This window comes from Ranitomeya imitator, chromosome 1 (genome assembly GCF_032444005.1).
Source record: "Ranitomeya imitator isolate aRanImi1 chromosome 1, aRanImi1.pri, whole genome shotgun sequence".
NCBI lineage: Eukaryota > Metazoa > Chordata > Amphibia > Anura > Dendrobatidae > Ranitomeya > Ranitomeya imitator.
Genome location: NC_091282.1, coordinates 595,167,228 through 595,239,316, shown reverse-complemented (window position 1 = coordinate 595,239,316; position 72,089 = coordinate 595,167,228). Strand labels below are relative to the sequence as shown.

The following is a 72,089-nucleotide window of genomic DNA, read 5'->3' as shown; positions in this document are numbered from 1 at the left end:
TTGCGCGAGCGTAAATCTGTGCACCATTTGGCGGTACTGCCTGAGGTTAAACCTGAGCCTATGCAGTGCGATAGGACTATGACTAGAGTTGAACGGCAGGAATACAGGCGTCTGAATGGTCTGTGTTTCTACTGTGGTGATTCCACTCATGCTATTTCTGATTGTCCTAAGCGCACTAAGCGGTCCGCTAGGTCTGCCGTCATTGGTACTGTACAGTCCAAATTCCTTCTGTCCATTACCTTGATATGCTCGTTGTCGTCGTTTTCTGTCATGGCGTTTGTGGATTCGGGCGCTGCCCTGAATCTGATGGATTTGGATTATGCTAAACGTTGTGGGTTTTTCTTGGAGCCTTTGCAGTGTCCTATTCCATTGAGAGGAATTGATGCTACACCTTTGGCCAAGAATAAACCTCAATACTGGGCCCAGCTGACCATGTGCATGGCTCCTGCACATCAGGAAGTTATTCGCTTTCTGGTGTTGCATAATCTGCATGATGTGGTCGTGTTGGGGTTGCCATGGCTACAAACCCATAATCCAGTATTGGATTGGAATTCCATGTCGGTATCCAGCTGGGGTTGTCAGGGGGTACATGGTGATGTTCCATTTTTGTCAATTTCGTCATCCACCCCTTCTGAGGTCCCAGAGTTCTTGTCTGATTATCAGGATGTATTTGAAGAGCCCAAGTCCGATGCTCTACCTCCGCATAGGGATTGTGATTGTGCTATCAATTTGATTCCTGGTAGTAAATTCCCTAAAGGTCGATTATTTAATTTATCCGTGCCCGAACACGCCGCTATGCGCAGTTATGTGAAGGAGTCCCTGGAGAAGGGACATATTCGCCCATCGTCATCACCACTGGGAGCAGGGTTCTTCTTTGTAGCCAAGAAGGATGGTTCGCTGAGACCGTGTATTGATTACCGCCTTCTTAATAAGATCACTGTTAAATTTCAGTATCCCTTGCCATTGTTATCTGACTTGTTTGCTCGGATTAAGGGGGCTAGTTGGTTCACTAAGATAGATCTTCGTGGTGCGTATAATCTGGTGAGAATCAGGCAAGGAGATGAATGGAAAACTGCATTCAATACGCCCGAGGGTCATTTTGAGTATCTAGTGATGCCGTTCGGACTTGCCAATGCTCCATCTGTGTTTCAGTCTTTTATGCATGACATCTTCCGTGAGTATCTGGATAAATTCCTGATTGTTTACTTGGATGACATTTTGATCTTCTCAGATGATTGGGAGTCTCATGTGAAGCAGGTCAGAATGGTTTTTCAGGTCCTGCGTGCTAACTCTTTGTTTGTGAAGGGATCAAAGTGTCTCTTCGGTGTGCAGAAAGTTTCATTTTTGGGGTTCATCTTTACCCCTTCTACTATCGAGATGGATCCAGTTAAGGTCCAAGCCATCCAGGATTGGATTCAGCCGACATCTCTGAAAAGTCTGCAAAAGTTCCTGGGCTTTGCTAATTTTTATCGTCGCTTCATCTGTAATTTTTCTAGCATTGCCAAACCATTGACCGATTTGACCAAGAAGGGTGCTGATTTGGTTAATTGGTCTTCTGCTGCTGTGGAAGCTTTTCAGGAGTTGAAGCGTCATTTTTGTTCTGCCCCTGTGTTGTGTCAGCCAGATGTTTCTCTTCCGTTCCAGGTCGAGGTTGATGCTTCTGAGATTGGAGCAGGGGCGGTTTTGTCACAGAGAGGTTCTGATTGCTCAGTGATGAAACCATGTGCTTTCTTTTCCAGGAAGTTTTCGCCCGCTGAGCGTAATTATGATGTGGGCAATCGAGAGTTGCTGGCCATGAAGTGGGCATTCGAGGAGTGGCGTCATTGGCTTGAAGGAGCTAAGCATCGCGTGGTGGTATTGACTGATCATAAGAACTTGACTTATCTCGAGTCTGCCAAGCGCTTGAATCCTAGACAGGCCCGTTGGTCGTTATTTTTTGCCCGCTTCGACTTTGTGATTTCGTACCTTCCGGGCTCTAAAAATGTGAAGGCGGATGCTCTGTCTAGGTGTTTTGTGCCCGACTCTCCGGGTTTATCTGAGCCAGCGGGTATCCTCAAGGAAGGAGTCATTGTGTCTGCCATCTCCCCTGATTTGCGGCGGGTGCTGCAAAAATTTCAGGCGAATAAACCTGATCGTTGTCCAGCAGAGAAACTGTTCGTCCCTGATAGGTGGACTAATAAACTTATCTCTGAACTTCATTGTTCGGTGTTGGCTGGTCATCCTGGAATCTTTGGTACCAGAGAGTTAGTGGCTAGATCTTTCTGGTGGCCATCTCTGTCACGGGATGTACGTACTTTTGTGCAGTCCTGTGGGATTTGTGCTAGGGCTAAGCCCTGCTGTTCTCGTGCCAGTGGGTTGCTTTTGCCCTTGCCGGTCCCAAAGAGGCCTTGGACACATATTTCGATGGATTTCATTTCTGACCTTCCCGTTTCTCAAAAGATGTCAGTCATTTGGGTGGTCTGTGATCGCTTTTCTAAAATGGTCCATCTGGTGCCCTTGGCTAAATTGCCTTCCTCCTCTGATTTGGTACCTTTGTTCTTTCAGCATGTGGTTTGGTTGCATGGCATTCCTGAGAATATTGTTTCTGACAGAGGTTCCCAGTTTGTTTCAAGGTTTTGGCGAGCCTTTTGTGGTAGGATGGGCATTGACCTATCCTTTTCCTCGGCTTTCCATCCTCAGACTAATGGCCAGACCGAACGAACCAATCAGACCTTGGAAACATATCTGAGATGTTTTGTTTCTGCAGACCAGGATGATTGGGTGTCCTTTTTGCCGTTGGCTGAGTTCGCCCTTAATAATCGGGCCAGCTCGGCTACCTTGGTTTCTCCATTTTTTTGCAATTCTGGGTTCCATCCTCGTTTCTCTTCAGGACAGGTTGAGTCTTCGGACTGTCCTGGTGTGGATTCTGTGGTGGATAGGTTGCAGCAGATCTGGACTCAGGTAGTGGACAATTTGATCTTGTCCCAGGAGAAAGCTCAAGTTTTCGCTAATTGCAGACGCCGTGTGGGTCCCCGACTTCGTGTTGGGGATCTGGTTTGGTTATCTTCTCGTCATATTCCTATGAAGGTTTCCTCTCCTAAATTTAAACCTCGTTTTATTGGTCCGTATAGGATTTCTGAGGTTCTCAATCCTGTGTCTTTTCGTTTGACCCTCCCAGACTCCTTTTCCATACATAATGTATTCCATAGGTCGTTGTTGCGGAGATACGTGGCACCTATGGTTCCATCTGTTGAGCCTCCTGCCCCGGTTTTGGTGGAGGGGGAATTGGAGTATATTGTGGAGAAGATTTTGGATTCTCGTGTTTCTAGACGGAAACTCCAGTATTTGGTTAAATGGAAGGGTTATGCTCAGGAAGATAATTCCTGGGTTTTTGCCTCTGATGTTCATGCTTCCGATCTTGTTCGTGCCTTTCATGCGGCTCATCCTGGTCGGCCTGGGGGCTCTGGTGAGGGTTCGGCGACCCCTCCTCAAGGGGGGGGTACTGTTGTGAATTCTGTGGCTGAATTCACTCCTGTGGTCACAAGTGGTACTGCAGCTTCTGAGCTTCCTCCCTCAGGTGTTCTGGTGAGCTCGTTAACTGCTTCATTACTTAACTCCGCCTGATGCTGCTATCCTTGCTCCTTGTCAATGTTTCAGTGTTGGATCTGAGCTTCTCCTGATTGTTCCTGTGACCTGCTGCTCTGTATAGCTAAGTGCTTTTTGCTTTTTTGTTGCTTTTTTTCTGTCCAGCTTGTCTTTTGTTTTGCTGGAAGCTCTGAGACGCAAAGGGTGTACCGCCGTGCCGTTAGTTCGGCACGGTGGGTTTTTTTTGCCCCCTTTGCGTGGTTTTGCTTTAGGGTTTTTTGTAGACTGCAAAGTTCGCTTTACTGTCCTCGCTCTGTCCTAGAATATCGGGCCCCACTTTGCTGAATCTATTTCATCCCTACGTTTTGTCTTTTCATCTTACTCACAGTCATTATATGTGGGGGGCTGCCTTTTCCTTTGGGGAATTTCTCTGGGGCAAGTCAGGCCTATTTTTCTATCTTCAGGCTAGCTAGTTTCTTAGGCTGTGCCGAGTTGCCTAGGTAGTTGTTAGGCGCAATCCACAGCCGCTTTTAGTTGTGTTTAGGATAGGATCAGGTGTGCAGTCTACAGAGTTTCCACGTCTCAGAGCTCGTTCTTGTATTTTTGGGTATTTGTCAGATCTCTGTGTGCGCTCTGATCGCTAAGCACACTGTGTTTCTGGATTGCCTTCATAACACCTGTCATTAGCAAACATAACAATCCCCATCTATTCCCCAACCCCTGAAGATGGCTGGACCATGATTGTAAATACATCATTGTAAATACACACCTGTACTTTGTATCTCCCCCACCTCATTGTAGATTGTAAGCTCTCACGAGCAGGGTCGTCTTATTTTGCTTTAATTATTGTATTGTTAACGTTGTTACTTATGACTTTTGTGTTTGAAACTGTTAAACTGTAAAGCGCTGCGGAATATGTTGGCGCTATATAAATAAAGATTATTATTATTATTATTATTATTATTTTTTGCACACTCTGTGTGGTCTTTTGTAGTTTTTTGTGCTGATCGCAAAGCTACCTTTCCTATCCTCTGTCTATTTAGTGAGTCTGGCCTCCCTTTGCTGAAACCTGTTTCATTTCTGCGTTTGTGACTTTCATTTTTACTCACAGTCAATATATGTGGGGGGCTGCCTTTTCCTTTGGGGAATTTCTCTGAGGCAAGGTAAGCTTTATTTTCTATCTCTAGGGCTAGCTAGCTCTTGGGCTGTGACGAGGCGCCTAGGGAGCGTCAGGAGCGCTCCACGGCTATTTCTAGTGTGTGTGATAGGATTAGGGATTGCGGTCAGCAGAGCTCCCACATCCCAGAGCTTGTCCTGTGTGAGTTTTAACTATCAGGTCATTCTGGGTGCTCCTAACCACCAGGTCATAACAGTACAGCTGGCCCAAAGTATTAATGCATCTCAATAGTGGGATAAGAGAAGTTCTGAGACCATTTTTTTTTCTTTGCACTGTGTTTTGTCTTTCTTTTCCCCTAAACCTTTGGGTGGTTCAGGACACAGGTGTAGATATGGACATTCAAGGTCTGTCCTCTTGTGTGGATCATCTCACTGCAAGGGTACAAAACATTCAAGATTTTGTGGTTCAGAATCCGATGTTAGAGCCTAGAATTCCTACTCCTGATTTATTTTCTGGGAATAGATCTAAGTTTCTGAATTTCAAAAATAATTGTAAACTGTTTCTAGTTTTGAAACCCCGCTCCTCTGGTGACCCCGCTCAACAAGTAAAAATCATTATTTCTTTGTTGCGTGGTTACCCTCAAGACTGGGCATTTTCCCTTGCGCCAGGAGATCCTGCATTGCATGATGTTGATGTGTTTTTTCTGGCACTTGGATTGCTTTATGATGAACCAAATTCCGTGGATCAGGCAGAGAAAATCTTGCTGGCATTGTGTCAGGGTCAGGATGAAGCGGAGGTGTACTGTCAGAAGTTTAGAAAGTGGTCTGTTCTTACTGGAATGAATGTGCCCTGGAGGCAATTTTCAGAAAGGGTCTTTCTGAAGCCCTTAAGGATGTCATGGTGGGATTTCCCACGACTGTTGGTCTGAATGAGTCTATGTCCTTGGCCATTCAGATCGATCGGTGCTTGCGTGAGCGCAAAGCTGTACACCATTTGGCGGTGTTCTCTGAGAATAAGCTTGAGCCTATGCAGTGTGATAGGACTTTGACCAGAGCTGAACGGTAAGAACACAGACGTCGGAATGGACTGTGTTTTTACTGTGGTGAATCCACTCATGCTATCTCCGATTGTCCGAAGCGCACTAAGCAGTTCGCTAGGTCTGCCACCATTGGTACGGTACAGTCTAAAATTCTTTTGTCCATTACTCTGATTTGCTCTCTGTCGTCCTATTCTGTTATGGCATTTGTGGCTTCAGGCGCTGCCCTGAATTTGATGGACTTGGAGTTTGCCCAGGCGCTGTGGTTTTTCCTTGGAGCCCTTGCAGTATCCTATTCCATTGAGAGGAATTGATACTACGCCTTTGGCCAAGAATAAACCTCAATACTGGACGCAATTGACCATGTGCATGGCTCCTGCACATCAGGAGGATATTCGCTTTCTGGTGTTGCATAATCTGCATGATGTGGGTTGCCATGGCTACAGGTCCATAATCCAGTATTGGATTGGAAATCTATGTCTGTGTCCGGCTGGGGTTGTCAAGGGGTACATGGTGATGTTCCATTGTTGTCAATTTCGCCTTCCACTCCTTCTGAAGTCCCTGAGTTTTTATCAGATTACCGGGATGTATTTGAGGAGCTCAAATCCGGTGCCCTACCTCCTCATAGGGATTGCGATTGTGCTATTAATTTGATTCCCGGTAGTAAGTTTCCTAAGGGCCGACTGTTTAATTTATCTGTGCCAGAGCACGCTGCTATGCGGAGTTATATAAAGGAATCCTTGGAGAAGGGTCATATTCGCCCGTCGTCGTCACCATTGGGAGCAGGGTTCTTTTTTGTGGCCAAGAAGGATGGCTCTTTAACCCCTTCATGACCGGGGGATTTTTCGTTTTTCCGTGTTCATTTTTCGCTCCCCTCCTTCCCAGAGCCATAACTTTTTTATTTTTCCGTCAATTTGGCCATGTGAGGGCTTATTTTTTGCGGGACGAGTTGTACTTTTGAACGACATCATTGGTTTTAGCATGTCGTGTACTAGAAAACGGGAAAAAAATTCCAAGTGCGGTGAAATTGCAAAAAAAGTGCAATCACACACTTGTTTTTTGTTTGGCTTTTTTGCTAGGTTCACTAAATGCTAAAAATGACTTGCCATTATGATTCTCCAGGTCAGTACGAGTTCATAGACACCTAACATGACTAGGTTATTTTTTTATCTAAGTGGTGAAAAAAAATTCCAAACTTTGCTAAAAAAAAAAAAAAAAAAAAAAAAAATTGCGCCATTTTCCGATACTCGTAGCGTCTCCATTTTTCATGATCTGGGGTCGGTTGAGGGCTTATTTTTTGCGTGCCGAGGTGACGTTTTTAATGATAGCATTTCGGTGCAGATACGTTCTTTTGATCGCCCGTTATTGCATTTTAATGCAATGTCGCGGCGACCAAAAAAACGTAATTCTGGCGTTTCGAATTTTTTTCCCGCTACGCTGTTTAGCGATCAGGTTAAGACTTTTTTTTAATTGATAGATCGGGCGATTCTGAGCGCGGCGATACCAAATATGCGTAGATTTGATATTTTTTTTATTGATTTATTTTGATTGGGGCGAAAGGGGGGTGATTTAAACTTTTATGTTTTTTTTATTTTTTTCACATTTTTTTAAACTTTTTTTTTTAACTTTTGCCATGCTTCAATAGCCTCCATGGGAGGCTAGAAGCAGGCACAGCACGATCGCCTCTGCTACATAGCAGCGATCTGCTGATCGCTGCTATGTAGCAGAATTGCACGTGTGCTGTGAGCGCCGACCACAGGGTGGCGCTCACAACGACGGGCGATCAGTAACCATAGAGGTCTCTAGGACCTCTATGGTTACCATCCAGACGCATCGCCGACCCCGATCATGTGACGGGGGTCGGCGATGACGTCATTTCCGGCCGCCCGGCCGGAAGCGGTAGTTAAATGCCGCTGTCTGCGTTTGACAGCGGCATTTAACTAGTTAATAGGTGCGGGCAGATCGCGATTCTGCCCGCACCTATTACGGGCACATGTCAGCTGTTTTGAACAGCTGACATGTCCCGGCTTTGGTGCGGGCTCACCGCGGAGCCCTGCATCAAAGCAGGGGAGCCGGCATTGGACGGTATAGTACGTCCGATGCCGGTAAGGGGTTAAGGCCTTGTATTGATTACCGCCTTCTTAATAAGATCATAGTCAAATTTCAGTATCCTTTGCCGCTGATGTCTGATTTGTTTGCTCGGATTAAGGGGGCTAGTTGGTTCACCAAGATAGATCTTCGAGGGGCATATAATCTTGTGCGAATTAAACAGGGCGATGAATGGAAAACAGCATTTAATACGCCCGAGAGCCATTTTGAGTACCTGGTTATGCCATTCGGGCTTTCTAATGCTCCATCTGTGTTTCAGTCTTTTATGCATGATATCTTCCGAGAGTACCTGGATAGATTCATGATTGTATATTTGGATGACATTTTGGTCATTTCGGATGATTGGGAGTCTCATGTGAAGCAGGTCAGAATGGTGTTCCAGGTCCTTCGTGCAAATTCCTTGTTTGTGAAGGGGTCTAAGTGTCTCTTTGGAGTTCAGAAGGTTTCATTTTTGGGTTTCATTTTTTCCCCTTCTACTATCGAGATGGACCCTGTTAAAGTTCAGGCCATTTATGATTGGACTCAGCCGACATCTGTGAAGAGCCTACAGAAGTTCCTGGGTTTTGCTAATTTTTACCGTCGCTTCATCGCTAATTTTTCTAGTATTGCTAAACCGTTGACTGATTTGACCAAGAAAGGTGCTGATGTGGTCAATTGGTCCTCTGCGGCTGTAGAGGCTTTTCAGGAGTTGAAGCGTTGTTTTTCTTCTGCCCCTGTGCTGTGCCAGCCAGATATTTCGCTCCCGTTTCAGGTCGAGGTTGATGCTTCTGAGATTGGAGCAGGGGCTGTTTTGTCGCAAAGAAGTTCTGATGGCTCGGTGATGAAACCATGTGCCCTCTTTTCTAGAAAATTCTCGCCTGCTGAGCGCAATTATGATGTTGGCAATCGAGAGTTGTTGGCCATGAAGTGGGCATTCGAGGAGTGGCGACATTGGCTTGAAGGAGCTAAACATCGCGTGGTGGTCTTGACGGATCACAAGAATTTGACTTATCTCGAGTCTGCCAAACGGTTGAATCCTAGACAGGCTCGATGGTCGCTCTTTTTCTCCCGTTTTGATTTTGTGGTTTCATACCTTCCGGGATCTAAGAATGTGAAGGCTGATGCCCTGTCAAGGAGTTTTGTGCCTGAATCTCCGGGTGTTCCGGAGCCGGCGGGTATTCTTAAAGAGGGAGTAATTTTGTCTGCCATCTCCCCTGATTTGCGGCGCGTGCTGCAGAAGTTTCAGGCTGATAGACCTGACCGTTGTCCAACGGAGAAACTGTTTATCCCTGATAGATGGACTAGTAGAGTTATCTCTGAGGTTCATTGTTCGGTGTTGGCTGGTCATCCTGGAATCTTTGGTACCAGAGATTTGGTGGCTAGATCCTTTTGGTGGCCTTCTTTGTCACGGGATGTGCGTTCTTTTGTGCAGTCCTGTGGGACTTGTGCTCGGGCTAAGCCCTGCTGTTCTCGTGCCAGTGGGTTGCTTTTGCCCTTGCCGGTCCCGAAGAGGCCCTGGACGCATATTTCCATGGATTTTATTTCTGATCTCCCTGTTTCTCAAAGGATGTTGGTCATTTGGGTGGTTTGTGATCGCTTCTCTAAGATGGTCCATTTGGTACCCTTGTCTAAATTGCCTTCCTCCTTTGATTTGGTGCCATTGTTTTTCCAGCATCTGGTTCGTTTGCATGGCATTTTGGAGAACATCGTCTCGGACAGAGGTTCCCAGTTTGTTTCAAGGTTTTGGCGGTCCTTTTGTGCTAAGATGGGCATTGATTTGTCTTTTTCTTCGGCTTTCCATCCTCAGACTAATGGCCAAACCGAACGAACTAATCAGACTTTGGAAACATATCTGAGATGCTTTGTTTCTGCAGATCAGGCAGCACGGTGGCTCAGTGGTTAGCACAGCAGCCTTGCAGCACTGGGGTCCTGGGTTCAAACCCCACCAAGGACAACATCTGCAAAGAGTTTGTATGTTCTCTCCGTGTTTGCGTGGGTTTCCTCCGGGTTCTCCGGTTTCCTCCCACATTCCAAAGACATATTGATAGGGAATTTAGATTGTGAGCCCCAACGGGGACAGTGATGATAACGTGTGCAGACTGTAAAGCGCTGTGGAATATAAAAATAAAGTCCTTCTTGCCTTTGGCTGAGTTCGCCTTTAATAATCGGGCCAGCTCGGCTACTTTGGTTTCTCCTTTTTTCTGCAATTCTGGTTTCCATCCTCGTTTCTCTTCAGGGCAGGTTGAGCCTTCGGACTGTCCTGGTGTGGATACTGTGGTGGACAAGTTGCAGCAGATTTGGACTCATGTGGTGGAAAATTTGACATTGTCCCAGGAGAAGGCTCAACGTTTCGCTAACCGCCGGCGCTGTGTTGGTCCCCGACTTCGGGTTGGGGATTTGGTTTGGTTGTCATCTCGTCATGTTCCTATGAAGGTTTCCTCTCCTAAGTTTAAGCCTCGTTTCATTGGGCCATATAAGATTTCTGAAATTCTTAATCCTGTGTCATTTCGTTTGGACCTTCCAGCTTCTTTTGCCATCCATAATGTGTTCCATAGGTCGTTGTTGCGGAGATACGTGGCGCCTATGGTTCCCTCCGTTGATCCTCCTGCCCCGGTGTTGGTCGAGGGGGAGTTGGAGTATGTGGTGGAGAAGATTTTGGATTCTCGTGTTTCAAGATGGAAACTCCAGTACCTGGTCAAGTGGAAGGGTTATGGTCAGGAGGATAATTCCTGGGTTTTTGCCTCTGATGTTCATGCTGCCGATCTAGTTCGTGCCTTTCATTTGGCTCATCCTGATCGGCCTGGGGGCTCTGGTGAGGGTTCGGTGACCCCTCCTCAAGGGGGGGTACTGTTGTGAATTCTGTTGTCGAGCTCCCTCCTGTGGTCGTGAATGGTACTTCGGTGAGTTCTGTCCGTGGGCTCCCTCTGGTGGCTGTGAGTGGAGCTGCTGCTTCTGAGGTTCCTTACACAGGTGACGTGGTTTATCCTTTGGTTGGCTGCTCTATTTAACTCCACTTAGATCGTTACTCCATGCCAGCTGTCAATGTTTCTGCATTGGTTCAGTTCGCTCTTGGATCTTTCTGGTGACCTGTCTACTCCAGCAGAAGCTAAGTTCCTGATAGTATCTAATTCGTTCATTGTTTTCTTGTCCAGCTGGATATCATGATTTTGTCTTGCTAGCTGGAAGCTCTGGGATGCAGAGTGGCATCTCCGCACCGTTAGTCGGTGCGGAGGTCTTTTTTGCACACTCTGCGTGGTCTTTTGTAGTTTTTTGTGCAGATCGCAAAGCTACCTTTCCTATCCTCTGTCTATTTAGTAAGTCTGGCCTCCCTTTGCTGAAACCTGTTTCATTTCTGCGTTTGTGACTTTCATCTTTACTCACAGTCAATATATGTGGGAGGCTGCCTTTTCCTTTGGGGAATTTCTCTGAGGCAAGGTAGGCTTTATTTTCTATCTCTAGGGCTAGCTAGCTCTTGGGCTGTGACGAGGCGCCTAGGGAGCGTCAGGAGCGCTCCATGGCTATTTCTAGTGTGTGTGGTAGGATTAGGGATTGCGGTCAGCAGAGCTCCCACATCCCAGAGCTTGTCCTGTGTGAGTTTTAACTATCAGGTCGTCCCGGGTGCTTCTAACCACCAGGTCATAACAGCCCCCCACAAATAATGACTGTGAGTGGAGAGGGAAAAGACATACACAGAATGAAACCAGGATGAGCACAGGAGGCCAGTCTAGCTTGATAGATAGGACAGGATGGAATACTGTGCGGTCAGTATAAAACACTACAAAAAAATCCATGCAGAGTTTACAAAAATCTCCACACCTGACTAAAGGTGTGGAGGGTAAATCTGCTTCCCAGAGCTTCCAGCATAACAGAATTAATTCATACTGACAAGCTGGACAAACATAGAAAGCACAGAACGGATAAGTCCACAACCTGTGGACAGAAAAGAGCAAGCAAGGACTTAGCTTTGCTGAACCGGTCAGGATAACAGGGAAATCCAAAGAGATGTGAATCCAACCAGGAACCATTGACAAGTGGCACCAGCTGAAGGAAAGAGCCAGGCTAAATAGCCGAGCAGAATACACAATCAGTGGAAGCAGCTGAAGACAGCTAAATCCAAGGAGCAGCCATACCACTTAAAACCACCGGAGGGAGCCCAAGAGCAGAACTCACAAAAGTGCCACTTACAACCACCGGAGGGAGCCCAAGAGCGGAATTCACAACACCGGACGCCCAATAGCAGCTGAATGCTCATTACAAATCGGACCCCCAATAGTAGCTGGATGTTCATTGCTAACCAGATTCCCAATAGCAGCTGGATGCTCAATACTAACCGGACCCCCAATAGTAGCTTGATGCTCCATACTGACTAGACCCCCAAGAGTAGTTGGATGCTTATTACTAACTGGACCCTTAGGCTATGTGCACATGGTCAGGATTTCTCGCAGAAAATTCCTGAGAAAAACCTGAAATTTTCTGCAAGAAATCCGCAAGAAATCTGCATGTGTTTTTGCTGCGTTTTTGGTGCGTTTTTGATGCGTTTTTTTCCGGACATTTCCCAATGCATTTTGTAGTGGGAAATCCGCAAAAAAATGCAAAATTAATGAACATGCTGCGTTTTTTACCGTGATGCGTTTTTTTCGAGGAAAAAATTGTTTGCTTTTTTTTTTGCGGTTTTATAGCGTTTTTATCGGGAAAAAACGCGAAAAAACAGCAACGTGTGCACACAGCCTAAATATTAGCTGGATGTTCATTACTATCTGGACCCCGAATATTGCTGGATGCTCATTACTAAGAGGACCACCAATAGCAGCTGGATGCTCATTACTAGGCTGACCCTCAATAGTAGCTGGATGTTCACTTCTAGATGGACCCCAATAGTAGCTGGACGCTCATTACTAACTGGACCCCCAATAATTGCTGGATGATCATTATAAACTGGACAACCAATAGTTGCTGGATGCTCATTACAAATCGGACAACCAATAGTAGCTGGATGTTCATTACTAACCGGACCCCCAATAATAGCTGGATGCTCAATACTAACCGGACCCTCAATAATAGCTTGATGCTCCATACTAACCAAACCCCAATAATAGCTGGATGCTCCATACTAACCAGACCCCCAAGAGTAGCTGGATGCTTATTACTAACCGGACCCCAATAGTAGCTGGATGCTCATTACTATCTGGACCACCAATAGTAGCTGAATGATCATTACTATCTGGACCCCCAACATCAGCTGGATGCATTCAACTAATCGGATCCCCAATAGCAGCTGGCTGCTCATTACTAAAAGGATCCCCAATAGCAGCTGGATGCTCATTACTAACCAGACCCCCAATAGTAGCTGGATGCTAATTACTAGGCAGACCCCCAATAGCAGCTGGATGCCCTACTAACTGGACTCCCATTAAGAGCTGGATGCTCATTATTAGGCAGACCCCCAAGAGCAGCTGGTTGCTCATTATTAAGAGGACCCCCAATAGTAGCTGGATCCTCATTACTAACCGGACCCCCAATATTGATGGATGCTCTCTGCTAACTAGGTCCCTAGTAGCAGCTGGATGCTCCCTAATAACTGGACCCCCAATAGTAGCTGGATGTTCACTACTAGGTGGACCCCAATAGTAGCTGGATGCTCATTTCTTGGCATACTCCCAATAGTAGCCGGATGCTCATTACTAACTGGACCTCCAATAGTAGCTGGATGCTCATTACTAACTGGACGCCCAATAGCAGCTGAATGCTCATTACAAATCGGACCCCCAATAGTAGCTGGATGTTCATTACTAACCAGACCCCCAATAGAAGCAGGATGCTCAATACTAACCGGATCCTCAATAGTAGCTTCATGCTCCATACTAACCGGACCCCAATAGTAGCTGGATGTTCCATACTGTCACACTTCACAACGTGCTGCCAACAATATGTTGCAGATCCCAACACAATATGTCAGGGATCCCGGGGAGGATACCTGTATCGTCACCACCACTCACCAATTTGTCACGAACTGGGGTTGTTTGGTTGCCCCTGGTTCCTTCTGAAGGGGATTTATCTATATCCCACTTCCCAGTACCGGTTTGGAACTTGCAGCTCTCTGGCACCCCCTTTACCCTCAGGTCAGATCAGCTACTGCACCTAGAGTAATTAGTCGCCAGAAATGCTGCCTGCTATGTACTGGCTATTGGGCACGCTGCAGCGAGGGTGATATAACTACTCTCACACAGGCGGGAACAATAAATATCAACAAAGCCGTTACTACAAAGATTCCCAATCGCATAGAACAAAGTATGCCACCAGCTCCAATTCCACAAGGCTTAACGGGTCCGGAGCCAACCCAGATCAGTAGCGCAATTCTCTTCAGAGGAAGAGACAGTTCGTTGATAGAGCAGGGAGAGACAAGCTAGTAAATTACATATTTTACTCCATAAAAAGGTAGACAGTGTTTACAAAGTATAAAAGATATTGTAAAGAAGACAAAATCATGTGTACATTACAGATTACAAATAAAATGGGATTAAAATTGAATAGAAAACTTAAAGGTCCATTATGTCATGGTATCATCTTGGCTGGCCATGGGCTGGGGGAAAGAAGGAAGTCCATATATATCTAGATGCATGAGTACAGCTTTGCCGAGCTGTTGTTTGCTCGCCACCTGGACCAACACTACTCCCACCTCAGCGGGGGTAAGATATGCCCTCTTGTCGTGACATCACTGAGTGGGCTGAGTAATGACATTCACTCCTTTTTTCTACCATTTAAGTTTTTTTGAGTCCCCCAACAAAGACATTCCTTAGTAAAAGGGAGGGGGGAACGAGTGGCTTTATGGGATTTGTCGTCTGCAGTTTAAAAGCCATAAACTGCTCACACATTAGTATCAAGTTGCACAGAGTATCTGCCATAGGGCTTTGCTTGTTGTATGAGCGAATGCAGAGGGGCAGAAAGGGGGGGTCTAAACTTTATAGAAATGATCTCACATTGACATTTTTACATTATCTTGACACATATTAACCAGACCTCCAAGAGTAGCTGGATGCTTTTTACGAACCGGACCCTTAATAGTAGCTGGATGCTCATTACTAGACAGATCCCAATAGTAGCTACATGCTGATTACTAATGGGACTTCAATAGCAGCTGGATGCTCATTACTAAACAGACCCCCAATAGCAGCTGGATGCTCATTACTAACCAGACCACTAATAGCACCCGGATGCTCATTACTAACTGGACGCCCAATAGTAGCTAGATGCTCATTACTAACTGTACCCACAATAGTAGCTGAATGCTCATTACTAAATGGACCCCCAATAGTAGCTTAATGCTCATTACTAGGCGGATCCCTAATAGTAGCTGGATGCTCATTACTAACCAGACCCCCAATATTTCTGGATGCTCACTACTAACCAGATCCTCCATAGTAGCTGGATGCTCCCCACTAACTGGACTCCCAGTTAGAGCTGTATGCACATTAGTAGGTGGACCCCCAAGAGCAGCTGGTTGCTCATTACTAAGAGGACCCCCAATAGCAGCTAAATGCTCATTACTAGGCGGACCCCCAATAGCAGCTGGATGCTTATTAGTAACTGGACCTCCAATAGTAGCTTGATGCTCATTATTAACCGGACCGCAATAGCAACTGGATGCTCATTACTAATTGGACCCCCAATAGTAGCTAAATTTTCGTTACTTACTGGATCCCCAATAGCAGCTGGATGCTCAGACTGCAGAGACCCGTGTGTCATAAACAGTGCATTTCCCCCCTCCCGCCAATCCCGTAATAAAAAACACCGACAGGCCTGGATGGGTTGAACAGGTCGGTCAGTTTATTAATTGATAAGTAGAGAAGGGCAGTTACAATCCGCCATGGACTCATCACTGAAGGCCCCATCAGTGACCGCTGGGTGAACAAGCCGATGAGAGGTTACGAACTTTTGCCCCCTCTATCCTACCGCCACAGAGGATCATGTGTATGACCTACACAGGACTCCGACCCCCACACATCATTAGTGCCTGTTCAACTCCCTCCTGCAAGCCAGCCAAAAATATGTCGAGCCCGATGTCCATGAGGTGAATGCCGTCCGATCTCAGTAAAGCTGAATTGTCTCCTTCTAGCTCGTCGTGGCGAACCACAATGCCGCAGTTTTCTTTCACAAACTTCGCTATCTTCGTGTTAATCCTTTTCCTTGATTTGTCGATGTCTTTCACGTCCTTGGCTCCATGTCAGACCGCTCATTGTATTATTTCCGACCACACCACCACCGTATCCTGTAATAAACAGGCAAACCGCTCTATGTCCGTTGACATCACGGTATATAACTTTGCTCCTTTCCGCTTGCCCAGATCATTGCCTCCGGCATGTAGCACTAGTATCACCGGCCCTTTGGCCTTCTTAACAATGTCGACCATCTCCGGGAAGATCTGACGCCACCGGAGCCCTTTGATGCCTCTAGTTGACCTCCAGCTTCAGGAGGCTAAAAGTTTTTCCGCCTGGCGGTAGTTTTGCCCTTTTGCATGCCCAATAGACAAAAGTATGTCCCACTACCCAAACTGTGGGCTTACAGACGCCTGTAAGAGACAAGATGTGTTAAAGCAGGTCTGGTCTTATATATCTGGCAAAACATGCGGATTTCCAACGACCCATTCTCTGTACTTCGACTTCTGATACTCTCGCTCTAGCTGCTTCAGTGGCTGTCCCTATTCGGAAGAAATGTGTCCCGTATTCTTTTGTGTCAACGCCTACTGCCTCTAAGCACTGTTTAAAGATTGCTTGAAACTGATATTTAGTAAGAGGAGACAGTCAGTGTGTGACACAAAAAATCTACCCGCATGTCTTATTACCGTATACCGTCTGACTCTTTTTACAGGGCATATAGGGCCGTCCACCACTGTGATCAAGACCCACGTCCTTCTACCGGTGGGGTCGCATTTAGATTTCTGCACCCTAATGCACAGTGTCACCGCATATAATGAGGTCTTCACTGATTAAGCCACCTACCGATGCTATTTTTGACCGCGGCACTAGTTCGCTAATGCGAAGTGCCCTGAAGAATGCGATTGCGAATGCTGTAGATATTAGTGTTGACTTGTGACATGCACGCTAATGAGGAAATTGCAATAATATCGTGCAATAGACTTAAAGAAACGGGGTGACGACATTCCTGACTAGGTTAAAGCCTTTTCCAGCCTTTAATGGCTTGCTTGATGAAAAAATATTTATTTACGTCCCCCCACCCCATTAGCTGGAAGAAAAAGGCTACTCCCGATAGGTGTCGCTGCGCTAATGTACCTGACGCGCCTCTACGCTTGAGCCGATTCAAAAGTTCTACTAAAACGTCGCATCTGGCCTGATCGCACCTATCAACTGGTCTTCCTTGAATTCGTGAGCATCACTATTTCCATGCCTTACTGTAAACCTGCCAGGTAGCCGGTGGCAAGAAGGGAACCAATGTTGGGGAATATTTTATCTCCTAGCATGTTTATTTATAACAAACAACAAGGAACATGGTTAAAATGTAAAGGTAGTTACAAATGTGGCACATCTAATTGTACTACGTGCAAACAAATGGTTATAACCAAATCATAATAATACTAATACATTTAGGATACAGGATTTTATCAATTGCAGCACACAATTTGTTGTATATAAAATTGATTGCACTACATGTAATAAAGCCTATGCAGGATGTACCACCATAAATCTGAAAACTCGCATTAGTGAACACCTATACGATACCTCTAACATTAGGAATAATAGTCGTAATATATTTTCTGCTGCAAAACATTTTATAGATCATCACTCATGCAATATTAACTCTTTGAGAATTACAGGTTTAGAAAAAATTTAAAAAATGCTTTGCGGTGGTGACATCAGGAGAGTCTTATTGACTCGTGAAGCATACTGGATTTTTAATTTAGGCTACTTTCACACCAGCGTTTTTCTGCAGACGTCGAAATGCATCGTTTTGTGAAAAAAACGCATCCTGCAAAATCTCCCGCAGGATGCTTTTTTTTCCCATAGACTTGTATTGGCGACACATTGCGACGGATTGTCATACGTAGTGTACATCGTACGATGGATGCTTTGAAATTTGGCGACACGTCTGGAAAAAACGTAGATTGTATTGTTTTTTGTCTCCGCCTAAAAAACGTGTCGCAACGTATCCTGCGGCATACGTCGTTGGCTACAATGGAAGTCTATGGACGCAGGATCCGTCGAGACACGTCGTATGACGCAATGCAGCGCTGCAATACTTTTTTTTACACTGAGCATGCTCAGATTCAGGATTTTGTAGCAAATTTACCAGACAACCCCAAATCTATATAAACCTGGCCTGGGCCTTCAACCCCACATATGCCAGCAAGAAGACAGAGAGAAGAAGCCTCCAGCCAGACTACAGCCTGCCAGCAAGACCCAGCCTTCCAGAAATACACCGGCCTTCCAGCCTGCCAGGAAGACTCCAGCTACTGCCAGCAAGACTCCTGCCACACCCAAAATCCAGCCACCATAGAGCCAGTGTGAGTATAGCCCTTTTTGTGTTCATGTGTCTGCATGTCTATGTGTGCATTTGTGTCTGTATGACGTACAGACTACAGCAAGAGCTAAAAACCTGAATATAGCTAGAGGCCTGCCATCGTCCTGCAACAGCCAGCGTCCTGCCAGCGTCCAGATCCAGCCTGAGGCCTGCCACTGAAGACATCCATCTCCAGCCGGAGGCCTGCCAGCACTTCTTGCGTGTGTGTGCGTGCCTGTATGTGTCTTGTGTTTGGGTCTGCCTGTGTACTTTTGTGCATCTGTGTGTCTTTGCATAAGCCTGTGTGCTTTTGTGTGTATGCATGCACCTGTGTGCTGTCAGGCATGTGTGTGTGCGTATTGTTGATTGCATGTGCATGCGTCCATGCCTTTTGGTTATTTCCCTTTATCTGATGCATTTACCAAGTATAGTGGTCTGTGCAGCATGTGGTTTCAATGTGTGAGCGTGTGTGTTGCTTTTTTTTTTCTCTTTAAAATTGTTGTCTATTTTTTTTTAAAATCTGATGTATTTTAGTGGTCTGTGCAACATGTGTTTTCAATGTGTGAGCTTGTGTCTTGCGTGTGTGTTTTTTGTTCTCTTAAAAATTGTTGTTTTTTTTACTGTTGAAACTTTTCACAGTTGATGTACTTGTATTTAAAATAAAGAGCATTTTTGCTCCTAATTGTGATGTTAAAAAAAAGAAAATACAAAAGAAATTAATAAAATGTGTTAAAAAAAATGTTCGTTGTATCATTTCAGAACGGTAAATTTAAAACTGGTGTATGTACAAATGGCCACACATGCAATACAGAGTTGGTTTGGGTTTTATTTTTTAACCCTCCGTCACATACAATATTCGGACTAACGAGTTCACATACAATGTGCCTGTCAGGCGCCTGCTGGAAAAATACCTATAATATCTAATGTTTGCAATTCCAGTGCTCTAAAAGTGATCAGTGACCTTCATAGGGATGTAATAAAAGAGACTACACATAATCAGTTGCGAAAAAAAACATTCACTTAACATAAAACTAATAACTATGAAATACAAACTTTTCAAAACTCCCGCCAAATAGTCCCCAGTTCGACTCTCTCAAAAAAATGTACAAAGAAAATTTTTGAACACAAACTTAATTTTAAGGTACCTTAAGTACTATTAAAAACATATTCAATCAGAAGTAGATGCTGAGGTTTCCCCAGAAAAGTCACACTTGCAGAGCAAATAGCAAGAATTACACACCATTTTTGCATGTGTCAGGCAAATTGCTTTATGACATTTGAGACATTCATAATTTGAAAGCCTTCTGGTTCCGCTTTCCGTTTGGCAGGTGGTGCATCTCCTTCTTTTGTGAGGTGGTGCAGATGGTGACTTTTCACCATCATCTTCTGGGCGGAACCTTTTGAGCTGAACTTGAAGGCGAGAGGGGATACCGATTGTTTTCACGCTTCTCCTGCGTAGCTCTCCAAGTACTAGTTCATGGGCCAATTTTTTCAGATACAATCGTCTACGGAGTGGTTCAAGCTTGTTTTCAAGATAAATTACTTGTGAATTTATACCACCCAAATTCAACATAGCAAAAAATATGACCATTGGCCAGCGTTTGATGTTTCTGCTGACGTTGAAAGTGGAGCACATCTGATCTGCTGTATCCACACCCCCTTTGGTGGCATTGTAAAATGTAATTATCTCCGGTTTTTTTTCTGCCCCAGTCCCAGGATCGATGGCAGCATCATCATGAAGTGTTGATAGAAGAAGTACGATTTTTTTGGCATGTGGTACATAGGAAACTAAAGCCTTTCCATTATGGAATGCAAACATACTGCTGTACTGTTGTCTCTCTTTCACACTTACAAACTGTGGCGGCAATTCCCTTTTGTTTTTTCTTACAGTTCCCACATATGACAGCTTCTGAATTTTCAGATAATCAATCAGATCACAACTTGTAAACCAATTGTCAGCTGTAATATTGCGACCCGATCCAAATAAGGGTTCAGCCAGTCTTTTTACAACATCAATGGGTTTGTTGCTCACACAGTAAGGACCTTCTGGTTGTTTTCCTGCATAAACTTCCAGGTTGTAAGTGTAGGTCTAAGGGTACCGTCACACTATAACATTTCGATCGCTACGACGGTACGATTCGTGACGTTCCAGCGATATCGTTACGATATCGCTGTGTCTGACACGCAGCAGCGATCAGGGATCCTGCTGAGAATCGTACGTCGTAGCAGATCGTATGGAACTTTCTTTCATCGCTGGATCTCCCGATGTCATCGCTAGATCGGTGTGTGTGACACCGATCTAGCGATGCGATCCAGCGATGCGTTCGCTTGTAACCAGGGTAAACATCGGGTAACTAAGCGCAGGACCGCGCTTAGTTACCCGATGTTTACCCTGGTTACAAGCGTTAAACTAAAAAAAAAAAAACAGCACATACTTACATTCTGGTGTCCGTCAGGTCCCTTGCCGTCTCTGCTTCCCGCACTGTGACTGCCGGCCGTAAAGTGAAAGCAGAGCACAGCGGCTGTGCTTTCACTTTCACTTTACGGCCGGCAGTCACTGAGTGCGGGAAGCAGACTGCAAGGGACCTGACGGACACCAGAATGTAAGTTTGTGCTGTTTGTTTTTTTTTTAGTTTAACGCTTGTAACCAGGGTAAACATCGGGTAACTAAGCGCGGTCCTGCGCTTACTTACCCGATGTTTACCCTGGTTACCCAGGGACCTCGGCATCGTTGGTCGCTGGAGAGCTGTCTGTGTGACAGCTCCCCAGCGACCACACTACGATTTACCTACGATCACGGCCAGGTCATATCGCTGGTCGTGATCGTAGGTAAATCGTATAGTGTGACGGTACCCTTACTGGCATCAACAAGGGCATAAATTTTTATTCCATATTTGTTTGGCTTTGATGGAATATATTGATGAAAGGCACATCTACCACGAAAACCAGGGAGCATTTCATCAATAGTGAGATTCTCTCCAGGGTAATAACTTTGTTTACAGTTTACAACAAATCTTTGAAATATATCACGAATTGGAGCAAGTCGGTCATGTGTTTTGCGTTCGGTTCGGGTAGTTCTGTCGTCAAACCGAAGGCAACGAATTAGAATCTTGAATCTGTTTATGGACATAACAAGGCTAAATTTTTCAACTCCATCCCCATCTTTACCCCAAAGTTCCTCCAAACTTTGTCTATTTGCCCTATAAGCTCCTGCAAGGTACAGTAATCCAAAAAAAGCACGCAGTTCTATTTCATCTGTGGGCTTGATGGTTCTGTTGCAGATGTACTTGTCCTTTATAATGTCTATATATTGGTTGGTATATGTGACAATAGAGTCCAGAATGTCATCTGTAAATATACTGTTCCAGCATTCAACTGCAGTTTTTGCATTACGTGCAGTTCCTATTACTGCAGGAAGGTGAGTAATAATGTTTAAAGGTTCCCTACGTTTTTTCTGGAATGGCTTCTTGTTCCATTTAGTATTTTTATCTTTTCCAATATAATATGATCCAACTTCTTCATCCTCACCACTGTCACCATCTTGCTCTGTTTCAGAATCCAGGACACATTCTTCCACCTCATCATGAGAATCAATCTCACTTTCCTCTCCTAAATCCTCATTCAGTGTGAGGTCTCTATCATCTAACAGCATGTTTGTTACTTCCTCAACATCAAGTTGTTTGGATAAATTGTACATTTTCCTCTCCATTTCAGCAGATAATCTGAAGCAAGAGAAGGAATATGTTAGGGAACTACTGTATATGCCTGAGCAGCACACTTTCTTTTAGAAAATCTCCCTTATTTCTATGAAATATCCTCACATTTTGTGCTATACATTCATAAAACAAGCTAAATAAACTATTGTGATGAATAAAAACATAAAATACCAACCTTACTGAATGTGACGTATTCACATACAATGAGCCTGAGAGATCTGTGCAGCTATATCCTCTCCCCTGAAGCTCTGAAATCCAACTGTGATATCAGGTTTCACAGACCTTCAAGAGACAGGAGACTACCTGGAGGGAGGGGGTTTCCTCACAATCTGGTGAGGAAGGAGAAATGAAAGTAAAAGAGAAGCGCCTGTCAGATCAGTTGTATGTGACGGAGGGTTAATAAAGTTAATTTTTTAACCCCTTTCTGCCAGCTGACGGAATAGTACGTCAGCTGGCAGATCCCCTGCTTTGAGGTGGGCTCCGGCGATGAGCCCACCTCAAAGCCGCGACATGTCAGCTGTTTTGTACAGCTGACATGTGCGCGCAATGAGCGCGAGCGGAATCGCGATCCGCCCGCGCCCATTAACTAGTTAAATGCCGCCGTCAAGCGCTGACAGCGGCATTTAACTAGCGCTCCCGGCCGCGCGGCCGGAAGTGCTCGCACTGCGGACCCCCGTCACATGATCGGGGGTCAGCAGTGCATCGCCATAACAACCAGAGGTCTCCTTGAGACCTCTATGGTTGTTGATGGCCGATTGCTTTGAGCGCCACCTTGTGGTCGGCGTTCAAAGCAACCCTGCATTTCTGCTACATAGAGGTGATCTGTACTTCACCTCTATGTAGCAGAGCCGATCGAGTTATGCATGCTTCTAGCCTCCTATGGAGGCTATTGAAGCATGCCAAAATAAAAAAAAAAAAGTGATTAAAAATATAAAAAAAATAAAAAATATATAAAAGTTCAAATCACCCCCCTTTCGCCCCAATCAAAATAAAACAATTAAAAAAAAATCAAACATACACATATTTGGTATCGCCGCGTTCAGAATCGCCCGATCTATCAATAAAAACAAAGGATTAACCTAACCGCTAAATGACGTAGCGAGAAAAAAAATCAAAACGCCAAAATAATGTTTTTTTGGTCGCTGCGACATTGCATTAAAATGCAATAACGGGCGATCAAAAGAACGTATCTACACCAAAATGGTAGCATTAAAAACGCCAGCTCGGCACGCAAAAAATAAGCCCTCACCTGACCCCAGATCACGAAATTTGGAGACGCTACGGGTATCAGAAAATCGCGCATTTTTTTTTTTTTTTCTAGCAAAATTTGGAATTTTTTTTCACCACTTAGATAAAAAATAACCTAGACATGTTTGGTGTCTATGAACTCGTAATGACCTGGAGAATCATAATGGCAGGTCAGTTTTAGCATTTAGTGAACCTAGCAAAAAAGCCAAACAAAAAATAAGTGTGAGATTGCACTTTTTTTGCAATTTCATCACACTTGGAATTTTTTTCCCGTTTTCTGTTACATGGCATGGTAAAATCAATTGTATCTTTCAAAAGTACATCTCGTCCCGCAAAAAATAAGCCCTCACATGGCCATATTGACGGAAAAACAAAAAAGTTATGGCTCTGGGAAGGAGGGGAGCAAAAAACGAAAATGAAAAAGCGGAAAAAGCTCCGGGGGTGAAGGGGTTAAAGGTTTTTTTTGGGTGGGGGGGGAATTTTTCAAGGGATATTTGAAAATCAAATATGTGGTAAATACCTTTTAAATGGTGGGTTGACATTTCGATTTAATTTTTTTTTGGGGGGGTGGGTGGAAATGGTTAGGTGCATCTGGTGTATTTTAGGGTTGAGCGAAACGGATCGGTCATTTTCATAAGTCGCCGACTTTTGGCAAAGTCGAGTTTCATGAAACCCGACCCGATCCCTGTGTGGGGTCGGCCATGCGGTACGCGACCTTCGCGCCAAAGTCGCGTTTCATATGATGCGTTCAGCGCCATTTCTCAGCCAATGAAGGAGAACGCAGAGTGTGGGCAGCATGATGACATGGTTCTCGGTCCCCACCATCTTAGAGAAGGGCATGGCAGTCATTGGCTTGCTTTCTGCGGCATCACAGGGGCTATAAAGGGGCGTGCACGCCGACCGCCATCTTACTGCTGCTGATCTGAGCATAGGGAGAGGTTGCTGTCACTTCATCAGAACAAGGGATATAGTTAGGCAGGGAATATAAACCCCCAAACCGCCTGTGCTGTAGCGATTTCCACTGTCCAACACCACCTTTTCCTTGCAGGGACAGTGGAGGCTAGATTTCAGTGCATCAGCTCTGTAGCTTATTAGGCTGCCTTATAAGGCTCCCTGATAGCTGCATTGCTGTGTGTACACCGCTGTGCAAACCAACTGCTTTTTTCAAAGCACAAATCCTGTTGTTCCTTCCTTTCTGCACAGTTATCTTATCTTGTTTGTTTGTCCACACTTTTGTCTGCAGCAGTCCTTTTTATTGCTGCCTGCCATACTTTTCTGAGATTACTGTAGGGAGATAGTAATTGTAGTACAGTCCCTTTTTTTTAATATATATATATATCTTCAAGCCACTTTCTGCCCCTGAAACTGTGTAGTGTGAAACAGTGGGCCTGTACTTTTCTGCACTGTCCCACACCTAAAAAGGGAGATTTATATTGCCAATCAGTGCATCTGTGCCAGTCCAGTCTGTTGTATCTGTCAGTCATTTTTTGCCACAGAAACAATACTGTAAAAAAGTGGGCGAGATTTATTCACTAGTCTTCCATATAAAAACAAAAAGTGGAGATTAATATTGGCAAATCTGTGCATCTGTGCCAGTCCAGTCTGTGGTATCGGTCTGTCATTTTGTGCCACTGAAACACTACTGTAAAACTGTGGGCCAGATTGATTCACTAGCCTCCCATCCCCCCAAAAAAGAAGGGGAGATTAATATTGGCAAATCTGTTCATCTGCGTCAGTCCTGTTAGTGGCATATCTGTCAGCCACTGAAACACTACTGTAAAACTGTGGGCCAGATTGATTCACTAGTCTCCCATCCCCCCAAAAAAGAAGGGGAGATTAATATTGGCAAATCTGTGCATCTGCGTCAGTCCTGTTAGTGGCATATCTGTCAGCCACTGTCTGCCACTGAAACACTACTGTAAAACTGTGGGCCAGATTGATTCACTAGTCTCCCATCCCCCCCAAAAAAAAGAAGGGGAGATTAATATTGGCAAATCTGTGCATCTGTGCCAGTCCAGTCTGTGGTATCGGTCTGTCATTTTGTGCCACTGAAACACAACTGTAAAACTGTGGGCCAGATTGATTCACTAGTCTGCCATCCCCCCAAAAAAAGAAGGGGAGATTAATATTGGCAAATCTGTGCATCTGCGTCAGTCCTGTTAGTGGCATATCTGTCAGCCACTGTGTGCCACTGAAACTGTGTACTGTAATATAGTGGGCCTGATTTTCCCTGCACTCTCACACACCTATAAAGGGAGATTTTAATTCCATCTGGCAGGCCCGTATCTGGCCAAAAACGTGTGGCTAAACCAAAACCAGTTGTAGGACAGCGTGGCCCTCCGGTTAAAGTAGCTCAGTGTGCAATGCCTGAAAAGGTATCCAATAGTAGGAAGAGTGCAGTCTGGCATTTTTTTTAACCAACATCCAAATGATCAGTGCAAAGTCATCTGTAAGAAATGCTCAAGGAACTTCAGCAGAGGTCAGAATGTTAAAAGTCTAAATACAAGTTGCATGCGTAGACATTTAAACACCATACACTTGCAAGCCTGGACTAACTACCAAACATCCCTTAACGTTGTTGCACCCTCTCACAATGAAGCTAGTCAGCAACGCTACATCCCTTCCCTCACTGTAAGCCCAACGTTTACCACACCACCTGCAGCAAATGTGGAGGTTTTGTCACAAGGCCAAAGCAGTCAGGAAATCAACAGGTTCTTGGTAGGAAACACTGTATGTAGGCCAACAGCAAGAATACCATCACCAACCCTCTCTCAGTCTGCCATGTCCACCGGCACCCCCGCTAGTACCACCATATGCAGCTCTCCAGTCCAGCTCACCTTACAAGAGACTCTCGTTAGGAAAAGGAAGTACTCATCCTCTCATCTGCGTACACCGGGTTTGAACGCCCACATTGCTAGACTAATCTCGTTAGAGATGATGCCCTACCGGTTAGTGGAAAGCAAAGCTTTCAAAGCTCTGATGGACTATGCAGTACCATGCTACGAGCTACCCAGTCGACACTTCTTTTCAAGAAAAGCCATGCCAGCCCTCCACCAGCACGTAAAAGACCGCATTGTCCATGCACTCAGGCAATCTGTGAGTAGAAAGGTGCACCTGACAACAGATGCATGGACCAGTAGGCATGGCCAGGGGCGTTACGTGTCCATCACTGCACACTGGGTTAATGTGGTGGATGCCGGGTCCACAGGGGACAGCAATATTGGGACAGTTCTGCCTAGCCCACGGTCTATGAAACAGTTGGCTGTAGGCGTTGGCCCCCCCTCCTCCTCATCCTCCAGCAGAAGCGAAAGCTCGTCCACAGACCGCAGTCGCATGACCACTCCATCCGCAGCTGCCACTGTTGCACACGAGGTGTCCCATTATGGAACAGCTAGTGGCAAGCGTCAGCAGGCTGTATTGGCAATGAAGTGTTTGGGCGACAACAGACACACCATGGAAGTTCTGTCTGAGTTCTTCCATCAAGAAACTCAGTCATGGCTGGGCAGTGTACATCTTGAGGCAGGCAAGGTAGTGAGTGATAACGGAAGGAATTTTATGCCTGCCATAGCCCTTTCACAACTGAAACACATTCCTTGCCTGGCTCACACCTTAAACCTGGTGGTGCAGTGCTTCCTGAAAAGTTATCCAGGGTTACCAGACCTGCTCCTGAAGGTGCGCAGACTTTGCTCGCACATCCGCCGTTCGCCCGTACACTCCAGACGTATGCAGAACCATCAGCGATCTTTTAACCTTCCCCAGCATCGCCCAATCATCGACGTTGCAACAAGGTGGAACTCCACACTACACATGCTTCAGAGACTGTGCGAACAGAGGCGTGCTGTTATGTATTTGTGGGAGGATACACATACACGGGCAGGCAGTTGGATGGCAGACATGGAGTTGTCAGGTGTGCAGTGGTCGAAGCTCCAAGACCTCTGTCAAGTCCTTCAGTGTTTTGAGGAATGCACACGGCTGGTTAGTGCAGACAACGCCATAATAAGCATGAGCATCCCCCTAATGCGTCTGCTGATGCAAAGTTTGACGCACATAAAGGAGCAGGCGTCTGCAGCCGAGGACGAGGGAAGCCATGATGACAGTCAGCCATTGTCTGGTCAGGGAAGTCTACTGGACGAGGTGGCGGGCAAAGAGGAGGAGGACGAGGAGGATGATGGGGATGAGTATTTTTTGGATGAGGAAGTTTCATAGGGGGCAATAGAAACTGGTGGCGTTACAAGGCCAGGTTCATGGTTTTTGAGGGAGGCAAGTGACGTTGATTTGCCCGAAAGTGCTCCTCAACCCAGCACAAGCAGTGAATTGACAACTGGAACATTGGCCTACATGGCAGATTATGCCTTGCGTATCCTAAAAAGGGACCCCCGCATTATAAAAATGATGACCGATGACGATTACTGGTTGGCCTGCCTCCTGGATCCACGCTATAAGGGGAAACGGCAAAACACCACATGAGAACCTTGAACAAATATTGGCAACCAAACAAGCAACTCTTGTTGACCATTTGATTCAGGCATTCCCAGCACACAGCGCCGGTGATGGTTCTCACACGAGCTGCAGGGGGCAACAGGGCAGAGGTGTTAGAGGTGCACAAATCAGAAGTGGCGTTGGACAGAGGGGTTTTCTGACCAGGTTGTGGAGTGATTTCGCAATGACCGCAGACAGGACAGGTATTGCAGCATCAATTCAAAGTGACAGGAGACAACATATGTCCAGTATGGTTACTTTTTTTCCTCCCCTATCGATGTTCTCCCTCACCCGTCATTCCCATTTGATTACTGGGCATCCAAAATAGACACCTGGCCTGAATTGTCCGAATATGCATTGCAGGAGCTCGCTTGCCGAGCAGCTAGTGTGCTATCAGAAAGAGTATTCAGTGCTGCTGGTTCAATACTGACCGAAAAAAGGACTCGTCTGGCTACCCAAAATGTTGATGATCTAACCTTCATTAAAATGAACCACTCATGGATTTCTAATTATTTTGCTCCACCTTTCCCGGCTTACACCTAGCTTTCCTTTAAAAAGGTCTTGCTTTTGGACTGGTCTTACTGAGTGTTCCAATTTCTCTATTTACGTTTACACCTCCCTAAATGGGCTGACTCCCCCCACGGGGCCGTGGTCTTGCCACTTGGCGAAAGCACCTGTGAGAGTGCCTTTTTTTCTGAAGAGGTGGGTGTGCCCACTTTTGGTCGATGGCACTGGCACCGGGTCCCTCATAGTACAATGAAGTGTCTCTGGCGGTGGTGGTTCGCACCCAACGTCAGACACACCGTTGTAACATGAGGGGCCTTTGGCCAGTACTGCACGAGAGTGCCCCCCACCCCCCAGCTCAAACTGTGCTGTACCACTTGCAAAATTATCTGTCACTGCTCCACCGCTGATTAAGGTACCTTCACACGTAACGATATCGTTAACGATATCGTTGCTTTTTGTGACGTAGCAACGATATCGTTAAGGAAATCGTTCTGTGTGACAGCGACCAATGATCAGGCCCCTGCTGGGAGATCGTTGGTCGCTGAGGAAAGTCCAGAACTTTATTTCGTCGCTGGACTCCCTGCAGACATCGCTGGATCGGCGTGTGTGACACCGATCCAGCGATGTCTTCACTGGTAACCAGGGAAAACATCGGGTTACTAAGCACAGGGCCGCGCTTAGTAACCCGATGTTTATCCTGGTTACCAGCGTAAAAGTAAAAAAAAAAAAACACTACATACTTACCTACCGCTGTCTGTCCCTGGCGCTGTGCTTCTCTGCTGTTATGATCTGGTGGTTAGAACAAATAGTGGAACTGGTAGTTAGAGCACCAGAAAAGACCTGATAGCACATTAATACAGGACCAGCTCTGGGAAGTGGAACCTCTGCTGACCGCAATCCCTAATCCTATCACGTACACTAGAAATAGCCGTGGAGCGCTCCTATCATGACCTAGGCGCCTCGTCACAGCCTCAGAACTAGCTAGCCCTAGAGATAGGAAAAATAAGCCTATCTTGCCTCAGAGAAAATTCCCCAAAGGAAAAGGCAGCCCCCCACATATATTGACTGTGAGTAAGATGAAATCACAAACACAGAGATGAAATAGATTTAGCAAAGAGAGGCCCGACTTACTAAACAGACAGAAGATAGGAAAGGTCACTTTGCAGTCAGCACAAAAACCCTAAAAAAGCCACACAGAGAGTGCAGGGAAAAAAACATCCGCACCGACTAACGGAGCGGAGGCGCCCCTCTGCGTCCCAGAGCTTCCAGCAAGCAAGGCAAAATTCACATATGCATGCTGGACAAAAACAATAGCAAACAAGAAAAAAGCAAAGTGAAACTTAGCTTCTGCTGGAGAAAACAGGTAACCAGGAAGATCCAGGAGCGAACTAGACCAATGCTACAACATTGACAGCTGGCATCGGACAAGGATCCAAGTGGAGTTAAATAGAGCAGCACACTAACGAATTAGCCTTGTCACCTGTGGAAGGAAACTCAGAAACACCCACAGGCATCAGAGAAAGTCCATGGACAGAACCAGCCGAAGTACCATTCATGACCACAGGAGGGAGACCGAAAACAGAATTCACAACAGTACCCCCCCTTGAGGAGGGGTCACCGAACCCTCACGAGAGCCCCCAGGCCGACCAGGATGAGCCAAATGAAAGGCACGAACCAGATCGGCCGCATGAACATCAGAGGCAAAAACCCAGGAATTTTCCTCCTGACCATAACCCTTCCACTTGACCAAGTACTGGAGTTTCCGTCTCGAAATACGAGAATCCAAAATCTTCTCCACCACATACTCCAACTCCCCCTCAACCAACACCGGAGCAGGAGGGTCAATGGATGGAACCACAGGCACCACGTATCTCCGCAACAACGACCTATGGAACACATTATGGATGGCAAAAGAATCTGGAAGGGCCAAACGAAATGACACAGGATTGATAACCTCAGAAATTTTATACGGGCCAATGAAACGAGGCTTAAACTTAGGAGAGGAAACCTTCATAGGAACATAACGAGACGACAACCAAACTAAATCCCCAACACGAAGTTGGGGACCCACACAGTGCCGGCGGTTAGCGAAACGTTGAGCCTTCTCCTGGGACAATGTCAAATTGTCCACCACATGAGTCCAAATCTGCTGCAACCTATCCACCACAGTATCTACACCAGGACAGTCCGAAGACTCAACCTGCCCTGAAGAGAAACGAGGATGGAAACCAGAATTGCAGAAAAACGGCGAAACCAAAGTAGCCGAGCTGGCCCGATTATTAAGGGCAAACTCAGCCAACGGCAAAAAGGACACCCAATCATCCTGATCAGCAGAAACAAAGCATCTCAGATATGTTTCCAACATCTGATTAGTTCGTTCGGTTTGGCCATTTGTCTGAGGATGGAAAGCCGAGGAAAAAGACAAATCAATGCCCATCCTAGCACAAAAGGATCGCCAAAACCTCGGAACAAACTGAGAACCTCTGTCCGAAACGATGTTCTCCAGAATGCCATGTAAACGAACCACATGCTGGAAAAACAATGGCACCAAATCAGAGGAGGAAGGCAATTTAGACAAGGGTACCAAATGGACCATTTTAGAAAAGCAATCACAAACCACCCAAATGACTGACATCTTTTGAGAGACGGGGAGATCCGAAATAAAATCCATAGAAATATGCGTCCAGGGCCTCTTCGGGACCGGCAAGGGCAAATGCAACCCACTAGCACGAGAACAGCAGGGCTTAGCCCGAGCACAAGTCCCACAGGACTGCACAAAAGAACGCACATCCCGTGACAAAGAAGGCCACCAAAAGGATCTAGCCACCAAATCTCTGGTACCAAAGATTCCAGGATGCCCAGCCAACACCGAACAATGAAGCTCAGAGATAACTCTGCTAGTCCATTTATCAGGGACAAACAGTTTCTCTGCTGGGCAACGGTCAGGTCTATCAGCCTGAAATTTTTGCAGCACCCGCCGCAAATCAGGGGAGATGGCAGACAAAATTATCCCCTCTTTGAGAATACCTGCCGGCTCAGAAACACCTGGAGAGTCAGGCACAAAACTCCTTGACAGGGCATCAGCCTTCACATTCTTAGAGCCCGGAAGGTACGAAACCACAAAATCAAAACGGGAAAAAAATAACGCCCATCGAGCCTGTCTCGGATTCAACCGTTTGGCAGACTCAAGATAAGTCAAATTTTTGTGATCTGTCAAGACCACCACGCGATGCTTGGCTCCTTCAAGCCAATGACGCCACTCCTCGAATGCCCACTTCATGGCCAACAATTCACGATTACCAACATCATAATTGCGCTCAGCAGGCGAAAACTTTCTAGAAAAGAGAGCACATGGCTTCATTCCCGAGCCATCAGAACTTCTTTGCGACAAAACAGCCCCTGCTCCAATCTCAGAGGCATCAACCTCAACCTGAAACGGAAGCGAAACATCTGGCTGGCACAACACAGGGGCAGAAGAAAAACGACGCTTCAATTCCTGAAAAGCAACCACGGCCGCAGAAGACCAATTGACCACATCAGCACCCTTATTGGTCAAATCAGTCCATGGTTTAGCAACACTAGAAAAATTAGCGATGAAGCGACGATAAAAATTAGCAAAGCCCAGGAACTTTTGCAGGCTCTTCACAGATGTCAGCTGAGTCCAATCATGAATGGCCTGGACTTTAACAGGGTCCATCTCGACAGTAGAAGGGGAAAAAATGAACCCCAAAAATGAAACCTTCTGAACTCCAAAGAGACACTTTGACCCCTTCACAAACAAGGAATTAGCACGAAGGACCTGGAACACCATTCTGACCTGCTTCACATGAGACTCCCAATCATCCGAAAAGACCAAAATATCATCCAAATACACAATCAGGAATTTATCCAGGTACTCTCGGAAGATGTCATTCATAAAGGACTGAAATACTGATGGAGCATTGGAAAGCCCGAATGGCATCATCAGGTACTCAAAATGGCCCTCGGGCGTATTAAATGCTGTTTTCCATTCATCGCCCTGTTTAATACGCACAAGATTATACGCCCCTCGAAGGTCTATCTTGGTAAACCAACTAGCCCCTTTAATACGAGCAAACAAGTCGGACAGCAACGGCAAAGGATACTGAAATTTGACAGTAATTTTATTAAGAAGGCGGTAATCAATACAAGGTCTCAAAGAACCATCCTTCTTGGCCACAAAAAAGAACCCTGCTCCCAACGGTGATGACGATGGGCGAATATGGCCTTTCTCCAAGGATTCCTTTATATAACTCCGCATAGCGGCGTGTTCTGGCACAGATAAATTGAACAATCGGCCCTTAGGAAACTTACTACCAGGAATCAAATTAATAGCACAATCGCAATCCCTATGAGGAGGTAGGGCACTGGCTTTGGGCTCATCAAATACATCCTGATAATCCGAAAAAAACTCTGGAACTTCAGAAGGAGTAGAAGACGAAATTGACAAAAATGGAACATCACCATGTACCCCCTGGCAACCCCAGCTGGACACAGACATAGATTTCCAGTCCAATACTGGATTATGGACCTGTAGCCATGGTAACCCTAAAACGACCACATCATGCAGATTATGTAACACCAAAAAACGGATATCCTCCTGATGTGCAGGAGCCATGCACATGGTCAATTGGGTCCAGTACTGAGGCTTATTCTTGGCCAAAGGCGTAGCATCAATTCCTCTCAATGGAATAGGATGCTGCAAGGGCTCCAAGGAAAAACCACAGCGCCTAGCATACTCCAAGTCCATCAAATTCAGGGCAGCGCCTGAATCCACAAATGCCATAACAGAGTAGGAAGACAAAGAACAAATCAGTGTAACGGACAATAGAAATTTTGACTGTACCGTACCAATGGTGGCAGACCTAGCAAACCGCTTAGTGCGCTTAGGACAATCGGAGATAGCATGAGTGGAATCACCACAGTAAAAACACAGCCCATTCCGACGTCTGTGTTCCTGCCGTTCAGCTCTGGTCAAAGTCCTATCACACTGCATAGGCTCAGGCCCATGCTCAGATAGTACCGCCAAATGGTGCACAGTTTTACGCTCACGCAAGCGCCGATCGATCTGAATGGCCAAGGACATAGACTCATTCAGACCACCAGGCATGGGAAATCCCACCATGACATCTTTAAGGGCTTCAGAGAGACCCTTTCTGAAGATTGCTGCCAGGGCACATTCATTCCACTGAGTGAGCACAGACCACTTTCTAAACTTCTGACAATATATCTCTGCTTCATCCTGACCCTGACACAGAGCCAGCAAGATTTTCTCTGCCTGATCCACTGAATTAGGTTCGTCATAAAGCAATCCGAGCGCCAGGAAAAACGCATCCACATCACGCAATGCCGGATCTCCTGGCGCAAGGGAAAATGCCCAGTCTTGAGGGTCACCACGTAACAAAGAAATAATGATCCTTACTTGTTGAGCAGGATCACCTGAGGAGCGAGGTTTCAAAGCTAGAAACAATTTACAATTATTTTTGAAATTCAAGAACTTAGATCTATCACCAAAAAATAAATCAGGAATTGGAATCCTAGGCTCTGACATCGGATTCTGAACCACAAAATCTTGAATGTTTTGTACCCTTGTAGTGAGAGGACAGACAGAGGACAGACCTTGAATGTCCATGTCTACACCTGTGTTCTGAACCACCCAGAGGTAAAGGGGAAAAGTGAGACAGAACATGCTGCAAAGAAAAAAAAATGGTCTCAGAGCTTCACTTATCCCTCTATTGAGATGCATCAATACTTTTGGCCACCTGTACTGTTATGATCTGGTGGTTAGAACAAATAGTGGAACTGGTAGTTAGAGCACCAGAAAAGACCTGATAGCACATTAATACAGGACCAGCTCTGGGAAGTGGAACCTCTGCTGACCGCAATCCCTAATCCTATCACGTACACTAGAAATAGCCGTGGAGCGCTCCTATCATGACCTAGGCGCCTCGTCACAGCCTCAGAACTAGCTAGCCCTAGAGATAGGAAAAATAAGCCTATCTTGCCTCAGAGAAAATTCCCCAAAGGAAAAGGCAGCCCCCCACATATATTGACTGTGAGTAAGATGAAATCACAAACACAGAGATGAAATAGATTTAGCAAAGAGAGGCCCGACTTACTAAACAGACAGAAGATAGGAAAGGTCACTTTGCAGTCAGCACAAAAACCCTAAAAAAGCCACACAGAGAGTGCAGGGAAAAAACCATCCGCACCGACTAACGGAGCAGAGGTGCCCCTCTGCGTCCCAGAGCTTCCAGCAAGCAAGGCAAAATTCACATATGCATGCTGGACAAAAAAAATAGCAAACAAGAAAAAATCAAAGCGAAACTTAGCTTCTGCTGGAGAAAACAGGTAACCAGGAAGATCCAGGAGCGAACTAGACCAATGCTACAACATTGACAGCTGGCATCGGACAAGGATCCAAGTGGAGTTAAATAGAGCAGCCCACTAACGAATTAGCCTCGTCACCTGTGGAAGGAAACTCAGAAACACCCACAGGCATCAGAGAAAGTCCATGGACAGAACCAGCCGAAGTACCATTCATGACCACAGGAGGGAGCCCGAAAACAGAATTCACAACACTCTGCACTCCTCCTGCACTGGCTGTGAGCGTCGGTCAGCCGGAAAGCATAGCAGTGACGTCACCGCTCTGCTTTCCGGCCGCTGTACTCACAGTCAGTGCAGGAGGAGTGCAGAGAAGCACAGCGCCGGGGACAGACAGCGGTAGGTAAGTATGTAGTGTTTGTTTTTTTTACTTTTACGCTGGTAACCAGGGTAAATATCGGGTTACTAAGCGCGGCCCTGCGCTTAGTAACCCGATGTTTACCCTGGTTACCCGGGGACCTCGGGATCGTTGGTCGCTGGAGAGCGGTCTGTGTGACAGCTCTCCAGCGACCAAACAGCCATCGTTGTCGGTATCGCTGCAGCGTCGCTGAGTGTGAAGGTACCTTTAGTCTATGCGGTGAAATCCTTCAATGCCTGGCACTGACAATACCAATTTGTTGACATGCATGATGCTACTTAAACTATTCAGTGGCCCTGTCCTACATTTACACCAGTAAAAACTTTGCACCAAATAACAATGTCTGAAAGTCAGCAGAATAGCCCAACCCTGTACCTAAGTATACCACCCTTTTTTTTGGGGGGAGGGGGTTTGTTTTTTTGCGAGACATTAACATCTATGTATTCTTTTGGAGTACTGTGTCAGACACTCCTTCCAATAGACCACACCAATGCTGCCTGTGTACCCCTGCAAGATAATTGAAACTGCATTGAGCCACCTTTTTTTTATGTTAGGCCTACTAAGTCTGTCTGCGGTCCCTCCTTCCAGTAGTCCTCCACTGACCACACCAATGCTGCCTGTGTACCCCAGGATCCTATTTAAAAGTGCATAGAGCCACTTTTTTTATTTTAGGCATACGAAGTCTGTCTGCGGTCCCTCCTTCCAATAGTCCGCCACTGACCACACCAATGCTGCCTGTGTACCCCTGCAAGATAATTGAAACTGCATTGAGCCACCTTTTTTTATGTTAGGCCTACTAAGTCTGTCTACGGTCCCTCCTTCCAATAGTCCTCCACTGACCACACCAATGCTGCCTGTGTACCCCAGGATCATATTTAAAAGTGCATAGAGCCACCTTTTTTTTATTTTAGGCCTACTAAGTCTGTCTGCGTTCCCTCCTTCCAATAGTCCTCCACTGACCACACCAATGCTGCCTGTGTACCCCAGGATCATATTTAAAAGTGCATAGAGCCACCTTTTTTTTTATTTTAGGCCTACTAAATCTGTCTGCGGTCCCTCTTTGCAATAGTCCTCCACTGACCACACCAATGCTGCCTGTGTACCCCAGGATCCTATTTAACCCCTTAATCCCATATGACGTACTATCCCGTCGAGGTGACCTGGGACTTAATTCCCAGTGATGGGATAGTACATCATATGCGATCGGCCGCGCTCACGGGGGAGCGCGGCCGATCGCGGGCGTGTGTCAGCTGACTATTGCAGCTGACATCCGACACTATGTGCCAGGAGCGGTCACGGATCGCTCCCGACACATTAACCCCCGGCACACCGCGATCAAACATGATCGCGATGTGCCGGCGGTACAGGGAAGCATCGCGCAGGGAGGGGGCTCCCTGCGTGCTTCCCTGAGACGATCGGTACAAGGTGATGTGCTCACCTTATACCGAACGTCTTCTCCCTGCAGGCCCCGGATCCAAAATGGCCGCGGGGCTGCATCTGGGTCCTGCAAGGAGTACTTCCGGGTCGCCTGCAGGTGCTGGTAAGCCTGCAGCGATGTCAGTGAGATCGCCGATCTTACAGAGTGCTGTGCAAACTGTAAGATCGGCGATCTGTGATGTCCCCCCCAGGGACAAAGTAAAAAAGTTTAAAAAAAAATTTCCACATGTGTAAAAAAAAAAAAAAAATTACTAAATAAATAAAAATATATTATTCCCATAAATACATTTCTTTATCTAAAAAAAAACCAAACAAAACAATAAAAGTACACATATTTAGTATCGCCGCGTCTGCAACGACCCGACCTATAAAACTGTCCCACTAGTCAACCCCTTCAGTGAACACCGTAAGAAAAAAAAAAAAAAACTGAGCCAAAAAACAACGCTTTATTATCATACCGCCAAACCAAAAGTGGAATAACACGCGATCAAAAAGACGGATATAAATAACCATGATACCGCTGAAAATGTCATCTTGTCCCGCAAAAAACGAGCCACCACAATGCATAATAAGCAAAAAAATAAAAAAAGTTAGTCCTGAGAATAAAGCGATGCCAAAATAACTATTTTTTCTATAAAATAGCTTTTATCGTATAAAAGCGCCAAAACATAAAAAAATGATATAAATGAGGTATCGCTGTAATCGTACTGACCCGACGAATAAAACTGCTTCATCCACTTTACCAAACGCGGAACGGTATAAATGCCTCCCCCAAAAGAAATTCATGAATAGCTGGTTTTTGGTCATTCTGCCTCACAAAAATCGGAATAAAAAGTGATCAAAAACTGTCACGTGTCCAAAAATGTTACCAATAAAAACGTCAACTCGTCCCGCAAAAAACAAGACCTCACATGACTCTGTGGACCAAAATATGGAAAAATTATAGGTCTCAAAATGTGGAGACGCAAAACTTTTTTGCTATAAAAAAAGCGTATTTTAGTGTGTGACGGCTGCCAATCATAAAAATCCGATATAAAAAATGCTATAAAAGTAAATCAAACCCCCCTTCATCACCCCCTTAGTTAGGGAAAAATAATAAAATTAAAAAAATGTATTTATTTACATTTTCCCATCAGGGCTAGGGTTAGGGCTAGGGTTAGGGCTGGGGTTAGGGCTAGGGTTGGGGCTAGGGTTAGGGCTAGGGTTGGGGCTAGGGTTAGGGTTGGGGCTAGGGTTAGGTTTGGAGCTAAAGTTAGGGTTAGGGTTGGGGCTAAAGTTAGGGTTAGGGTTGGGGCTAAAGTTAGGGTTAGGGTTGGGGCTAAAGTTAGGGTTAGGATTATATTTACGGTTGGGATTAGGGTTGGGATTAGAATTAGGGGTGTGTCAGGGTTAGGGGTGTGGTTAGGGTTACCGTTGGGATTAGGGTTAGGGGTGTGTTTGGATTAGGGTTTCAGGTAGAACTGGGGAGTTTCCACTGTTCAGGCACATCAGGGGCTCTCCAAACGCGACATGGCGTCCGATCTCAAATCCAGCCAATTCTGCGTTGAAAAAGTAAAACAGTGCTCCTTCCCTTCCGAGCTCTCCGGTGCGCCCAAACAGGGGTTTACCCCAACATATGGGGTATCAGCGTACTCAGGACAAATTGGACAACAACTTTTGGGGTCCAAGTTCTCTTGTTATCCTTGGGAAAATAAAAATGTGGGGGGCTAAAAATCATTTTTGTGGGAAAAATAAGATTTTTTTTTATTTTCGCGGCTCTGCGTTGTAAACTGCAGTGAAACACTTGGGGGTTCAAAGTTCTCACAACACATCTAGATAGGTTCCTTGGGAGGTCTAGTTTCCAATATGGGGTCACTTGTGGGGGGTTTCTACTGTTTGGGTACATCAGGGACTCTGCAAATGCAACGTGATGCCTGCAGACCAATCCATCTAAGTCTGTACTCCAAATGGCGCTCCTTCCCTTCCGAGCTCTGCCATGCGCCCAAACAGTGGTTCCCCCCCACATATGGGGTATCAGCGTACTCAGGACAAATTGGACAACAACTTTTGGGGTCCAAGTTCTCTTGTTTTCCTTGGGAAAATAAAAATGTGGGGGGCTAAAAATAATTTTTGTGGGAAAAATAAGATTTTTTTTTATTTTCGCGGCTCTGCGTTGTAAACTGCAGTGAAACACTTGGGGGTTCAAAGTTCTCACAACACATCTACATAGGTTCCTTGGGAGGTCTAGTTTCCAATATGGGGTCACTTGTGGGGGGTTTGTACTGTTTGGGTACATCAGTGGCTCTGCAAATGCAACGTGACGCCTGCAGACCAATCCATCTAATTCTGTATTCCAAATGGCGCTCCTTCCCTTTCGAGCTCTGCCATGCGCTTAAACAGTGGTTCCCCCCACATATAGGGTATCAGCGTACTCAGGACAAATTGGACAACAACTTTTGGGGTCCAATTTATCCTGTTACCCTTGTGAAAATACAAAACTGGAGGCTAAAAAATCATTTTTGTGAAAAAAAAAAGAATTTTTATTTTCACGGCTCTGCGTTATAAACTGTAATGAAACACTTGGGGGCTCAAAGCTCTCAAAACACATCTAAGTAAGTTCCTTAGGGGGTCTACTTTCCAAAATGGTGTCACTTGTGGGGGCTTTCAATGTTTACACATCAGGGGCTCTCCAAACGCAACATGGCGTCCCATCTCAATTCCAGTCAATTTTGCATTGAAAAGTCAAATGGCGCTCCTTCCCTTCCGAGCTCTGCCATGCGCCCAAACAATGGTTTACACCCACATATGGGGTATCAGCGTACTCAGGACAAATTGCACAATAACTTTTGTGGTCTAATTTCTTCTGTTACCCTTGGGAAAATAAAAAATTGGGGGCAAAAAATCATTTTTGTGAAAAAATATGATTTTTTATTTTTACGGCTCTGCATTATAAACTTCTATGAAGCACTTGTTGGGTCAAAGTGCTCACCACACATCTAGATAAGTTCCTCAAGGGGTCTACTTTCCAAAATGGTGTCACTTGTGGGGGGTTTCAATGTTTAGGCACATCAGGGGCTCTCCAAACGCAACATGACGTCCCATCTCAATTCCAGTCAATTTTGCATTGAAAAGTCAAATGGCGCTCCTTCCCTTCCGAGCTCTGCCATGCACCCAAACAGTGGTTTACACCCACATATGGGGTATCAGCGTACTCAGGACAAATTGTACAACAACTTTTGGGGTCCATTTTCTCCTGTTACCCTTGGTAAAATAAAACAAATTGGAGCTGAAATAAATTTTGTGTGAAAAAAAAGTTAAATGTTCATTTTTATTTAAACATTCCAAAAATTACTGTAAAACACCTGAAGGGTTAATAAACTTCTTGAATGTGGTTTTGAGCACCTTGAGGGGTGCAGTTTTTAGAATGGTGTCACACTTGGGTATTTTCTATCATATAGACCCCTCAAAATGACTTCAAATGAGATGTGGTCCCTAAAAAAAAATGGTGTTGTAAAAATGAGAAATTGCTGGTCAACTTTTAACCCATATAACTCCCTAATAAAAAAAAATTTTGGTTCCAAAATTGTGCTGATGTAAAGTAGACATGTGGGAAATGTTACTTATTAAGTATTTTGCATGACATATCTCTGTGATTTAAGGGTATAAAAATTCAAATTTGGAAAATTGCGAAATTTTCAAAATTTTTGCCAAATTTCCGTTTTTTTCTCAAATAAACGCAAGTTATATCGAATAAATTTTACCACTATCATGAAGTACAACACGTCACGAGAAAACAATGTCAGAATCGCCAAGATCCGTTGAAGCGTTCCAGAGTTATAACCTCATAAAGGGACAGTGGTCAGAATTGTAAAAATTGGCCCGGTCATTAACGTGCAAACCACCCTCGGGGCTTAAGGGGTTAAAAATGCATAGAGCCACCTTTTTTTATTTTAGGCCTACTAAGTCTGTGTGCGGTCCCTCCTTCCAATAGTCCGCCACTGACTACACCAATGCTGCCTGTGTACTCCTGCAAGATAATTGAAACTGCACTGAGCCTCCTTTTGTTATTTTAGGCCTACTAAGTCTGTCTGCGGTCCCTCCTTCCAATTGTCCTCCACTGACCACACCAATGCTGACTGTGTACCCATGTATCCTTTTTTAAACCTGCATCGAGCCAACTTTGTGGTGTAAGGCCTACTAGCAGTGTCTGGCTGCGCCACTCAATACAGCTGTCCTATTAAAAAAAAGGACCTGCAATTATCAGGTTTTCAGCCTATCCAAATTTTAAAACTGCAGTGGGGCTACTAGCTTGATTGGGGCCTACTAACAGTGTCTGCCGCTCCAAGGTGTTCTCCTGGTTGCCTTTCCTGAGCTTCTATCTTCAGGCTCTTGTTAAATAGTTGTTAAATGGAACTGCAGTGGTGCTACTAGTTTGGTTGGGGCCTACTAACGGTGTCTGCCGCTCCTTGCTGTTCTCCTGGTTTCCTGTCCTGAACTTCCATTTTCAGGCTCTCGTTAAGTAGTTGTTACTATTACACTGCATTTGGCCTACTAGTTGGGTTGGGGCCTACTAACGGTGTCTGCTGCTCCTTGCTGTTCTCCACTGAACAAAGCAGTGCTGCCTGTTTACTGTTACCAATTTTGAACTGCATTTAGACTACTTACTGATTTGGGCCTACTCACTGTGTCAGCCTCTCATTACAGTTGTCCTCCACTGAACAAAGCAATTCCGCCTGTTTAGTCCTGTTAACAATTTTGAACTGCTTTTAGCCTACTTTTGTTTTTGGGACTATATCTGTGTTTCCTCCTCATCCTGCCCATTGCCCAGCCAGTGCTAGATGACTCTGCTGGAACATTGACCCAGACCGCTACATTCCCCTTGCACGCTACACAGCCAGATTCTGACCCTGCTGAAAGTGAGGTTCCCCTTCCCGCATACTATACCACCTTACACGGGGACAAAGAGGAAGGTGCAGATGAAAGTGCAGGTTCCTTCATCAGGTGGGGGGGATACTCGTTGGCGACGTCACTGGCACAGAGCCCCTCATAGTATGCAAAAGTGTCGCTGCCGGTGGGAGGCGCCCCCGCCGTGCAAACACACCGCCGTACTTTGAGGGGCCCTGTGCCAGTGCCAATGCAAACAAGTGGGCCCCCCTGCTTGCTCAGGATCACAGCACTTGCAAAGTTGAAATACTTACCTCTCCCTGCTCCACTGCCGTGACGTGGTCCACGTTTCCTGGGCCCACTAAATACTTGAACCACCATACCCCCCACAACTTTAGCCAAATGACCCCCAATGTCCAATGCCTAACTATTATTATTAGGTAAATTAAGATTGACAAGCTTCAGTACCAAGAATGGATGTTTTTGCCATTAAAATGGGCACTGTAGGTGTTTTCCTGGCCTCCACTCACTGCCGACTATGCTCCCCCATTGACTTGCATTGGGTTTCGTGTTTCGGTCGATCCCGACCCCGACTTTACGCGATAATTGGCCGATTTCAGTCGACACGACTTTTGAGATAGTCGGGTTTTGCAAAACCCGACTCGACCATGAAAAAGTAAAAGTCGTTCAACCCTAGTGTATTTGTTTTTGGGTTTGGGTGTTGGCCTGCATGAACATTGCTCACATCATTTGAGCAGGGTGGTTATCGTTAACATTACCTAGTTCGGGTGGTGGGTCTAACTATAAATTCTTTATACCTACAGATCCACCAGGTACCAAAGCCATCACACAGGGACCACCGAGACGTGCACACATCTGGATTTTTTCCTTAAGTAAGTTTTGAAGACCCTAAATCTGCCAAATCAATGTGTATAGCAGATTACAAGTGTCTTTTTACTTACAGAGCCACCAGGACCACAGCCACCTCTGCCATCCCACAGGACCAGGGACCACAGCCACATCTGCCATCCCACAGGGACCACCCAGACGTCCACACAGCTTGAACTAAAGCTATTAAAGACCCTAAGGGTACCGTCTCACAGTGGCACTTTTGTCGCTACGACGGTACGATCCGTGACGTTCCAGCGATATCCATACGATATCGCTGTGTCTGACATGCAGCAGCGATCAGGGACCCTGCTGAGAATCGTACGTCGTAGCAGATCGTTTGGAACTTTCTTTCGTCGCTGGATCTCCCGCTGTCATTGCTGTATCGGTGTGTGTGACACCGATCCAGCGATGCGTTCGCTTGTAACCAGGGTAAACATCGGGTTACTAAGCGCAGGGCCGCGCTTAGTAACCCGATGTTTATCCTGGTTACCATCGTAAATGTAAAAAAAAAACAGTACATACTTACATTCCGGTGTCCGTCAGGTCCCTTGCCGTCTGCTTTTCCACACTGACTGACTGCCGGCCGTAAAGTGAAAGCAGAGCAGAGCGGTGACGTCACCGCTGTGCTGTGTTTTCACTTTACGGCCGGCAGTCAGTCAGTGCGGGAAGCAGACGGCAAGGGACAGACACCGGAATGTAAGTATGCAGTGTTTGTTTTTTTTTACGCTGGTAACCAGGGTAAACATCGGGTTACTAAGCGCGGCCCTGCGCTTAGTAACCCGATGTTTACCCTGGTTACCCAGGGACCTCGGCATCGTTGGTCGCTGGAGAGCTGTCTGTGTGACAGCTCTCCAGCGACCACACAACGACTTACCAACGATCACGGCCAGGTCGTATCGCTGGTCGTGATCGTTGGTAAATCGTATAGTGTAACGGTACCCTAAATCTGCAAAATCAATGTGAATAGCAGATTACAAGTGTCTTTTTACTTACAGAGCCACCAGGACCACAGCCACAATGTCCTCTTCTGACAGCTCTTCTCCAGAGCAACAGCGTGTATCGGTAAGTTACCAAAAATTTTAAAATGTTTTTGTTTTTATAATTTACATTTATGTTAATCACTACATGCATTAATTATGTTTAAACAGGAAGCTGAAGCAGCCGAGGGCCTGTCAGAAGGGGACGAGACGGGTGGAGAGATGCAAATAGCGTAGGAACAGAGTGTAAGTTGTGGCGAAAAAGTTGCTTCACACAACACAGTGCACCCAACACAAAACTGATCTTCATACATCACTGTACGCATAAAACATATGCCTACATTAAAGATTATTATTATTTTCCTTTTTTTTTAGTCTGCTGCTGCACAATCTGAACGCCGTGAAGGTCCTCCCAGCCGCTCCCAGAGTCGGCGTAATCGCCGCCGTGGTCGGCCAGCGGTGAGTTGTATTTTTTTTTTTCTTATATTGTTAGTTTTGTGTTTCAGTGTACTAATTTTTTTTTTCTTTATTTTCACAGTCTTCACAGCGTGCTCCCGAAACTGATGAGGAGGAGGAGGGAATAAATGTGGACAGCCTCATTGAGGAGGTCCGCAAGCGGGAGCCGCTGTGGAACATGGCTGACCGCAGGCATACTGATACCCATGTCACCCGTCGGCTCTGGGAGGAAGTGTGCCAAAATCTGTTTCCGAGGTGGGAGGACCTTCATCCAAGGCAGCAGAGTAAAGAACGTAAGTATTCACTTTTCAGTGATGTTTTGAGCTGAATGTAATGTATTGGCATTAACAATTTTTTTTCTTTCATTCTTGTCTTCACAGGTGGCGGAACGGAAGTGGTGGCGGTCACTCAGGGATCGCTTCAAGAGGGAGTTTAGCGAGGAGATGCAGGCCCCGAGTGGCTCAGCAGGAAGGAAAAGGAGTCGCTTTAAATACGGCCCTGCCCTGACCTTCCTCAGGAAAACCATGCTGAGTCGAGTGTACGTATTCAACAGCCCATTAAATAACCATGTTAACCTGTCTAGCTTTGTTTGGTTTCAGTCAGGGCTTTTTCCTATCAATATATTAATTCTTTTTTGTTTTTTCTTTCACAGCACCGTCAGCAGCCATCGGGCGCCTGCATCGACCTCGGCGCCCTCTGGAGCGATCTCTCAGGAGTCCGCCACCAAGGGCCACGTCGGTAGGCCCCACACTTCTGACCCCTTGTCTGACCCCTCTGTCCCATCCACTTCCACCGCCCCAAGCACTGGAGCATCATTGCAGCCTTCCTTACTTGCATCTGATGCTCAAAAGTTAGCGTTCCCTTTACCCCACCCCTCTGATCCTGCCACCTCTAGACCACTATTTAATTCGTGGCAGCAGCGACAGAGGGGTCAGGAAAGGAGCTATGCTCCTGAATTCTTACATCTGAATGCATCCTTCCAAGGATCTTTCAAAATTTTGGGAGAGCAAGTGACTGCTGGTTTCAGCATGGTGCAAGCACGCATCAGTAAAACCAAGTCGCTTGGATAGGCTGCATTCAGATGTAAGTCAATCTCCGGGCAACCTTTTTTTTTCAATCCATGCTCAGGAGCATGGAAAAGCTTTCTTTTGAGAAGCAGATGCGGGTAATGCATAGCTGCCATGATGCTCTTCTTAAGGTCCTGTCCGAACCCCAAACTACCCCCACACCTCCCCACACAGCCACTACTACATTGCCACCCCAGGCCCCATTTCCACACCACTCCCCATCGCAGGCCCGATTTCAACACCAGGCCCCATCCCAGTCCCCATTTCCACCCCAGTCCCCCCATTACCAAACCCAGTCCCAATATCCACCCCAGTCCCAATACCAAAGCCAGTCCCAATACCAAAGCCAGTCCCAATACCCATCCCGGCCCACAAACCAAATGCCTTTCCAACTGTTTTCTTCTTTGCCCAGCTTTCCTTCCCCATTAAGTATGCCACCTACCCCAACACCACCCCCCCTCTGGTCAGCTTTCTGCTTCCCCCCCCCCTTCCACTGCACCCCAACCCAGTAGGCTTTGCCCACCTCCGCTAGTATCTCCACCCCACACTTTGAAGACCTGTAATTTTTTTTTTTTTATGCAATGTAAATATGTTTGTGTAGTCTTTATCTGAAAAAAATATGTTTATACAAAGTCTTTATCTGAAAAAAAAAAGTTTATTTTTTACAAAGAGAGAAATGTTTTGATTCTTAAAAAAAAAGGGAAGTTTAGATAAAGTTATTTTGGATTTAAACTCTACTCTTTGTGTATGTGCCTTCGTTTAGGTAAGCTGGTATGGTAACTAACAAAAGTTTAAAAAAAATTTAAACACCACATGTTAAAAGGTATAATATATTGGGTTTATTACCAAGAAAACCACACTTTTTGAAACTGATTTTTTTTTTTGGGGGGGGGGGGGAACACAATTTGTACAGAAACAAATCCAAGATAAATGACATAAAGATGTCACACAATTGTGTCTTGCCATGGAACCTGGCCAACAGGTGACACAAAATACTCCGCAAACTGGTCCCTCATTCTGGTAACAGAACCAACGGAGCGAACAGAGCCGCTGCGGTAATCCCACAAGGTTGTCTCCAAGTCTTCATCATCAACGGAAACAGGCTCCTTTGAAACTACAAAGTTATGGAGCACCACACAGGCCTTCACCACCTCGTCTACTGTTTGGGTGTGCAGTTTGATGGCAGTTAGCAGAACTCGCCACTTTGCAGTTAATAATCCAAATACACACTCGACCACTCGTCTTGCTCAAGTAAGGCGGTAATTAAATACCCTTTTTGTTCTGGTTAAGTCTCGGCTACCATATGGTTTAAGTAGGTGTGGCGATAACTGGAAAGCCTCATCACCAACACATAGATATGGCATGGGTGGTTCAGTTGTTCCCGGGAGTGGTCTGGCTGGCGGGAAATCATATGTACAAGTCCTTCTCAAAAAATTAGCATATAGTGTTAAATTTCATTATTTACCATAATGTAATGATTACAATTAAACTTTCATATATTATAGATTCATTATCCACCAACTGAAATTTGTCAGGTCTTTTATTGTTTTAATACTGATGATTTTGGCATACAACTCCTGATAACCAAAAAAACCTGTCTCAATAAATTAGCATATCAAGAAAAGGTTCTCTAAACGACCTATTACCCTAATCTTCTGAATCAACTAATTAACTCTAAACACATGCAAAAGATACCTGAGGCTTTTATAAACTCCCTGCCTGGTTCATTACTCAAAACCCCCATCATGGGTAAGACTAGCGACCTGACAGATGTCAAGAAGGCCATCATTGACACCCTCAAGCAAGAGGGTAAGACCCAGAAAGAAATTTCTCAACAAATAGGCTGTTCCCAGAGTGCTGTATCAAGGCACCTCAATGGTAAGTCTGTTGGAAGGAAACAATGTGGCAGAAAACGCTGTACAACGAGAAGAGGAGACCGGACCGAGGAAGATTGTGGAGAAGGACCGATTCCAGACCTTGGGGAACCTGAGGAAGCAGTGGACTGAGTCTGGTGTGGAAACATCCAGAGCCACCGTGCACAGGCGTGTGCAGGAAATGGGCTACAGGTGCCGCATTCCCCAGGTAAAGCCACTTTTGAACCATAAACAGCGGCAGAGGCGCCTGACCTGGGCTACAGAGAAGCAGCACTGGACTGTTGCTAAGTGGTCCCAAGTACTTTTTTCTGATGAAAGCAAATTTTGCATGTCATTCGGAAATCAAGGTGCCAGAGTCTGGAGGAAGACTGGGGAGAAGGAAATGCCAAAATGCCTGAAGTCCAGTGTCAAGTACCCACAGTCAGTGATGGTGTGGGGTGCCATGTCAGCTGCTGGTGTTGGTCCACTGTGTTTCATCAAGGGCAGGGTCAATGCAGCTAGCTATCAGGAGATTTTGGAGCACTTCATGCTTCCATCGGCTGAAATGCTTTATGGAGATGAAGATTTCATTTTTCAGCACGACCTGGCACCTGCTCACAGTGCCAAAACCACTGGTAAATGGTTTACTGACCATGGTATTACTGTGCTCAATTGGCCTGCCAACTCTCCTGACCTGAACCCCATAGAGAATCTGTGGGATATTGTGAAGAGAAAGTTGAGAGACGCAAGACCCAACACTCTGGATGAGCTTAAGGCCGCTATTGAAGCATCCTGGGCCTCCATAACATCTCAGCAGTGTCACAGGCTGATTGCCTCCATGCCACGCCGCATTGAAGCAGTCATTTCTGCCAAAGGATTCCCGACCAAGTATTGAGTGCATAACTGAACATTATTATTTGATGGTTTTTTTGTTTGTTATTAAAAAACACTTTTATTTGATTGGATGGGTGAAATATGCTAATTTATTGAGACAGGTTTTTTGGGTTATCAGGAGTTGTATGCCAAAATCATCAGTATTTAAACAATAAAAGACCTGACAAATTTCAGTTGGTGGATAATGAATCTATAATATATGAAAGTTTAATTGTAATCATTACATTATGGTAAATAATGAAATTTAACACTATATGCTAATTTTTTGAGAAGGACCTGTATCTCCATACAAGCAACGGCCCATCGGAGAGTTTTTGAAACTTGGGAGTCGTTGGACCGGCCATAGGCTCCTATGTCCACAGCCACACAGCCAGGAATCTGCAGTTGCCATCTGCTATAGCCATGAGTACGATAGAAAAGTAGTACTTATAATTGTAGTACTCAGATCCAGATCCTGCCGGTTTAGCAATCCGTATGTGTTTCCCATCGACGGCACCAACACAATTTGGAAAATGGCAAATGTTCTCAAACAGGTCTGCGCTTGTCAGCCAGATGTTCATTGTTGGTTGGGGGATATACTCCTGCTGCAAAGTATCCCAGATCGCCCGACAGGTCTCTTTCACTATTCCGGAAATAGTAGAAATTCCAAGCCGTAATTGGTAATGGAGTGACGTCAGGGATTCACCCATAGCAAGGAAGCTGTGAAAAACAAATAAGCATGTTAAAATTAAATTGCACAGGCCAACAACATGGTAACACAAGCCCCATTAAAAACGCCAATAAAGACACATGACACAATAGATAAATGTTGGAAGAAAATGGCTGTGGCGTTTATTTTGAGTTACATGTAAAATTATATTTTAATCCAATAATCAAGAATAAAAACCATTTGAATAAATAAATTAGTACTACTCCAACTCATCACCAAATCCACCCGAATTCAACGGGCGATTCTCCCACAAACGACACGACAGTTTAACACATTAAAGGCCAAAGCATAAGGGAGGGAGGGTGGGGTCTTCTGTCTTCGTCAGGTGACTGAGAGACAGCTGATGGAACAGCTGATTATATAGAGAGAATTCTTCCCGCACTTTCTGAATAAACCAATCAGAACCCTTAGAAAGTGCGGGAATAAACCAGTCAAAACCAGACAGAACCTGCTCGCGCAATAGCGCAGCTTACTAGTTGAATTAACCCTTTCATTAAAAGCTTCAGTACCTCAGAAAACCTATTATATATACCGGGACATGTATAAAAACCAGAGGGGAGATAAGGGGAGAGGCTGTGTTATCATGCGACCCCCTTCATATTCTTCGAAGGGGGGGCGTCCATTCTTTTTTTTTCTTTTATGGTAAAATTTCAATAAATGGCACTGTGGAAAGTTTTGTTCTGACGGGACGCACAATAAAAACTGCATTGAACAGGTGTAAAACCGTGGAATGGCCAGAAACAATAACATGACATTAAATATGAGCAATGACATAAAAAAATGAGGCAGTAGAATGGCCAGAAACAATAAAAAAATTACATGCTGCAGAAAATGCAACGCAATGTTTCAGCGCAGTATTTTCTGCAGCATGTTACATGACATTAAATATGAGCAATGACATTACAAAAAAGAGGCTTACCGCAGTGTCACCATCAGCCGCTCTGCCGGTGTGATGGCAAGCCTCATCCGTGTGTCCTGCCTTTGGATGACATCCCCAACTTGTTCCAGCAAATAATCAAAATGCTCCTGCCTCATCCGAACATAATTGTAAAATTTGTCCGGGTTCTGACGCAACTCCATGTAGAGGGTTGACTGGACGCCCCGGGTCATCCGCAGTTCATTTACAGGATGTATCCATAGTCTTCTCCGTTGACGTCGCTGCAGAAGAATCCTCTGTCTTGCTTGTTCCTCCTTCTCCCGCACTATAATATCCAGGCGATTTGTCTCAAAAATAACATCAGTTACCACACTCGCAATCCTCATAAGTACTCCTTCCATCTCTGCCACTTTCTCTAAACCCTTTCAAAGATGGGCTGTAAATACAGTCAGTATATAGTTTTCCCTATTTTCCAGTAGCCAATCACATTTGGGAGACTCCCATTTTAAAAACAGATCCGTCATAAAAACGGATCCGTCATAAAAACGGATGCAACGGATGGCAAAAACGGATGCAACGGATGCAACGCATACAGTATTTCGACGGAACCGTTTAGCGGATTTGCGACGGATCCGTCAAAATGGTGTATGCGTTGCATCCGTTTTTCACTATTTTTGACGCATCCGTTTTTTCCACAAAACGACGCATTTCGACGTCTGCAGAAAAACGCTAGTGTGAAAGTAGCCTTAGGCACTAGATTCCCTGACGGATTAAATAGGAAGAATGAAATAATGTTTCATTATTAACAAAAGTACAATATAATACAGTTTACATATTTTTACACATTGTTTCTACATTTTTGTTGTCTATTTTTCCTTGATCAAATTTTTGTAAATTTATAATTGTTTTTATATGCATTAGGACCTTTGATTATGTGACATGATTCTAACATCTGATTGGCACTAAGATCCTTTTTATAATTGTTGGGTCTATGGTAGAATAGCTTTGACAAAGACCGCAGCAATGGTCTAAATGCGTCGCTTTCCTCACGTGTGATATGGTGATGTCTGAGGAACTTTTTGTATTTTAATGATTTTGGATTAAAATTTTCCTTTTATTATGAAGCTGGAACATTTGCCTTTTTTCTTCATGTAATCACGTCTCCTCAGGACGGAGTTCCGTGCGACTTCAGAGGATCGGTGAGCTGGCTATTTCTTTTCCCTTTTTTCTTGCAGGTAGCCGATGTCACTGAAGCGCGGATTAAGGGCATCTGTGATTGGCCACCGTATCCCAAAGGGAAGGAAGACTCTGTAGGCCCAATGGCTGCACGTTGGGAAGGATGACTTTGAAGGCCTGCCAATCGGAAGATAACAGAGTTAACAATTTTACCATCTACAACTGACATAAATCTGGCATGGCACCAGATGTTGTGGTTCAGGCATAATAGCGCTAGGCGGAGCAACAGCGCGAGTAAGGGCTGGGAAGAAGAGGACATGCTGCTTAAGCTTTTTTCTGTTCATGGATGTTTGGGTTAAAATCTGATGTTCTTATTTTTAATTGGACAGCCCAAAGCTCGACTGATGTTACGATCGAAAAAATTTCTACCAATGCTGGGTCACGGCCCCAGGTGGCCGTGGTCCATAGATCTGGCCAGGTGCCTTTGCACCATTGATCCTTGTAGATTGCCACAAAACCATCTGTTGTATTTCCACCCACCACTAGGCCTAGATCTTTGCTTGGTGTCTCTCGCGCCATGACGCAAGTATGCCTATTGTAGGATTCTAGGAATGTCCTCCAGACCAACAAATCCACCTTCAGGAGGTGGTTGATTCTAATTCTGTAGCCCTTGGTTGCTAGTGATAATCGGCATAAAAAAGCTCTGCCCATTGGCTTTACGCGGCAAGTAAAGTTGAGCAAACCTTGAGCAAAGGATTGCATCAGCAGTAGAGTGACTTTTTAGCTTCGTGGAAACTTTCTACCATTTGCAGGGTTTTTTGTAATTTATCAGCTGGTAATCGAAAAACCATTGCATTGGCGTCTATTTCAATGCCGAGGAAAGGCAGCATGTTACACGGGCCGACTGTTTTTTCCTATGATAGTGGTACTCCGAATTGACGAGATATAAACTTAAACTTTTGGAGAAGGAAGGAGCAGAGTTTGGAGTCCCTGGGTCCCACGAAAAAAAAAATCATCGAGGTAGTGAATTGATGGCTGTTTCGTATGGTACTACCCAGTCTAGGAAGGTACTGAAAAGCTCAAAATAGTAACAGGAAATGGAGCAGCCTATCGGTAGGCACATGTCGAAATAAAACAGCTGGTTCACCTTACAACCCAGCAAATGGAAGCATTCAGGGTGCACGGGCAAGAGGCGGAAAGCTCACTCTATGTCCGATTTTGCCAGCAGGGCACCTGGCCCAGCTGCGCGCATGAGTTCGACTGCCCTATCAAACAAAGCGTAGGTTACGGACAATTCTTCCGTGGGTATTGCGTCATTAACCGAAGTGCCATTTGGGTAGGAAAGGTGATGTATCAGCCAATATTTTCCAGGTTCTTTTTTGGGAACAATGCCTTATGGGGAGATTCTGAAATTCCTGAATGGCAATGATTCAAATGGATGTTTTTGGCCCATGATGCAGCCGAGAACAGTGAAGGCCTGAAGCCAGTCCTTTATAGTTTGCGCGATTTTTGGTTTATTCCTATCGTGTAGCCGCTCGGCTGTCCTCCTTTCCTTGTCTATGGACTGTTGGTCTGCTGATAATAGTGACCATATGTCCATATATTCGTTATCCCATATCTTTTGCTTGGATTCTAAGTCAACATGTGCGCCTAATGGGCTAACTCCACAGAAAAATACGTCCTTATGAAGGCTAGCTGATTGAGGTGTGCTAGTGTCGGTTGACCCGCCTGGGCGAGTTAATTGCTGAACTAGCACCTTGATGGCGGATGCTAATTCACTTTCTCCTGGGTTTTGTATAGAATAGTGCTCTCCAAATTCAGAGGCTGAGTGTCTCCGGATGGAGGGACTCTGGCTCCATCAGTGGTGTTGTCTTGGCGCTGGCAGACAGCCTGGGGAGATGAAGGTGAGTCTGTTGCCCAGTGACCCCAGGTGAGGGGGGAGCTTCAGCTTCTGTTGCCTCAAAGGTTCGGTGCTGGCCGGTGGACTGGGGAGATATGGGTTTTGGGTCTCCCTGTGTGGCAGCCAAGGACTGGGCACGTGATGGATGTGATCTGTCGTGTGCCCAAAGCCGAGAGGCTACCGCTTCTAGTGGAACTCCGGCTGACTGACGCCTGGTCGATGATGGGGGTGTTCCCTCCAGGTGACCACTCTGGGTAAGCGGTGAGACCGCCATCTTCCCTTGTGTGCGTGACACCGCCACGTGTGATTTCCCAAGGTGTCTGACCCATCCGTTGTGGATGGCGAATGCCATCTGGAGGAACGGGATCTATGGTGGCTCCTGTATGAGCTGTGTCTGCGTCGGTGGTGGGAATACAGACCATTAGAGGGACTGCGAGGGAGTCTTCAGATGAGAGTGAGGATGATCTGCGGCATGTACGCCTGCGACCACCATGGCTAGGTGTTGTGCTGGGGCGTTCATTTGTAAAGTAGGGGGGTCATTATTCCGGCTATGGGGCGTGACTGGTGGTGTAGGGCGTAAAGCAAAGGAAGGCGTAGTGACGGTTAGACTAGCTTGGGGGGGCAGGGGGTGATAGAAACTCGCTAATGGTTTGTGTTTGGGACCATGGGGGTGTTGGTGGTGCATAATTTATTATAGATGTGTTTATGTTTGGTGCGACTGTGTGCGTGCTTGGTGCATACTCTCCTGGCTGCGGAGCGGGCTGATTTGTCCAATTGGACCGGTCATTGCGCTCTGCGGCCGCATAGTGGGCTCTGGCATCTGACCCCACGTTCCCCGTGCAGGCAGCGCCGATGTGCCTGCTGGGAGGCTGGTTGTAGGTACGCAGTGGTTTGGCGACGCTGGTGCGGTGCTGCGTACAGATGCTCGAGCCTGGGCTGTCAGGGACTGCAGCCTGGGCGCCGAGAGGCAGGCAGAGGGAGTGGGCGGGGCTATCATAGCCCTGGCTGCGGCACAGGAAGTTCTCGCTGGCAAACCGGAAGTGGGCATGGCTTGGCTGGGATGAGCGACGCCGAGCATGGGAGTCGGCTGTGCCGCAGCCTGGGGAGCTTGCGAGTGTGGCCCACGCACCGCCCACCAGGGTGAACGGGGCAGAGGCACGGACACGTCGGCTCAGAAGTGCCGAACCGCCGCCTACGTGAAGACGCTCCGGAGTGCGGTAGGACAGCGCGGACCGTCTGCCTGCACCGCCGAAACTGCTGGAGCAAATGCAGGAGGTGAGCATGGAGGGAACAGCATGGGGGAGGAGGCCAGGGGGGACCGAGCATCGTGGCCATAATGGGGGTGAGAGGCCAGGGTAGGACTGGGCCCCGGTGGATGCCGATGAGGTCCGGGGCCTAGGATGGAATGGGGGCAGAGGCCTGTGGCCCGGGATGGGACAGGGGCTCAGGGGGAGCAGGAGAGGCCTGCGGCCGAGATGGGATTGAAGCTTGGAGGCTGCAAGGGAGGCCTGCGGCCCGGGAAGGGATGAAGCCACCGTGGAAGTAAAGGCCTGCGGCAAGGTTAGGGGGTCCTGAGAGGGCACAGGAAGGTGAGTCACCACTTCTCACCTTCCAGTGCTGCTATCTGCCGCAGGGCCTCAATCATAGCTTCGCACATGGCTGCAGGGGAGATCCTGGGGATCCTCGGGACAACAGCTTCCAAGGCTCAGCCGGGGAGAAAGAGGAAGGCACTGACCCCGGGCACCTGAATTTAACCCGAGGGTGTGGCCGGACGCCCCTACCTCTTTCTTCCAGTTGGTCGCCCCAATTATGGCATCACCTGGTGAGTAGAGGGAGGGGGGAAATTGAGCACTGCACGGTTTCCTTTCTAGCTCTTTCCTAGTGGCTTTGCAGTCAGAGGCACATTCCCTATAAGGTACTGTGCATGCCATTACTAACCAGACCCCCAATAGTAGCTGGATTCTCATTACTAGGCGGACCCCCAATAGCAGCCGGATGCTCATTACTACCTGGACTCCCAATAGTAGCTGGATGCTCATTACTATCTGGACCCCAATAGTAGCTGAATGCTCATTACTAAATGGACCCCCAATTGTAGCTGGATGCTCATTAGTAGGTGGACCCCCAAGGGCAGCTGGATGCTCATTACTAAGAGGACCCCCAACAGCAGCTAGCTGCACATTAATAGGTGGACCCCCAATAGAAGCTAGATGTTCACTACTAAGTGGACCCACAATAGTAGCTGGATGCTCATTACAAACTAGACCCCCAATAGTAGCTGGATGTTCATTACTAATCGGACCCCCAATAGCAGCTGGATGCTCAAAACTAACCAGACCCCCAATAGTAGCTTGATGTTCTATACTAACAGTACCCCAATAGTAGCTGGGTTTTGATTACTAACTAGACCCCAATAGTAGATGGATGCTCATTACTAACTGGACCCCCAATAGGAGCTGGATGCTCATTACTCTCCGGACCCCCAACAGCAGCTAGATGCACATTACTAACCGGACCCCCAATAGCAGCTGCATGCTCATTACTAACTGGACTCCCAATAGTAGCTGGATGCTCATTACTAGCCGGAACCCCAATAGCAGCTGGATGATCACTACTAACCAGACCCCCAATAGCAGCTGGATTATCATTACTACCTGGACCCCCAATAGTAGCTAAAAGCTTATTACTAGGCGGACGCCCTATAGCAGCTGGATGCCCAGAGAGTAACCAGCTCCCTATTCTATGTAGACCCTCTGTCGCAGCTGGACCTGAGCTGACAGCTCCTGTAGTGGCAGAGGCTGGAGCCGCAGGGCGAGGAGTGGGCCGTCTGTGATATGTTTGTGGCTGCGGGTGAATTTTTGGCTTGTGACTCACAGGGCGTTGCCTCCATCTGTAAACTATAGTGACCCAAATCCTGCACAACAGCAGAGTTTCAGGCTGCAGATCAGAAGGGACACACTATGGGATGGCACAGACCCTGGGCACCAATGTGTATGTATAGGTCTGGGCTGTAAGGAAGGCCTAGAAGGTCAGAATCCAACAAGGGCCAGTGACATTTAAAGGGAAATTACCATCTAAATCTTTATGGTTTATACATCATTAAACGTGGAAGGGGCATCTCCTGAAACTCCCCCCGATCACAATAATAATAATAATAATAATACTCTGCAACCTAAATGGCCCCAAAGAAGAAAGGTGATCGCACATGCTCCATATAGTGATGAGCAAGTATACTCGTTACTAGAGATTTCCCGAGCATGCTCGGGTGATCTCCGAGTATTTGGATGTGCTCGGAGATTTAGTTTCTGTCTCCGTGGCTGCATGATTTGTGGCTGCTAGACAGCCTGAATACACGTGGGGATTTCCTAACAAACAGAAAACCCCCACATGTACTCAGGCTGGCTAGCAGCCATAAATCATGCAGCCATGGAGACAGAAATTAAATCTCCGAGCAGACACAAATACTAGGAGACCACCCCAACATGCTTGGGAAATCTCGAGTAGTGAGTATACTCGCTCATCACTAGCTCCATACTACATCACCATGTATTGTCCTTATAGAAACAGCTGGGGACAACACATGGCAAGCCATACAGTGCCCTCATAACAATGCCATCCTCACAGTGCACTTGTAACAGCGCCATCCACATATTGCCCTCTTATCAGTGCCATCCACACAGATCAATCATAACAGTGTTATACGAACAGTTCCCTCATAGCAGTACCATCCACATAGTGCCCTCAAAGCAGTGCCATCCACACAGTGCCCTCATAACAGTGGCATCCACATAGTGCCCTTATATCAGTGCCTTTCTGACAGTGCCCTTATAACAGTGCCATCCTCACAGTGCCCTCATAATAGTGCCATCCTCACAGTGCCTTCATAACGGTGTCATTCACTCACTGCCCTCATAACAGCGTTATCCACACAGTGCCCTCATAACAGTGCCATCTACATAGTGCCCAAATACATGTTAACTGCACAGTGCCCTCATTACAGTGCCATCGACATAGTGCCCTCATAACAGTGCCATTCACACAGTGCCCTCATATCAGTGCCAACAACATAGTGCCCTCATAACAGGGTCATCCACACAGTACCCTCATGACAATACCATCCATACAGTGTCCTCATAGTGTTATCCACAGAGTGCCCTCATATCAGTGCGATCATAACAACACCATCTACATAGTGCACTCATATGTGTTAACTGCACTGCCCTTATAACAGTGTCGTCCACACAGTACCCTGATAACAGTGCCCTCATAAAAGTGATATCCACAGTGTCCTCATAACAGTGCCGTCCATACAGTGCCCTCATATCAGTGCCATCCACACAGTGCCCTCATTCTGTATCAGTGCCATCCACAAAGTGCCCTGATTTTAGTGACATCCACACAGTTCCCTCATAACAGTGCCATCCGCAAAGTGCCCTCATAACAGTGCCATTGACACAATGCCCTCATATCAGTGCCAATCAAATAGTGCCCTCATAAGTGTCATCCACACAGTACCATCATAAAAGTGCCATCCACACCATGCCCTCATAACAGTGTTACCCACATAGTTCCCTCATATCAGTGCCATTATAACAGTGCCATCTACATAGTGCCCTCATATGTGTTAACCAATGTCCTCATAACAGTGCCAACCACACAGTGCCATCCACACATTGCCCTCATAACAGTGCCATCCTCATAGTGCCCTCATAACAGTGCCATCCGCAAAGTGTCCTCATAACAGTGCCATAGACGCAATGCCCTCATATGAATGCCATCCACACAGTGCCCTCATAATAGTGCCATAATAGCACAGATTATTACTAATAGTACTGGGGATAGTAGAGGCTATTATGAGAAGTACGGTGATATTAGGGGCTATTACTAGTAGTGCAGTGATAGTAGAGGCCATTACCAGTAGTATGGTGATAGTAGAGGCTATTACTACAGTACGGAGAATAGTAGAGGCTATTACTAGTAGTAAAGCGATAGCAGAGGCTATTACTAGTAGTACAGCGATAGCAGAGGCTATTACTAGTAGTACAGTGATAGTAGAGGCTATTACTAGTAGTACGGTGATAGTAGAGGTTATTACTAGAAGTACGGTGATATTAGAGGCTATTACTACAGTACGGAGGATAGTAGAGGCTATTACTAGTAGTGTGGGGGGATAGTGGATGCTATTACTAGTAGTATGCGGGGATAGTGGAGGCTACTACTAGTAGTACGGTGATAGTAGAGGCTATTACTAGTAGTACGATGATAGTAGAGGCTATTACTAGTAGTATGGGGGGATAGTAGAGGCTATTACTAGTAGTACGGTGATAATAGAGGCTATCACTAGTAGTATTGGGGGAAAGAGTAGAGGCTACTACTAGTAGTACGTTGATAGTAGAGGCTATTACTAGTAGTACGGGGGGATAGTAGAGGCTACTAGTAGTAGTACGGTGATAGTAGAGGCTATTACTAGTAGTACAGCGATAGTAGAGGCTATTACTAGTAGTTCAGTGAAAGTAGAGGCTATTACTAGTAGTACGATGATAGTAGAGGTTATTACTAGTAGTACGGTGATAGTAGAGGCTATTACTAGTAGTACAGTGAAAGTAGAGGCTATTACTAGTAGTACAGCGATAGTAGAGGCTATTACTAGTAGTACAGTGAAAGTAGAGGCTATTACTAGTAGTACGGTGATAGTAGAGGCTATTACTAGTAGTACAGTGAAAGTAGAGGCTATTACTAGTAGTACGGTGATAGTAGAGGCTATTACTAGTAGTACAGTGAAAGTAGAGGCTATTACTAGTAGTACGGTGATAGTAGAGGCTATTACTAGTAGTACAGTGAAAGTAGAGGCTATTACTAGTAGTACAGCGATAGTAGAGGCTATTACTAGTAGTACAGTGAAAGTAGAGGCTATTACTAGTAGTACAGCGATAGTAGAGGCTATTACTAGTAGTACAGTGAAAGTAGAGGCTATTACTAGTAGTACGGTGATAGTAGAGGCTATTACTAGTAGTACAGTGAAAGTAGAGGCTATTACTAGTAGTACAGCGATAGTAGAGGCTATTACTAGTAGTACAGTGAAAGTAGAGGCTATTACTAGTAGTACAGCGATAGTAGAGGCTATTACTAGTAGTACAGTGAAAGTAGAGGCTATTACTAGTAGTACGATGATAGTAGAGGCTATTACTAGTAGTATGGGGGGATAGTAGATGCTATTACTAGTAGTACGGTGATAGTAGAGGCTATTACTAGTAGTACGATGATAGTAGAGGCTATTACTAGTAGTATGGGGGGATAGTAGAGGCTATTACTAGTAGTACGGTGATAGTAGAGGCTATTACTAGTAGTACGATGATAGTAGAGGCTATTACTAGTAGTATGGGGGGATAGTAGATGCTATTACTGGTAGTACGGTGATAGTAGAGGCTATTACTAGTAGTATGGGGGGATAGTAGAGGCTACTACTAGTAGTATGGCTGGGGGAATAGTAGAGGCTATTACTACAGTACGGAGGATAGTAGAGGCTATTACATAATGTGAGATAACAGTATTCTTGGGCGGCTGACTGCTCAGGGACGGTAGGAGTGGTAGTACTAGCAGCAGTAGAATTTCAGCATTCTTTCTGCAGCATGAGGTGGATCAGCCCTAAGGAGAGGATTTTCAGCTGAATGTGAGACATCTCCGCCCAGAGACAGTGTCAGGCGTTACCCCCGGGCAGACACACCTGGGTGCAGTGAGGGGCCGGCGGGTCACAGGTGGTCTTCCATGATTCCAGGTGTTACGTTCCCTCTCTATTTCTGATGTATTGTGGCATAGTCTCCATTTCATGGATCTCAGCTTGCTGTCAGGGAATAGAAGCCTTATTAATTACATCTCTTAATCACTGTAGGTATAACCTGGGCTGATTCATTGTAACAAACACTCAGCGTCCGTTTCCAGCTTCTGAAGTAAAGAAAAATGTGCTCATTCACTGACAGCAAGCAGCGCCACAATGAGGGGCTGAGGTTACACCGAGCTGCCGCGAATTCCCAGCCGCCAGTACAGGGTGTGTCGCCCACAGGCAGGAGGGGTGAATAGGGAGGTTCAGAGCAGAATCTGCGGGACTATAGTGATGTGACATCCTCTGGAGGAGGACCCCATGTAATGTGGGGGATGTCAGGGAGGAGCACAGACGCCTGTATATATACTGGAAAATGACTCTCTGACTCACCAGCCACGTCTCCCTCTCTGACAACAGCGGTGCCTCATCCTCTGGTAGGTGCCTCACTGTCTGCACCGTCATAGACAACACCTTGCATACTGTGTAGTCTAGACAGGAGGGTCCGATGTACCGTCCGTGCTCCCTGCTCTGCTCTTGTATGTTGTCCGTGCTCCCTGCTCCGCTCTTGTATGTTGTCCGTGCTCCCTGCTCCGCTCTTGTATGCCGTCCGTGCTCCCTGCTCCGCTCTTGTATGCCGTCCGTGCTCCCTGCTCCGCTCTTGTATACCGTCCGTGCTCCCTGCTCTGCTCTTGTATGTTGTCCGTGCTCCCTGCTCCGCTCTTGTATGTTGTCCGTGCTCCCTGCTCCGCTCTTGTATGCCGTCCGTGCTCCCTGCTCCGCTCTTGTATGTTGTCCGTGCTCCCTGCTCCGCTCTTGTATGTTGTCCGTGCTCCCTGCTCCGCTCTTGTATGTTGTCCGTGCTCCCTGCTCCGCTCTTGTATGCCGTCCGTGCTCCCTGCTCCGCTCTTGTATGCCGTCCGTGCTCCCTGCTCCGCTCTTGTATGTTGTCCGTGCTCCCTGCTCCGCTCTTGTATGCCGTCCGTGCTCCCTGCTCCGCTCTTGTATGTTGTCCGTGCTCCCTGCTCCGCTCTTGTATGTTGTCCGTGCTCCCTGCTCCGCTCTTGTATGCCGTCCGTGCTCCCTGCTCCGCTCTTGTATGCCGTCCGTGCTCCCTGCTCCGCTCTTGTATGCCGTCCGTGCTCCCTGCTCCGCTCTTGTATGCCGTCCGTGCTCCCTGCTCCGCTCTTGTATGCCGTCCGTGCTCCCTGCTCCGCTCTTGTATGCCGTCCGTGCTCCCTGCTCCGCTCTTGTATGCCGTCCGTGCTCCCTGCTCCGCTCTTGTATGTTGTCCGTGCTCCCTGCTCCGCTCTTGTATGCCGTCCGTGCTCCCTGCTCCGCTCTTGTATGTTGTCCGTGCTCCCTGCTCCGCTCTTGTATGTCGTCCGTGCTCCCTGCTCCGCTCTTGTATGCCGTCCGTGCTCCCTGCTCCGCTCTTGTATGTTGTCCGTGCTCCCTGCTCCGCTCTTGTATGCCGTCCGTGCTCCCTGCTCCGCTCTTGTATGCCGTCCGTGCTCCCTGCTCCGCTCTTGTATGCCGTCCGTGCTCCCTGCTCCGCTCTTGTATGCCGTCCGTGCTCCCTGCTCCGCTCTTGTATGCCGTCCGTGCTCCCTGCTCCGCTCTTGTATGCCGTCCGTGCTCCCTGCTCCGCTCTTGTATGCCGTCCGTGCTCCCTGCTCCGCTCTTGTATGTTGTCCGTGCTCCCTGCTCCGCTCTTGTATGCCGTCCGTGCTCCCTGCTCCGCTCTTGTATGTCGTCCGTGCTCCCTGCTCCGCTCTTGTATGCCGTCCGTGCTCCCTGCTCCGCTCTTGTATGCCGTCCGTGCTCCCTGCTCCGCTCTTGTATGTTGTCCGTGCTCCCTGCTCCGCTCTTGTATGTCGTCCGTGCTCCCTGCTCCGCTCTTGTATGCCGTCCGTGCTCCCTGCTCCGCTCTTGTATGCCGTCCGTGCTCCCTGCTCCGCTCTTGTATGTTGTCCGTGCTCCCTGCTCCGCTCTTGTATGCCGTCCGTGCTCCCTGCTCCGCTCTTGTATGCCGTCCGTGCTCCCTGCTCCGCTCTTGTATGCCGTCCGTGCTCCCTGCTCCGCTCTTGTATGCCGTCCGTGCTCCCTGCTCCGCTCTTGTATGCCGTCCGTGCTCCCTGCTCCGCTCTTGTATGCCGTCCGTGCTCCCTGCTCCGCTCTTGTATGCCGTCCGTGCTCCCTGCTCCGCTCTTGTATGCCGTCCGTGCTCCCTGCTCCGCTCTTGTATGCCGTCCGTGCTCCCTGCTCCGCTCTTGTATGCCGTCCGTGCTCCCTGCTCCGCTCTTGTATGTTGTCCGTGCTCCCTGCTCCGCTCTTGTATGCCGTCCGTGCTCCCTGCTCCGCTCTTGTATGTTGTCCGTGCTCCCTGCTCCGCTCTTGTATGTCGTCCGTGCTCCCTGCTCCGCTCTTGTATGCCGTCCGTGCTCCCTGCTCCGCTCTTGTATGTTGTCCGTGCTCCCTGCTCCGCTCTTGTATGCCGTCCGTGCTCCCTGCTCCGCTCTTGTATGCCGTCCGTGCTCCCTGCTCCGCTCTTGTATGCCGTCCGTGCTCCCTGCTCCGCTCTTGTATGCCGTCCGTGCTCCCTGCTCCGCTCTTGTATGCCGTCCGTGCTCCCTGCTCCGCTCTTGTATGCCGTCCGTGCTCCCTGCTCCGCTCTTGTATGCCGTCCGTGCTCCCTGCTCCGCTCTTGTATGTTGTCCGTGCTCCCTGCTCCGCTCTTGTATGCCGTCCGTGCTCCCTGCTCCGCTCTTGTATGTCGTCCGTGCTCCCTGCTCCGCTCTTGTATGCCGTCCGTGCTCCCTGCTCCGCTCTTGTATGCCGTCCGTGCTCCCTGCTCCGCTCTTGTATGTTGTCCGTGCTCCCTGCTCCGCTCTTGTATGTCGTCCGTGCTCCCTGCTCCGCTCTTGTATGCCGTCCGTGCTCCCTGCTCCGCTCTTGTATGCCGTCCGTGCTCCCTGCTCCGCTCTTGTATGTTGTCCGTGCTCCCTGCTCCGCTCTTGTATGCCGTCCGTGCTCCCTGCTCCGCTCTTGTATGCCGTCCGTGCTCCCTGCTCCGCTCTTGTATGCCGTCCGTGCTCCCTGCTCCGCTCTTGTATGCCGTCCGTGCTCCCTGCTCCGCTCTTGTATGCCGTCCGTGCTCCCTGCTCCGCTCTTGTATGCCGTCCGTGCTCCCTGCTCCGCTCTTGTATGCCGTCCGTGCTCCCTGCTCCGCTCTTGTATGCCGTCCGTGCTCCCTGCTCCGCTCTTGTATGTTGTCCGTGCTCCCTGCTCCGCTCTTGTATGCCGTCCGTGCTCCCTGCTCCGCTCTTGTATGTCGTCCGTGCTCCCTGCTCCGCTCTTGTATGCCGTCCGTGCTCCCTGCTCCGCTCTTGTATGCCGTCCGTGCTCCCTGCTCCGCTCTTGTATGCCGTCCGTGCTCCCTGCTCCGCTCTTGTATGCCGTCCGTGCTCCCTGCTCCGCTCTTGTATGCCGTCCGTGCTCCCTGCTCCGCTCTTGTATGCCGTCCGTGCTCCCTGCTCCGCTCTTGTATGCCGTCCGTGCTCCCTGCTCCGCTCTTGTATGCCGTCCGTGCTCCCTGCTCCGCTCTTGTATGCCGTCCGTGCTCCCTGCTCCGCTCTTGTATGACGTCCGTGCTCCCTGCTCCGCTCTTGTATGCCGTCCGTGCTCCCTGCTCCGCTCTTGTATGCCGTCCGTGCTCCCTGCTCCGCTCTTGTATGCCGTCCGTGCTCCCTGCTCCGCTCTTGTATGCCGTCCGTGCTCCCTGCTCCGCTCTTGTATGCCGTCCGTGCTCCCTGCTCCGCTCTTGTATGCTGTCCGTGCTCCCTGCTCCGCTCTTGTATGCCGTCCGTGCTCCCTGCTCCGCTCTTGTATGTTGTCCGTGCTCCCTGCTCCGCTCTTGTATGCCGTCCGTGCTCCCTGCTCCGCTCTTGTATGTCGTCCGTGCTCCCTGCTCCGCTCTTGTATGCCGTCCGTGCTCCCTGCTCCGCTCTTGTATGCCGTCCGTGCTCCCTGCTCCGCTCTTGTATGCCGTCCGTGCTCCCTGCTCCGCTCTTGTATGCCGTCCGTGCTCCCTGCTCCGCTCTTGTATGCCGTCCGTGCTCCCTGCTCCGCTCTTGTATGCCGTCCGTGCTCCCTGCTCCGCTCTTGTATGCCGTCCGTGCTCCCTGCTCCGCTCTTGTATGCCGTCCGTGCTCCCTGCTCCGCTCTTGTATGCCGTCCGTGCTCCCTGCTCCGCTCTTGTATGCCGTCCGTGCTCCCTGCTCCGCTCTTGTATGTTGTCCGTGCTCCCTGCTCCGCTCTTGTATGCCGTCCGTGCTCCCTGCTCCGCTCTTGTATGCCGTCCGTGCTCCCTGCTCTGCTCTTGTATGTTGTCCGTGCTCCCTGCTCCGCTCTTGTATGCCGTCCGTGCTCCCTGCTCCGCTCTTGTATGTTGTCCGTGCTCCCTGCTCCGCTCTTGTATGTCGTCCGTGCTCCCTGCTCCGCTCTTGTATGCCGTCCGTGCTCCCTGCTCCGCTCTTGTATGTTGTCCGTGCTCCCTGCTCCGCTCTTGTATGCCGTCCGTGCTCCCTGCTCCGCTCTTGTATGCCGTCCGTGCTCCCTGCTCCGCTCTTGTATGCCGTCCGTGCTCCCTGCTCCGCTCTTGTATGCCGTCCGTGCTCCCTGCTCCGCTCTTGTATGCCGTCCGTGCTCCCTGCTCCGCTCTTGTATGCCGTCCGTGCTCCCTGCTCCGCTCTTGTATGCCGTCCGTGCTCCCTGCTCCGCTCTTGTATGTTGTCCGTGCTCCCTGCTCCGCTCTTGTATGCCGTCCGTGCTCCCTGCTCCGCTCTTGTATGCCGTCCGTGCTCCCTGCTCCGCTCTTGTATGTTGTCCGTGCTCCCTGCTCCGCTCTTGTATGCCGTCCGTGCTCCCTGCTCCGCTCTTGTATGCCGTCCGTGCTCCCTGCTCCGCTCTTGTATGTTGTCCGTGCTCCCTGCTCCGCTCTTGTATGCCGTCCGTGCTCCCTGCTCCGCTCTTGTATGCCGTCCGTGCTCCCTGCTCCGCTCTTGTATGCCGTCCGTGCTCCCTGCTCCGCTCTTGTATGCCGTCCGTGCTCCCTGCTCCGCTCTTGTATGCCGTCCGTGCTCCCTGCTCCGCTCTTGTATGCCGTCCGTGCTCCCTGCTCCGCTCTTGTATGCCGTCCGTGCTCCCTGCTCCGCTTTTGTATGCCGTCCGTGCTCCCTGCTCCGCTCTTGTATGCCGTCCGTGCTCCCTGCTCCGCTCTTGTATGCCGTCCGTGCTCCCTGCTCCGCTCTTGTATGCCGTCCGTGCTCCCTGCTCCGCTCTTGTACGCCGTCCGTGCTCCCTGCTCCGCTCTTGTACGCCGTCCGTGCTCCCTGCTCCGCTCTTGTACGCCGTCCGTGCTCCCTGCTCCGCTCTTGTATGCCGTCCGTGCTCCCTGCTCCGCTCTTGTATGCTGTCCGTGCTCCCTGCTCCGCTCTTGTATGTTGTCCGTGCTCCCTGCTCCGCTCTTGTATGCCGTCCGTGCTCCCTGCTCCGCTCTTGTATGCCGTCCGTGCTCCCTGCTCCGCTCTTGTATGCCGTCCGTGCTCCCTGCTCCGCTCTTGTATGCCGTCCGTGCTCCCTGCTCCGCTCTTGTATGCCGTCCGTGCTCCCTGCTCCGCTCTTGTATGCCGTCCGTGCTCCCTGCTCCGCTCTTGTATGCCGTCCGTGCTCCCTGCTCCGCTCTTGTATGCCGTCCGTGCTCCCTGCTCCGCTCTTGTATGCCGTCCGTGCTCCCTGCTCCGCTCTTGTATGCCGTCCGTGCTCCCTGCTCCGCTCTTGTATGCCGTCCGTGCTCCCTGCTCCGCTCTTGTATGCCGTCCGTGCTCCCTGCTCCGCTCTTGTATGTTGTCCGTGCTCCCTGCTCCGCTCTTGTATGCCGTCCGTGCTCCCTGCTCCGCTCTTGTATGCCGTCCGTGCTCCCTGCTCTGCTCTTGTATGCCGTCCGTGCTCCCTGCTCCGCTCTTGTATGCCGTCCGTGCTCCCTGCTCCGCTCTTGTATGTCGTCCGTGCTCCCTGCTCCGCTCTTGTATGTCGTCCGTGCTCCCTGCTCCGCTCTTGTATGTCGTCCGTGCTCCCTGCTCCGCTCTTGTATGTCGTCCGTGCTCCCTGCTCCGCTCTTGTATGTCGTCCGTGCTCCCTGCTCCGCTCTTGTATGTCGTCCGTGCTCCCTGCTCCGCTCTTGTATGTCGTCCGTGCTCCCTGCTCCGCTCTTGTATGTCGTCTGTCCTCTCCTTTCATGCCTCCCGCTTAGTCTGCATGACATGTGATGTCTCCTGCACTCTCATTTTTGTGTCTTTTCCTCAGACATTGTGATTTGGTGGCTGTCGCTTTGTGTATAGTAAAGGATTAGTGAGCAGCACATGATCAGTTATTGCAGCGGCCGGATGGGATCACAGACATTTTGCCTTTGGTAGATACGGTAATTGCAGGGATGATTTGCTTATGCCTTGGGCTCGGGGTGATATCTCCGGCAATTTTGCATATTACAGCGATTCCTTCATCTGCTGCGCTCGTCCTCCATTAGCATACTGCAGTACGGCCTCCTGTAGTCGCTAACCGCCCATCTGTGCTCTCTCCTCAGATCACAATGACCCTTCAGGACCAGATGATTGGCATCATCCTCACCTTTGATAAGTATGCCAAAGGCGATGGAGATTGCAGCTCCCTGAGCCAGGCAGAGCTCGTCGAATTGGCAAAGAAAGAGTTTCCTGCACTAAGTGTAAATATGGCTGTTAAATATTCAGTGAAGGGGAACCCCCGCATCCCAGAATCTGGATATTGCCACCCCTCTCCCCCCACCTCCACGTTTCAGAGCCATGGGATTCCCTCTCCCCCACTTCCCAGAGTCAGGGGATTGCCCGCCTCACCTCCCAGGAGTTATTGATAAGTGCATATATTATATGTGGTGACACTCAGTAACACTCCAGCTTCTTTTCCACAGCAAAACCAGAGCAAGGATGAGCTGCTGAAGGGAATCTTTGGGAAGCTGGACATGGACGGAGATAAGAAAGTTGACTTTAAGGAGTTCATGCTCTTCATCAGCTGCCTGGCCATGGCCATAAAGGAGAGCATCTGTCAGTGAGGATGAACGCTGCGGTATATGCCAATGCTACACGGATAATGTGGGGAGGGGGTTATACCTTGTTGAGATCTGATAATAAAATGTATAGATTTATTGTCCGGCTTCTGTGTCCTTCTTGTGAGGGTGCTGGGAATTCAGAGGAATGGAGGGGGTATTCAAGGTTATTGTGGGGGACAATCATCTACAAATCTTACTGAATAAAAATCATCCCATAGTAACCAGTGGTAACACTGATCACACACACCGCACCATGGGATCACAAAGTGACCAGCGGTAACACTGACTATACACTCTGTACCGTGAAATTACAAAATGACCACCGGTAACACTGACCGTACACACCGCACCATGAGATCACAAAGTGACCAGCGGTAACACTGACCGTACACACCGCACCATGGGATCACAAAGTGACCAGCGGTAACACTAACCATACACACCGCACCATGGGATTACAAAGTGACCAGCGGTAACACTGACCGTACACACCACACCATGGGATCACAAAGTGACCAGCGGTAACACTGACTGTACACACCGCACCATGAGATCACAAAGTGACCAGCGGTAATACTAACCATACACACCGCACCATGAGATCACAAAGTGACCAGCGGTAACACTGACCGTACACACCGCACCATGGGATCACAAACTGACCAGCGGTAACACTGACCGTGCACACCGCACCATGGGATTACAAAGTGACCAGCGGTAACACTGACCGTACACACCACACCATGAGATCACAAAGTGACCAGCAGTAATACTAACCATACACACCGCACCATGAGATCACAAAGTGACCAGCGGTAATACTAACCATACACACCGCACCATGGGATCACAAAGTGACCAGCGGTAACACTGACCGTACACACAGCACCATGGGATCACGAATAGTGATGAGAGGGCACTAAAATGCTCGGTTGCTTGTTGCTCGGGTCGAGCAGATTGGAATACTCGGGGACTTGGCCAGAACAACGAGCCCAATGTAAGTCTATGGGAGACCCGAATATTTTTACTGCGATCCCCCCCGGGGGTCTTTTGAAGGTCTGATATTGATGGAAACACTGCTCAAATGTCACAGGGGCATCATGAGGATCACCCCTGGAAGCATTCTTGGCTCCTAGTTCACAGTTTTAATAATTTCTTCCAAGATTCATGCCATTTTTTTTCCGGTGCCACAAAAAAAACACGTGAAAACGAAACCAAAACGGATTTTGCTGGGAAGTATGTTAAGGTACATCCTTTGCAGGTTAATGACTCGCCTGTAAGGCCAAATATTTAACCCCAGACCGAAAATCTCCTCCCCCACTTAGGCTTAGTTCTGATGCTGCGTTTTTTGAAGCGTTTTTCAACTTTAACATTGCTTTCAACCACTACAAATGCATTCACTGGGAAATGTCATTATAACATTTAACACCCCTAGCTGGCCATGTGGTGTGTGACACATAAGCGGATCCATCTTGTTTCATTTATGAAGGAGGGACTCTTAAAGTCACAGAGCCTATTTTTTACTTGTGCATCAGGCGGCATTAATCTTCTTAAAGGGAAGGTACCGCGTTTGTAGATAATTAATAAATCACTGTAATGTAGCATAACATGCTGCTATAACCAAGTTTTAAATGCATGTGAAACAGATTACGCCTGTAATATGAGTTTAAAGAAGGCACTGGGGGCTGACATCTTGGTTTCACAGCAGTTCACGACACTATCAGTGTCATTTTACGGCACCCCATGGACATAGGAGATAATAGACGGTTGAGCCTAGAGTGTATGAGCTCCTTCCTGGTTTCCTGACTGCAGCCCATACAGTCTAGCTGGCTCACTACTGAAGATGCTAGACTGGGCTCCTTCCAGGTCCTGACTGCAGCCCATACAGTCTAGCCGGCTCAGTACTGAAGACGCTAGAGTGTATGGGCTCCTTCCAGGTCCTGACTGCAGCCCATACAGTCTAGCTGGCTCAGTACTGAAGACGCTAGAGTGTATGGGCTCCTTCCAGGTCCTGACTGCAGCCCATACAGTCTAGCTGGCTCAGTACTGAAGACGCTAGAGTGTATGGGCTCCTTCCAGGTCCTGACTGCAGCCCATACAGTCTAGCTGGCTCACTACTGAAGATGCTAGACTGTATGGGCTCCTTCCAGGTCCTGACTGCAGCCCATACACTCTAGCCGGCTCACTACTGAAGATGCTAGACTGTATGGGCTCCTTCTAGGTATATATTCTTGAAGATCGCAGACTTTATGGGCTGCTGCCTGGCCCTGACTGTAGCCCATACATGACACTAGAATGTATGTGCTCCTTCAAGGTATAAATTATTAAAGCCAGCAGAATATATGGGCTCCGGCCAGGTCCTGACTGCAGCCCATACAGTCTAGCCAGCTCACTGGTGAAGACGCTAGACTGTACGGGCTCCTGTCAGGTATATAGTATTGTAGATATAGACTGTATGGGCTCCTGTCAGGTGTATAGTATTGTAGATATAAACTGTATGGGCTCCTGTCAGGTGTATAGTATTGTAGATATAAACTGTATGGGCTCCTGTCAGGTGTATAGTATTGTAGATACAAACTGTATGGGCTCCTGTCAGGTGTATAGTATTGTAGATATAAACTGTATGGGCTCCTGTCAGGTGTATAGTATTGTAGATACAAACTGTACGGGCTCCTGTCAGGTGTATAGTATTGTACATATAAACTGTATGGGCCCCTGTCAGGTGTATAGTATTGTAGATATAAACTGTACAGGCTCCTGTCAGGTGTATAGTATTGTAGATATAAACTGTACAGGCTCCTGTCAGGTGTATAGTATTGTAGATATAAACTGTACAGGCTCCTGTCAGGTGTATAGTATTGTAGATATAAACTGTATGGGCTCCTGTCAGGTGTATAGTATTGTAGATATAAACTGTATGGGCTCCTGTCAGGTGTATAGTATTGTAGATACAAACTGTACGGGCTCCTGTCAGGTGTATAGTATTGTACATATAAACTGTATGGGCTCCTGTCAGGTGTATAGTATTGTAGATATAAACTGTACAGGCTCCTGTCAGGTGTATAGTATTGTACATATAAACTGTATGGGCTCCTGTCAGGTGTATAGTATTGTAGATATAAACTGTATGGGCTCCTGTCAGGTGTATAGTATTGTAGATACAAACTGTACGGGCTCCTGTCAGGTGTATAGTATTGTACATATAAACTGTATGGGCTCCTGTCAGGTGTATAGTATTGTAGATATAAACTGTACAGGCTCCTGTCAGGTGTATAGTATTGTACATATAAACTGTATGGGCTCCTGTCAGGTGTATAGTATTGTAGATACAAACTGTATGGGCTCCTGTCAGGTGTATAGTATTGTAGATATAAACTGTATGGGCTCCTGTCAGGTGTATAGTATTGTAGATACAAACTGTATGGGCTCCTGTCAGGTGTATAGTATTGTAGATATAAACTGTACGGGCTCCTGTCAGGTGTATAGTATTGTAGATATAAACTGTACGGGCTCCTGTCAGGTACATATTACTGATGATATCAGAATGTACGGGCCCCTGTCAGGTGTATATTATTAATGATATCAGAATGTATGGGCCCCTGTCAGGTATATATTAGTGATGATATCAGAATGTACGGGCCCCTGTCAGGTATATATTACTGATGATATCCCATAGAATGTAAGTCCGCAAGGACAGGGTCCTCTCCCCTCTGTACCAGTCTATCACTGTAAACCTGTTTACTGTAAACGATATCTATAACCCTGTATGTAACCCCTTTCTCATATACAGCACCATGGAATTAATGGTGCTACAGTATATAAATAAATAATATCAGAATGTATGGGCTCCTATCAGGTATATATTACTGATGATATCAGAATGTATGTGCCTCTGTGAGGTATATATTACAGTAGTGATATCAGAATGTATGGGCTGCTGTCAGGTATATATTAGTGATGATATCAGAATGTGTGGGCCCCTGTCAGGTATATATTACTGATGATATCAGAATGTACGGGCCCCTGTCAGGTATATATGCTGCGATTGTTCTCGTATGCTGATTCGGCATGAAAAAATAATCACAGATGTGATCTGCCCCATAGATTAACACTGGTCCGAGTGCTATGCGGTGTTTTCTCACATAGCACTCGTCCATATTCTACGTTAGTGTGACCCCGGCCTTAAACTTATGAAGCAACACAGACCACCTGCAGTTCAGCCATCATCAATATTTAAACTACAAGTTTTTCACCATCCAAAAAATGCTATTTTTAACCTAGTTCCATAGGTTTCTTAAAGGGAACCTGTCACTAGGTTTTCCCCATATATAGTAACACCAGAACCTATATGCACTTATACACACCCTTCTAGAGTGCTGTACATACCGTATATACTCGAGTATAAGCCGAGATTTTCAGCCCACTTTTTTGGGCTGAAAGTGACCCTCTCGGCTTATACTCAAGTGATTGTCGGTAGGGGGGTCGGCGGGGGAGGGGGAGTGGCGGCTGTCACATACTCACCTGCTCCTGGTGCAGTCCCTGCAAGTCCGATGGTCTCCGGGAAGCTCTTCCTTTGTTCAGTGGTCACGTGGTACCACTCATTAAAGTAATGAATATGGATGCATAGTCATTACTTTAATGAGCTGTTCGTGACCACTGAACACAGGAAGATGCCGCCGACTCCCGGAGACCATCTGACAGTGAGAAGCTTCCAGGGACCACACCGGGAGCAGGTGAGTATGACGGGGGAGGTGAGCATTGCGCGATATTCACCTCTCCCCTTTCCACCGCTGCGGGCTGCTCTGTCTTCTGTCCTCTGGCTGTGACTGTTTAGGTCAGAGGGCACGATGACGTAGTTAGTGTGTGCGCCGCCCTCTGCCTGAACAGTCAGTGCAGAGGATGGAAGACAGACTAGCGCACAGCGGTGGAAGGTGACTATCGCAAGTGCCGGGGGCCTGAGCGAAGAGAGGTATGTGATTTTTTTTATTTTATTCGCAGCAACAGCATATGGGGCATAATGTGTGGAGCATCTCATGGGGCAAAATCTATGGAGCATCTTATGGGGCCATCAACCTTTATGCAGCATTGTATGGGGCAAAAGTTTCTATGGAGCATCTCATGGGGCATCTCAAAAACATTTCTAGAATTCGCCCTTTTCTTACTTTCGACTCTGCAAAAACTCTTACTGTTTCACTTATTCATTCTCGTCTGGACTATAGTAACTCTCTACTAATCAGCCTCCCTCTTACCAAACTTTCCCCGCTCCAATCTGTCCTGAATGCTGCTGCCAGGATCATATTCCTCACCAACCGTTACACCGATGCCTCTACCTTGTGCCAGTCATTACACTGGCTACCCATCCACTCCAGAATCCAGTACAAAACTACTACCCTCATCCACAAAGCACTCCATGGCTCAGCACCACCCTACATCTCCTCCCTGGTATCAGTCTACCACCCTACACGTGCCCTCCGCTCCGCAAATGACCTCAGGTTAGCATCCTCAATAATCAGAACCTCCCACTCCCGTCTCCAAGACTTTACACGTGCTGCACCGATTCTTTGGAATGCACTACCTAGGTTAATACGATTAATCCCCAATCCCCACAGTTTTAACCGTATCCTAAAAACGCATTTGTTCAGACTGGCCTACCGCCTCAATGCATTAACCTAACGATCCCGGTGTGGCCTATTTATAAAAAAAAACAAAAAAACAATCAGGTTCCTCACATCGTGTTCTCATTCACTTTATGCAGTTATTACCCCTCTGTGTCTGTACTGCTACATACTTAGGCAGTTAACTGGTTCATGCAGCTTTACATGAACACCCGAGCCTTACACTATGGCCGGTCCGAATAACTAAAGCAATTGTTATCATCCACCTCTCGTGTCTCCCCTTTTCCTCATAGTTTGTAGCTTGCGAGCAGGGCCCTCATTCCTCCTGGTATCTGTTTTGAACTGTATTTCTGTTATGCTGTAATGTCTATTGTCTGTACAAGTCCCCT

The 72,089-nt window shown here is 47.3% G+C and overlaps 1 protein-coding gene across 1 annotated transcript; it reads left to right on the top strand.

Moving 5' to 3' along the window:
• Positions 1 to 59,242: 59,242 nt before the first annotated feature.
• Positions 59,243 to 66,182, top strand: LOC138680750 (protein S100-A4-like). Its single transcript, XM_069768022.1, has 3 exons — positions 59,243 to 59,381; positions 65,588 to 65,725; positions 65,948 to 66,182. Exons 2-3 carry the CDS (start codon positions 65,594 to 65,596, stop codon positions 66,086 to 66,088), a joined length of 273 nt encoding a protein of 90 aa, XP_069624123.1. The 5' UTR covers positions 59,243 to 59,381; positions 65,588 to 65,593; the 3' UTR covers positions 66,089 to 66,182.
• Positions 66,183 to 72,089: the final 5,907 nt, after the last annotated feature.

Excerpts from the sequence above, each read along its gene's own strand:
- LOC138680750 (XM_069768022.1), top strand. The coding sequence starts at position 65,594 with ATGACCCTTCAGGACCAGATGATTGGCATCATCCTCACCTTTGATAAG. Across the intron at positions 65,726-65,947 it reads AAGAGTTTCCTGCACTAAGT|CAAAACCAGAGCAAGGATGA; the intron begins GTAAATATGGCT and ends TCTTTTCCACAG.